Raw genomic sequence first — 71,170 nt, forward strand, 5'->3', positions numbered from 1 at the left:
ACTCCACTGAGTCCAAGCGATTAACAAACAGCTGAATGACTGTCTGTAAAGAAGCAAAAAAAAGTTTGTTTTAGTCTACTTTTTTTTTTTTTATAACTGAACAAATTAGTTTACACAGGCCAAAAGCTGACAGCTTGAGGTAGCCCATCGTTGTCTTGGTCACTCCAAACGTAACGTAAGCAGAGCAGTGGCCAGTCAAGAGAAGTAACGTCATCAGTCAGTCATAATTCATTATTTAAATCAGCGCACATATGACAATAATCTCATGGTGGGGTGGTGACAAACCCGACACCTCGATAGTGTATACAGTCCCGTGGCCACAACATCAATTGCTAAAAAGTATTGATAGATAACGTTATCTTTCTATGTCTTATACTATTTGGCAGGGCTCCGGTGCCAGGTAATAGACCGGGCCTTAAGGGAGGCTTGGCTAGCTAGCAGGATTAAGGAAGACAACAAATTAAAATGAATATGCCAATTCCAACTGCAGAATATAAATAAACGAACGGTACATTACATAACAAATGGTCGGTCTCGTGAATGTAACATACCTGGCAATCTTCACCGCCTTTGTCTTTTTCACAAAAACTCACAGGGGCTAAACCCGGAAGATAAAACGCAGAGCACGAACAGAAATACGAGACTAGCGAATAAACCAGCACAGAACCAGAGTGTATCCGCCTCTTCATTGTATCACAGACAGGGTTCTCCTTCGCTTTGATGTACTTATGTCCAAGGACGGTGCTCCTTCTAAGGAGAGGGGATGTTTGCTAGCTGTACACCGCTAGCTAGCTTAGTCTTTCTACTCGGGACGCAGTAGCTCGTATGCCAGGGGCTCAAGCAGCATCGGTGACGTTCAACTCCATCAAGTTATGTGGAAGTCGCAAGAACAGCACCGGAAGTTGAACGATATTACCTTCAAAATAATATTGGATAATAAATCAACTGCTTAGTATGTAGGATTTCTACATGTTTAACATATGTTTATACAACAATGTCAATTTGTTTATAGGATTCGTTTTGTAGGAATACATTTATAATCAATAACATGTTCATTTTAATTCAGGTACATCCCCAGGGGTTTTATGTTGAAAGGAGAAAGATCCAACTTCCTATTTTGTTCTGACCGACTTGCTTGACACCGTGGAAGTAACACTGACGTTGCGTATTGAATCCTCCGTCAACATCCTCGTCTTCTTCATATGAACAGTAACGTTACGGTGCTTTATACTGAACATAAGTTACAAAAACGAGTATATGCGGGGTGTTTGTGTGTGAAATATATGCAGATGGTATTTAAGATAAGATGAAAGTAAAATAACCACATTCCTTTTTCTGATTAATTATAGAAACATTGGTAAGGCTGCAAGCACCAGTTACTTTACAATGCTGCTTGCATGTCAAGGCATCAATATTGATAATACAAAATATATATAAATAATAACTGAAGAAATTGTACTTTTGGTACCTTAATATATTTAAGTAAAATGTTGAATGCAGGACTTTTACATATATTACCGTGCACCCTTTTTATGTGGTATTACTAGCCTTTAATAAAAAAAATTTAAATTTTTTTTTAGAAAAAATAGGAATACTCCCACCAATGAAAGCCTGTATTGCCACAGCAAGCTTGGATGTTGACCTGTCTTGTGAGAAGGAGGAGGGCGAGAAGTTGCCAATAGAGACATCTGATTCCACAACTTTCTTAAGCTCATTCGATACCATGCAATTCAATAAAACTGAAAGGAAGAAAGTCCCAACTTTTTTCAATTTGATACTAGTAAATAAAGATAACACAACTAATTAAAAGCTGCTGGAGTATGATCCCGCAAGGCCCCTGGGCACATGTCCTTTGATGCCCTTTTAGAACAAAATGAAGTAGCTATGTCTATGAAGAACGTTGTGCTCTTGTATCCAATGATGTGCCTTTGTAAACAATTCAACACATTGGTTGGATAGATATGAATGGTGATGACAATGCAAAAAGGTCACACCCACAATGGTTTTCGTGATGTCGCATGGTTATCGAGACAGGGTCTGTGTTTCAACTGTGAGTCATTTTCCATCATCAACGCAGACCTCTGACACTGACGACACTGATCTCACATTGTAAGCAGTGATGGTTCTTAGTGGTGGGTTCACATTTTAAACACCAAGAAGCTTAGGGTCCTCACATTGTAAGCACTGAGGGACCTGGCGGTCCTAGTGGTTTGCACACGCTAAAAGCACCAAGGGGCCTAGCGGTCAACTTGCGCTGTGCTCACTGAGGGCCCTGGCATTCAACTCCTGCCTGATGATTGGAGGCAGTCCGAGGCCCTGGGATGATCATCATCCAGCCATGGATCTGTCTCTTCAAAATAGTAACCTAGGTTGACTACTTTTGGTCTGCGACAAACCAATGAACATTTGCTCTTCTTTTCTTTAAAAATCACATGGCATGTCAAACAACTTTAAGTTACTTGCCATGATTTTGTGACATCACAAAATAAAGTCAGTTTGGAAACCAATTTTTTATTTTTTTTTAATGTAATTCAGCAGAATACCGTTTGAATGTGTCCATACCAGCCGATAAATAGGACACGCACACACCACAGACAGTAAACATTTTAACCTGACTCGCGGTTTTTCGACTGTAGGCGGCAGCGTCACGTCTTGGGGCGTCTGGTCTACCGGAAAACAGAGAAGAAGAAGTAGAAGAAGAAGGAGGAGGAAGAGCGAGGGACAACCGTTGCTCACACAAAGCCGCGAACAGTACAGTCTGATAAACAGCTGGCTGCGTGCCTGCATACTTGATACGAACCACACAGCAGTGTTGCTTTATATTTGTGTTTTTTTTTTAAACAGCGTGTTGGCGTTGGAAAGCTCGAGTTAGCAACGTTAGCTGGAATACTTGCTAGCTAGCTAGCTAGCCTGGGCAAAGTCACTAAAACAGCCTGGCACGTTTATCGCCATTTTGCGCATTCAACAGCCGAAGACTTTCCATAGGAGCGAGGTAATCACCACATATGTCTGCACACCGAGGGGAAAACACACGACTAGCAGGCCTGTGTTTGCAAATGCTACAAGTTCCAGTATTAAGTACGACGCGTGTGTGTTGTAGGCGGTGTGTTGCTGAGCATGGCAGAGGCGGACCGACCCAGGGAAGCTCTTCATCGGTGGACTGAACACCGAGACCACCGAGAAGGCCCTGGAGCAGTATTTCAGCAAATATGGCAGGATTGTCGAAGGTGCGACCAGAACTACTGTTGAGCATTTTATTTTCAATTCGTACCGTGGTTAACTCTGGATAAAATAGTTAATATTCTATTGACTAACTTGTCAGTTTACGTAATTCTTACAATTCGCTTTCAATGCATATCAAAACGCGTGTATTCTGGCTGTAATTGGAAAGGCATCTGACTTTTCACATTTTAGGAGAATTGCCATAAGACTCACTTTTTGACTTTAGTTATGAATCTGGGAATTTATTGGTATTCATTTTAAATGTATCAATCATACATTAATCCACCCCCCCTTACTCCAATCCCCACACAAAGGACATTGTTATTAAGTGCAGTTTCGTCTTGCAGAAAGAAATAATACAATCATTAAACCATGATGTGAACAAATTAATCTCAGTTTCTAGTTTTGTCAAACTTTTACTCTTGGAAGATGCATCATTGTTGTGCCTTTTGTAAAAACCATAATGTAATCAGCATGTGCTCAGTCACAAAGCACAAGCTCTCCTCACGCTGTATTCCTCATTTCAGTTATTTTGATGAAAGACCGGGAGACAAACAAATCAAGAGGCTTTGCCTTTGTTACTTTTGAAAGTCCGGGTGATGCAAAGGATGCAGCACGTGAGATGAATGGAAAGGTTAGTACACTTTTTAATCAGCCACAATCTTTAAAAAAGATCTGTTTTGTGATTGTAATTGAACTCTTCGACCAGTCTCCTTGATGGGAAGCCAATCAAGGTGGAGCAAGCAACAAAGCCTCAGTTTGAGAGTGCTGGCAGACGAGGACCTCCACCGATGCAATCCCGCAGTCGTGGTTCACCCAGAGGCCCCCGTGGTTCCAGAGGGGGTCCTGGTGGGATGAGGGGCCCCACCATCCAGAGGTACATTTTTAATGTGTTAATTTGAGTTTGTACTATAATTGAATGGGTGTTTATAGTAAAATATTCCCACTGAATGTAGTTTTTTAAAACACATTTTTTTATTAAACATCTATGGAGCCAAGTGTGTTAATATTGGCATCTCTTGTCTGTGAAAAGACTATGATAATTCAGGGAATGTAGAACCCTTCTTTAAAGGGATGTCGTCCAGGGGTCCCCCTCCGATGAAAAGAGGACCTCCAGTTCGCAACGGAGGACCCCCAGCTAAGAGGTCTGCCCCATCTGGTCCCATGAGCAGAAGTAAGTGTGCTGGCTGTGTAGGCTTCAACACTCTTCTGCAGGTACCCAGACATATTTGGTGATTAATGTTTTTTGTGTTACTTCGTATGTTCCAGCCCCCATGTCAAGGGACAGGGATCCCTATGGTCCACCCCCCTCCTCGCAGAGACTCCATGATGTCCAGAAGGGATGATTATCCATCACCAAGAGATGACCATTACAACTCCAAAGATAGGTGGGTTATTTAGTTCCAGTTAGTTACATTATACAGTGGTGTAACACTTTCACCCATGATTTTGCTCAGCTGAACAAAAGTATTTGGAACGTTTGTTTTCTCCCATCTCCAGCGTTTTGTTACCACTAAACTAAGTTAATTTTAGTGAAATAGAACGGTATAGATCTTGGGCACACAAAAAAAAGCATCTATCACTAATTACAGGTCTTTTGTTATTTGTGCTATGTTTTTACAGCTACTCCAGTCGGGATTATAATTCAAGAGATTCAAGGGACTATGGACCTCCTCAGAGAGATTGTTCATACAGAGAATACTCTAATTCCAGTTCCCGAGATGACTATGGCTCAATGTCAAGAGGATACGGGTAGGAGTGTGGGTTGATACAAAAAGTTAAAGACTGCGATTGGATCTCACATGGTCCTTAAATAACGATTGTTCCTATAATGTAGTGACCGTGACAGTTATGGTGGAGGCCGGGAACCCAGAAGCTATGTGGACCGTTCAAGCGGTGGCTCCTACAGAGATTCATATGATGGTTACGGTAAGATATGACTGCATTAGTGTAATGACGACAGATAACCACTGTGGCACAAAGAAAGAAGAGCTGCACGAATAACCAACCAATTCATACCATTGACTACTGCAATCTCCAGTCACAAGAAGCTGCCGTTTGTCTTCCTCCCCAGAGGGAAACAGCATTTCAGGCAGCCTCGTAAAGCTTTTTTCTTTCCCTTTGCTGCACCCTGACCTGCAATCCAAGTTGCATATTGTCACGCTATTAAGAATATATGGCCATTGGCATCTCAACTGAAAAACAAAATTATATTCAAAAGCTGTGTCCACATATCACAGTCCATGTTGGTGCTGCATTTGGCAAAAAAACCAAATCTGTTTGTGGCAATATCATGCAGAATATGTAATGAGCCCAGAGAGTTGCAACCATAAGGAACACAAAAAGTCCTTGGAATCATCCGTTGACCACTGAGTATGTGTTGCGTAGCAAAGCACTCCCTCAAGGAGTAACGTTCAAAAAACCATCAAGACAACTCTGAAAACCTCGTCCTTACCAGCAATTCTGACACTTGGAGCTCTAAAAGGAAAAAATGGCTTCTCAAATCAATGGCATGCTGAAATGGGTAACACTGCCCATTTATTCCCTGTGCTTGGATATATTACTGCCCATATCGACTAAAATCCATGTTAAACGTAAGCTCGATAACATGATGGGACATTTAAACATGTCAATCCATTGAATTTATTTGTCAGCGAATGAATTCTATTGGCAAAAGAAAATGAGCACTTCACAGTGCAAGAAAATGTATAAATTGAACCGTGCCAATTACCTGACCCATTGACCCCTGCAGGTAACTCTCGCAGCGCCCCACCTTCACGGGGCCCCCCACCATCCTATGGTGGGGAGCAGTGGAAGCAGTCGTTACGATGACTTTGGCAGCAGTTCCCGGGATGGCTATGGCAGTCGTGACAATTACACCAGCAGTCGGAGTGAACCAATATCCACCTAGCCGTGGTGAGCGAATGGGCAGGCAGGAGAGGGGCCCAGCTCCCCCTGTCGAGAGAGGCTACCCTCCTCGTGATTCGTTACAGCGGCTCAAGTCGTGGAGGGCCACGTGGTGGGCGCGGTGGCAATCGACCTGATAGAGGGATGGCTCGCAGCAGATACTGAACTGGACTTGGAAATCACATTTAAGCAAACCGTAGTCTCCGTGCACAGTTAACACGTGTTGTGGAAGAAATCTGACAACCAGACAAATTAGCCATGTCTAAATCTGTGGATTTTGAAGCTTAGCTTTGACCTGTTTCCTGACCTTTCCAGTTTTTTATGTGTAAAAGTTTTTTTTTTTAGTATTTCTCTTGGTCGTGTAACCGTACAGTTACCAAGTAAGTGTTAGTTTTTGTACATTCAGTGCTGTTGGAATCTGCAATGCCCTTTCAGTCTGGCTTTCCTACTCTAATAAAGCTTTTAGTTGTACCTTGACCACTGCTCATCGATTTTCAAAACAGGCCCACCGTAACATGAATGTGAAGTTGCAACATGATCTCGTTGACTATGCTCTCTGCAAAGCATAGGTGAGTCTCTGCCCATGCTTTACAGATGAGTGACCGTGAGTTCCTTCCTAACACAAATGTGCCATCAACTGGACGCTACTGTTTTCAAGGGTTAGGCAAATGTTACTGTCAAAATGTTCCAATGTAGTTTCCTTGGAAATGGATCCATCACCCTAGAGCCATTTGATGGCATGCAACGACAAAACCAAAGGCAACAACAACCAAATGCAACTCGACTGGTAGTCAACAGCTGGTAAGCAAAGCAAACCTCTTTGTTTCTCATCTGTAAATGAGTTTCTCTTTGTCCTGTATTGCAATCTCCCCACAAAGGATGGTACTCAAGACAACGTTTTGCCTCAGAAGACAAAAAAAGGAGTTCAACTGAATGCCTTTTTCATTGTAGTCGGTTTTTCACCAGCTAACATTGTCAAAAGTGCAGCAACATCCCGAGAAGTTTCGTCCCTTTTCAGGAATGAAAGTTTAACCGCCATTTTGCCAACTGTGCCCTCACAATGACCCTTTTTATCCAACCGTCAAACTCAGTCACATGATTGGCATCAAAGCATTTTCAAATCATTAGTAAAGATGTCCCAAGTATTCATAAGAACTTTGTCTTAAAAGTCATTTTATTCACTAGGAGTATCAAAACCTTTTCCACGAGCATGCCAATCGAAACAACAGACCTCTGGAAGAACACCTCCGTCCGAACCGCCTCACTGGAAACAATCGCTGAAGCAAATTCACAGTCGGACCACGGACTAAAAAAATAGTTTTCAGATGTTTTATGAATTCATGATAAAAAGATGGGCAATATGTTAATTGTATGTTCTCATTGCAGGATGAAGCCAAGGCAACTAACTGCCCTTGCAACTTGCCTGAATTCTGTCCTCAAGATGTTGGACCAAATAAACCTCAGTGCACCAGTGCGGGTATGTCTATAGTTCAATAAGTTCTTTGCCAAATAAAATTCTGTCTCTTGCATAGAAAAGGTTGATTTATTTATTTCCCTGTATAGTACAATTGTTGATTGTAATCAGTCTGTATGGTTTACTATCTTTCAGATGCTGGCACAGGTTTCTGTTGAGAGTGCTGGTGGAATCATGTCTTCAAGTGGAATTGCGTGTTGAAAGTGGGAAGGACACACACCAACGATCTGCTCTAATTAGAGCGTTATTGTGTTTTCAATAAAGACTATAACAAACCTTTTGTTCACTGTTTTTGTCTTATCATGAAATAAAAATACAATTGGTTACTTTTTAAAATGGGGCGGATGTGTTTGTGGCCCCTGCTTGGGACAAACTCTTTTTTTTAGCTGATTTTGAACCTTAAATGGTGATCAGCTTTAACTTTTATGAATATTTAGATCTAATGAGGCCATCGTTTCCTCTTGGTGTTATCACAATGCAACATAGATCAATTATTTGGCACGATAGACACGCAGCTGCTTAAACTTCAGCATGACCCCAATTTACATCACTATATTAAACTATACCGAAGATACCATAAGTTTCAATCATCAGACTATTTGCATGTCACACATCCAGATATCAGCTCCCTGGTGGTGCTTTCTGATCATTGCTTGTCACCTGTGACATAATATTAGAGAAAGTGCCCTCTGCCAACACGAGCTTCTCTGCAGAGGAAAACTACTCCCGTCTATTGAGGTGCCTATTTGCCAGTAGGGGTGATCATCAGTTTTGCGTGTAGAAACAGCGTCCTCCTTCCCCCACCGCCTCTTTTTTTTTTTTTTTTTTACTTCTAGCAGAAGTGCGGATGTGAGTTTCATATTGATACGGAACAGGCCGCCAGTTTCGTTTTTGTAAAGTTTTTTAAGCAATGTGTGCTTAGGCAATGCTCGTTTTGTGGAGCTATGAATCCAGAGGAGCAGACGGTAACGTGGTTAATATCACTCGGAGTGCTCAGCTCGCCGAAGAAGAATATAGCGGATCCCGAGGAGTTTTTGAAAACATCGTTGAAGGATGGGGTCGTCTTGTGCAAGCTCGCGGAGCGGCTCATACCTGGCTTCACTCCCAAGGTGAGCTGTTGATTCAAGTCAATTTAAGTCAACACATGCAAAATGATCGACGGCTCCCGGTGAAAGGAAGGGAGGAAGGAAGCAAGGGAGGGGTTTGATGAAAACGATACCCGACAAGAACTTCTCCCCGCAGCAGGCCTTTTAATGTGTGTAGCTCACGGCTTTCGAGGCGTTACGTTTTAATAGCCGCCTGTGCGTTTGCCGAGGAGCCTCGTGCACCGATTTAAAAGCTGCATTTGTTGAGTTTTCACTTGGGGAGATTTTAAAGATGTAGTTTCCTGTGAAGCAAGCGAAAAAATGTTCCGCATTCTTGACACGAGTGACTCGATGTGAAACACCCACCAAAACGGGACCGATTCGGTCGGAAGTGTGCGTGAAACATTGGACACGGACCACATCGGAGAGCTCGCGCAGGGGGATTACACGGGCGTTTTTAGACACCCTTTTTGTGTACGTGTTACCCCACGTTAACGACACGCATAGCTTGTTGAGAGGACAAAGTTGATAATGACAAATAACAGTTGCAAAGACAGTTCGTCACTTCCTCCTGAACGGCTCTTACCGATGCGACCTCCCCCTTTGAGTAAAAAAAAAAGAAAGAAGCGGCATCAAGACAGCTGAACTAGAATAAAACCGGAAGTAGTAACTTCTCTCTTTTATGATGAACTACCATGCATAGTGTGTTGCTCTTTCTGTTGTGCTTGTCGCACAGTCTGGACTTCACTCAAAAGCAGTGACAAATTAAATGTATCCTCCAAAAGTTCCCCTTTTGAACGCCGTAGCTCGACCGTTGGGAACACTTTATTTTGAAAGTTTAGAAAATGGGCGGATGTTTAGCTTGATACCGGTTACTTTGACGAGTCTGTGTTGTTAATGGTTACGTATGCGCGAAGGGAGACGTAGAGAGAATCCAGTTATTTAGTTAACTGCCGGTTACCACATCCGGATGTGCTACAGCAGCGTTACTTTTTGACTGAAATGACAGCAGCCTAGGCGTTGGGCACGAGCGTGCGTCAGGTGTCTGTCCGCCGTGGGTGGTGTTTGTTTGTTTATTTTGTGTGTGTGTGCTCAGTATTGCCAGGATCCGAGAACTGAAGCCGACTGCATCACCAATAGCAGGGAGTTTTTGAGAGGATGCTCGTCCTTGAAAGTGGAGGTAAGTAGTTATGAGTCTCTCAGGTTTCGTGCACACACACTCTCTCTCTCTCTCTCTCTCTCTCTCTCTCTCTCTCTCTCTCTCTCTCTCTCTCTCTCTCTCATATGATCTCTTTACTTAACTAACCCTCTGAGCCCCTGAACATGCTCTTGCGCGTGTTGTGATCTGCCTACCCTGCTGTCAGTCACTCCCACTCACCAGACAGGAGGGGGACTGCTCTGACTATTCTGACTTTTCAAAGGGCCACAACTTACTTTAAAACTGTGTTTACTTCCCTTTTTTTCAAATAAAAGTTATCTTTTATACCGCTTTGGCATTTATACTGGTGTGTTCGCTGCATGTTAGAACAATCCCCTATGCATACACAATACCGCAGGGCTGCATTGCTTAAAAAAGATGTTCAAATCATTCACAGATGTTGGGAGTTTTCCCTCGTCCCTGTGCCAGCCTGTTGCTGCCACACTGGACAGAAACCTCCAGCTTTATAAATAATCCTTTCTTGTCTTGAATCACATCAGTTGGTTTCTTTAAACAGCTAATTGAGTCAGCAAGCTTGGCTCACAGTAAGTCAAGTAGTTCAGGAGTCCTGCCCAGCTGGCTTGTTATGTCTGGCAGGTCCCCTTTGCTTTTATCCAGCAACCCTGCCGGTGCCCATAATTAGACCTTCTGCGGCCAGCGAGTAGCTCACGAGCAGAAGTTTTTGCCTCCGTCCAATGTTATAAGTCAGGAGATGTCTGTGGTGCTACAGCAGGCCCTACCCATCCTTTGGTCAGTGATGTGATCGTGGTTAGAGAAGCTTCTCTCTCTTATTTTCAGCATTGCAAATGGTGGCTGCCTTGTCCTGTGACTGCACAAAGAGAGCAGTCACACTGCTTTCACTTCTGCCCTGAGATGCAGAAAGAGGAAGCACCAATTACTGCTGAAGGCCACAGATTTTCTACTGCGTTATAAACTACACAAGATTATTAATTTGTTCTGATTTTACACACTGTTGCAGTCATTCCTAGTAACATTGCATTACATGTCATTTAGCTGACGCTTTTATCCAAAGCGACTTACAATAAGTGCATTAAACCATGAGTCCAAACTCAGAACAACAAGAATCGAGAAAGTACCATTTTTTTCAACAAAGTTAAACTACAAAGTGCAATCAGTAAGAACCATTTAAGTGCTACTAAAGTGCTACTACGACGCTACCTTCTCTATTCAAGGTATAGTCGAAAAAGATGTGTTTTTAGCCTTTAGTGCTTTTGACATATTTTTTAACGTACTGTGACTCATTGAAACTACTGGCGCTAACCATGGTCAAGATGACAATACTTGCAACAGTTATTAACTATCAATATTGTGATGTAAGACCTACATGCTCCATTTAGTTTTTTTTCAATGCAAATGTCTTTTTTTAGTATTTTCAACTTTCGAAACCAGTGGTACAAAATCATTTTGCTTGACGTTATGTTCTAGTATATTTTGTACATTTGATTTAAAGTAAGCTGAGTAAACCTAGGTAGTCATGTTGACCTTAAAGCTGATCCTGTAAAGATTTGATGCTCACACTCGCTTTAACTCGAGATGAGATTCTACATAACCCATCACCAAGGCTCAAACACTATATTTATATATATAAATATATATAATATATAAATTTATATCCTATACTCTTTTAATTTAAATGTGAAACCTTATCTGCGAGAGGACAGAAGATAGCTGTCTGAGACAGATTGAGCAAGCTGTGTGTGTGTGTGTTTGTGTGCACGAGCATCATTGTTTGCGTGCAAAGCAAATAAGTGTGGCACTGTTTTATTACAAACCACTAAGTCGCAAAATATAGGTCATGCTCATCATGTCATTTTTTTTTATCTGTCTTGTTATTGGGTTATTTGTGTGTGTGCTGTCTCTGTGTCCACTTAACACGCCTTACGGCTCAGTTCTGTGCCATCAGTAGCCATTCTAATTGTTACTTCTTCTGCGTCTGATGGAGTCCGGCTTGTATAAACGGATGTGTTTTTTTTTTTTTTTTGGTCTGATCCCAACTCCTCTATTCCTTTTCCATCCAGGGGTTTGAACCAGAGTGGCTATACACTGGCGAGAACTTTGGCAAGGTGCTGACCACTCTGCTGGCAGTCAACTTTGCCACACAAGGTAAGAGCCTTGCAGTCTCTCTCCCTGTGCGCCTCCAGTCCCTCATATTGGGGAATTTTCGATGAAAACGTGTTCTCTCTGAAAGTAAAGCATCAAATATAAGTGAGTCGTAGCATTTGTTCTCACGTTACGGTAGCCTGATGTGTGAAAATAAATCATGACTTCAATGGAAGTCTGTATATTACGCTCCCTTTTACTTTGATGCAAACATTCCACTAAACAAGCTTGGATAGAGAAAAACATATGAGCTATATATATGTATGTGCTATGATGGGTTCACAGAATTCTGCCATGCAGCCATTGTAAATTATGTTTGTGTGTGTGTGTGTGTGTGTGTGTTATCCGTGGGCAGCTGGCATGGCAGTGTGTGTTTGTGTCATGCTGTGTGCCATATTTACTTGCGTGCATCCGTTGAGACGCTCTTAAAAATATTCTCTTTTGAATGAAGCAAAGTGCATTATGTAGTATAACACACGCACACGCACACACACACTCACGCACAGTCCTTTTGGGGGCACTAAAGAGGTCACACCAGCCTCCCTCGTTTCCAGCGGACAGAGAACCAGCGGCCTTTAGAGTTATTTGATCAGTGTTTATGGGTTAATCGGCCACCTCTGCGTGTCTCATGATTAATCATAATGTTCCAGGCTATTTGTTTGGTGGTTTGGAAGTTTGTGACATTACCGGATGTGTACAGTGTAACGTGATTCTGATGCTGTGGCTCATAATTATTTTCATCTCCGTTTAATTGATTGCTCAGTCAATACATGTCAGAACGTTTTGAAAAATGTGTTTTCTTCCAGTTTTATTTTACTAACGGTACAACACCCAGATATTCAATTTACAATGATGGACAACAGATAAAGGCACCAAATCCTCACGTTTTTGCAAATATGTTGCATGTTTGCTCGATAAATTACTGAATTGATTCATCGCCGTGTGGTTTTTGACCCATCAATTAATCGGCTAATTGTTTCAACACTACATGACGCTATCGTCCTTCGGGGATATGTTACACTGGCTATGACTTTGTTAATGCTTGATCAATCTCTTGAGTGCACTTACATGAAGGGGAGGACGTGTGCCACAATCTCAGATGTGGAATAGAAGCCTCTCTCAGTACTCTGGCTCTGCTTGACATGCAAATCTTTTATAGGCTGGCCCAGCAGCTGTTCGCCCATCTTCAAAAGTGAACTTGATTTGAAGTGGATTAGTCACAAGTTAGTTGATATAATCAAACATAAGAGGCCTCTGTGTTGTCATTCGTTATCCTCTGCTGGCTTTGCTCCTGACATTTCTCTAGAATGAACGTTTGTTTGGGGTAAATGCTTTTGAACATAGCCTGCATACACAAATCGACGTGGTAACCGCAGAGCGTAGCTGACAGAAGGGGGTGTGTGTGTGTGTGTGTGTGTGTGTGTGTGTGTGTGTGTGTGTGTGTGTGTGTGTGTGTGTGTGTGTGTGTGTGTGTGTGTGTGTGTGTGGTGTGTGTGTGTGTGTGTGTGTGTGTGTGTGTGTGTGTGTGTGTGTGTGTGTGTGTGTGTGTGTGTGTGTGTGTGTGTGTGTGTGTGTGTGTGTGTGTGTGTGTGTGTGTGTGTGTGTGTGCAACCTGCAGCACATGTAGACAGTCCCTTCCGCCCTCAGTGTCGCCTTCATCACATCAGTTCGCCCTCCCTCATGTTCCAGCATATGGACAGCAGCAGGGAACCTCCATCCCTTTTTCCACACATCCCACATGATCTGCTGATGAAACCAGATTGCACACAGTGTTACCGTAGCACATTTTACTGCCTGAGTGAAAGTGCACAAGAGCATTTGTCAGTTTTATGGCGTCGATCTGAACTCCTCACTGGATCCGAATAAGAGGTTATTAGGCTAATGGGGAACTGTTATTTACTTTCCTTCTCCAGTGAAGGATCAGACGGTGGACTAGGCTTTCATCCAGTTGGCATTAGATGGGAAGTCTGTCCGCTGTGATTGTGTTGCTGCTTGGTAGATGTTGCCATGTGTCACTTTTCAAGTGACTACTAGTGACAACATTGATAGCTGTGTCCGTGCACCTCAAGGACTGCACTGCCGCTGCAGGACCGCTGGCAGCTACTGAACATAAATCACTGTTGTGTGTGTGTGTGTGTGTGTGCCTGGCGCTGCACAGCGCAATAGACCATACTCGCATGAATTATCATCAAGATGTCAGCACCCAAAGTATGTGCCCTGGCCTCAATGATGATGATGGCGGGTGTTGTTCACCTCATGAAAACAAGGCCAGGCGTCAATGTTACTGAAGTAAAATATTTCCATATTTCCTCTGTGTGTCCATAGAATGTGCTGCTGAGAGGTCATGTTCACAGTCCGGCTCTCACTCTCCCAGTCAGTCGACACCTTCACACACACTCTCCTCGGCCAAATCCAAAGGCTCTCTGCGTAGACAATCCAAATCAGTGGTACGGTACCTTCTGTATTATCTGTTCTCTACTCACTTCTCAGGCTTGTTCACCTCATTTCTTTTACCCTGAATGAGTCATTTAGTTGTTGTTGTTTACCCACTACACCTACACTACACCTATCAAGAGAAGCAGTAAACATTTTCCACACCCTGACATTTTAAATCCAAATATGCAGGTTAAAGAAGTTCTCATGCCCCCTCCATATGTTCAAACACAGATGTGTTTGCTGATTGACGCAGTGAGCTGTGTGTCTGGTAACAGGAGATGTCTGAGAACGGTGGAGGAGGGCAGCTGATGGTGAAGGCTCGCTTCAACTTCAAGCCCAACAATGAGGATGAGCTGTCGTTCAATAAAGGCGACTTGATCCACGTGATGCGGCAGGAGGAGGGCGGATGGTGGGAGGGCTCACTCAACAGCAAGACGGGCTGGTTCCCCAGCAACTACGTCCGGGAGATCAAACCCTGCGGTGAGTTGATTTCTTTTTTTCCCGAAATATTCAGTACAATGTTTTGGTTTTTCTTCGATCTTTTTGATGATTATAACGAATTTGCTCTGAGGAGCGCTCTAATCCTTTTGACTTATCTCCTCAGTTATTTGTATTCTATTGTGTGTGTGTGTGTGTGTATATATATTTTATTTTTTATTTTGTATATATCTGTCATCTCTGTTCTTATATTTTATTTTATTTTGTGTGTTTAGTTTAATTTAGTCTATTCCATTCGGTGTCTGTAAAGTGTTGGGCAGTACTATGACAACAAATTTCCCCTTGGGGATTAATAAAGTATATATATATATCTATCTATCTATCTATCTATCTATCTATCTATCTATCTATCTATCTATCTATCTATCTATCTATCTATCTATCTATCTATCTATCTATCTCTACAGAGAAGCCATTGTCTCCTAAAGGCACTCAGCTGACCAAGAACTACTACAGTGTGGTGAGTTATCTAGTCCTAACTTTCACACATTTCACACTTTAAGTGAACTAACAATAACAAGAGGACTGATGAAGTATTGTGGACTAACAAAAACAAAAATAATTCAGATTTTCCTAATTATGAACTAGTTTTACCTGGAACATTAAACCTTTAGAAAATCTAGTGCATTCTTGAACTGCTGATTGTGCTGCTCTTGCAGGTGGTGCAGGACATCTTGGAACATGAGCGGGAGTTCGTCAAAGAATTACAAACAGTGCTCAGCTGTTATCTACGCGCCCTGCAAGCCGGCGACAAGTAAGAGCAACCAAAAGGAAATGTCATCTAATCCTGAGGGCGATGTGTGATTCTAGATGTGTATTCTAGAAATTAAATGAACATTTCATGAATAAGTAAATATTCTTGAATTTACTGACATTGTAACTGAGGATAAAGCTTGGCTGCGCTTTCAAGTTTAACTTTCTTTCATCGTGCCTGTTGGAGAGCAGTTGCTATTGTCTCCGCTTACACCGTGTGTGTGTGTGTGTGTGTGTGTGTGTGTGTGTGTTCAGGCTGAGCAGTGTGGAAAGCGCCACCCTCTGTGGAAACCTGGAGGAGATACTCACCTTCCAGCAGGGACTGTGTGTGGCTTTGGAGGACTGTACCAAGTAAGTCATGCTGGACACAGACCTCCATGGAAACGTGTTGCAGTTTATTTTCAATAAACTTGTCTTCGTGGAGAGTAAAGTTTGGACCACAGTGTATTCTCTGCTGTGCTTGTCTTGTACATGATCAAATGCCTTTAGAAGACCATTCTAGTACTCATTTATGTTTCATAGTGGGTCATTTGCTACACTGCACACATACCATACACGTTCCCCAAAGCAGAGCATACTTCACTTTCTTCCTCTCAGACATTTCCTCCTATTTATTTTGTAATTGCAAAGATTGAATAAAATAAAATGTAAATAGGTAATCCGTCATAGTTAACATGCTGCCCAATGTATTGACTGTTTGGAAACATTGATTTGGTGCGTTCATGCACCGGTTGGGGAAACTCGTGACATCAAAGGCTTCTGGAAACAAACGGCTGCCTTCAAGATAAATAATAATGCATTCATACATTTAGAAGGTATGTTATCTGTATGTATCTACAGTTCTTGAAATGCTGTAAAACTATATAATTTCCGCTCAAGGCCTGGGAATCGCTACCAAATTCAGTTTAAGAACTCTTTCGTGGTGCTCTGTTAATCCAATGTGAAAGCAGGTGAGTGCCAAAGACCTGTATTTTTGTCAGAAAAGCCTTGTCGTCAGTAAAACATCTGTTGACAAACAACTCTCACGACTCTTTAGTTTATCGTCCCTGCAAACGTTTCTACTCTCTCCACATCGCTCTCCTTTCTCTCATATCTCTCCTCCTTCTTTCTCCAACCATTGTCTTCTGTCCTTGCAGAGTCCCAGAGGGCCAGCAGCGAGTGGCGGGCTGCTATTTAAACCAGATGTGTCAGATCAAGAATCTGTACCAGGCTTACTGTTCCAGCCATCCTTCAGCTGTTTGCATCCTCACTGACCACAGGTCAGCCACACCACAGCCGTACACCACAACAAGGAAAAGTCTGATTCTTAATCATGAAGACATTTTGAGAATTAAGATGAATAGTGCAAATGTAATAGCCCTGCTGTCACATGCCAACGGTGTTAAGTTATTTGGCCTAATTTTCAGGCATTTGATTGACTTAAATGAGCCTCATGAGACTCAACTAATGAAGGTTAGGTTTGAGTAGTAAACAGAAAAGACATCCTTCACTATGGTGTAAACCAGCAGGATTCAGAAGATTGAAGAGGTCATGAGAGGATTTCTTGGGTAGGAAATAAGAGAAAAATAATATTCTGCTCGACAAATTTGGAGTCTCGTTTGACCCCTTCCTGCCCCTAAAATGTATTCAATGAAACAATCCGCGACGGAATAATCACTATTTGATTGTGTCAAAACTCTCAGACATTCAGCATGTAATGTGTAATCGGGTCATGGGCAAACAGATTGGAAACCATTGATATAAACAACCTAAATGCCCTCAGACTTTGCTTACCTCCCTCTTTCACAGTAACTTGTTTCATATATTTGAGAAGAGTTGATGCAGTTCATTGGTAGTTCAACTTCCAACCACAAGATGTCAGGCGTCCCCTCCATAAGTGACCAGGGGGCTTCGCTCAGTCTGAGCAGTGACACCGAGACACCGAGTGCTGAAGGTTTCCTTCAACCCAGTTACTAATAAAGAGCGTCATTCTCATTGAGTGAGACCGGCGGCTTTTAATCAGAGTCGCTGTGAAATAGCAAAACAAAGTTTCCTTGATATTGAGGAATGTCGAAGTGGCTTGTCAGATTCTACTTAGCGGGCTGCAGATGAAGTAGAATTACACACAGGAAGCAGACTGTTGACAGGATACATTATCATTGTGGTTGTGTTGACAGACAAGCGAGGCGCCTTTTCACTTTAAGCACTCTTTTTTGCATTTTCTATTGCAGGGGCCTTTTTTTGTTATTCAATGTTACCAGTTAGTGTTGCTACAGGATACCGTATGACTGAAGTTTTGAATCATGGAAACCCGTGAATGGTGTTACTTTCAAATCACATTTTCAAGTTTGCAGTGAAGTGAGAGTATAGTGAGAGGAAAAGATGATTTGTGCTGTCTTTCTTTTACTGTTATTAACACCATTACAGTTATCTGTGGTCCATCCTCGCATGCGCAACTGGTGACATGACGCGTGTGTTTGTCATCGTGTTTGTGGTTCTGACAGCAACGACAAATAAATGGAAACCTTTAGGAAGTGGTTAGATATCTTTTATTTCATTGGACTGCTGTCACGGAATCTGAATTTCTGCTTCCATGCTTTTCAAAATGCAACAAATCCATGCAGGACGTAGTTTTACCTCTTTTTTTTTCTAAGGATGGTTTTTCAGTGTTAGGGTACAAATTATATTTATTTGTTTATTGTGTGTATGTAAATGTATTTTACTGTGGATTCTTTTTTCTTTTTTTCATTTAAGCTACACAGATCACATAATGTTAATAAAGTACTCTCTTGCAGTATATAACATACATATCAGACATTTGACTAGATGATGAAACCATTTATGTGTGCAACATATATAAATTCCAGTACTTAATGTTGAAATAAATATTCAATGCAATGTTTTGTGGTAGCATTAATGGTTCTATGGTACCATCAAGTTCTCGTCATCATAAATCTGCATCTTTGATTGGTCCTTGAGCCTTGAGCTGTGCAGTCGGGGGTGGCGCGCTGTCCACTGTAGTTTATCCCAATAAAAGAATCTAAAAACCATCACTGACTTTGTGTTTCACAGTGAGGAACTCGACAAGTTCATGGAGAGCCAAGGAGCCAGTTCTCCAGGGATCCTGACCCTGACCACCAGTCTCAGTAAGCCCTTCATGAGGCTCGACAAATACCCCACGCTGTTGCAGGAGCTGGAGAGACATGTGGAGGTACAGGAAATAGAAATGCACTTATGATGTCTAAATATATACTGAAATGATATTTAATTAACATATATTTATTTCATAGAGGAATTGAAAATACTATCAGAAATGTTGTATTTATATCTGTACCGTATATTTGTAACCAGAGCTTTGGACGGCTTTTACATTTTTGTACATTTTAACTTTGCTCAACAACTAAATGGCCACTAATGTCTGATAATGTATGTCCATGGAAAGTGAAAAGCCTTTGAGTCTTTATCTCTTTCAACCTCGGACTTCCTGTGTGTATTACAGCATGCATAGTATGTGCTTTAACATTTAGAGTTAGGCTGTTTGTTGATGTGGTGTTTTATTTCCGCCACAGGAAGCCCACCCAGACTACGCTGACATTGTAAAGGCAACAGCAGTATTCAGGAGCCTCGTGGTAAGTCTAGATACGTCCAGGGGAGTAACTATATTATCTTTGTTCATCTTCACCAGCGATTCGGCTTATACAGAACAGAATGTGAGTTAAATGCGCTGGAAGCCTCTCATGTCGATTCTCAATTATTAGGTCCATTCATTGTTTTATTCATTGATTTATTTTTCCAACACAATTCACACCAATGTATTGTGTCAAAGCGCGGCCCTTCAGATGGCCTCGGAGGTAGTCGCGATGCGTCCTGTCTAAACCGCTCAAATGGTTAACATGTTGAATATTGTATCTGTTATTTAACCCATAGTTAGGCATGCATAAACCTCATGACTTAAATTAAAACAGTCTCATGTTTGGGTTAATTGTGACTATTTGTATATAGTTTGTATGATGTCACCTTTGTTGTCAGAAGGGCAACACACAAATGACAGTGTAACGCAGCGCCGGCGAGGGAGGTGAAAACTAATAATGGACGCATGTGCTGCGTGTTGATGAGCATGTTGTTCCTGCAGTGGGTGTGAACTGAAATGCCACCACACAAGAGTTGGATTAGAAGCGATGTAACCGCACTGCACCTGAGTGAACATCACTCTGAGACACCGTTTCCTAGTAAGAATACATGAGGTGACTCACATGTCTCTTCAGCAGAGCTGCACAGGATTGGCAAGTCTCCTTTTTCTTTGTGTTTTAACGTGGTTGGGTGGGCAGGGGTTTATGAAATGTGAGTTACACCTCTGCAGCTCTCCGTATTCAGAACTTCATTTTTGCACAATGTGCACTGGAAAATGACATGTCATTTTTCCTGTTTGAAGAGGGAGAGCACCTACCCAGAAATCCCTGCTGCTCATTTTCTCAGTATTTTTTCTGAGTGTGTGTGTGTGCGTGTGTGTGTGTGTGTGTGTGTCACATATTTGACATTGTGTAAATTGGACTGGAACTCGTCAAATCCAGTAATCTAGAAAAAGATGTCATCAAAACTATTAACAGATCAGCTCCAAGTTATTTGCAATTCTATCCAAAGTAGCCCTATACATCTTATTGTTCTAATGATTCTGTGTGTGTGTGTGTGTGTGTGTAGACGCAGTGCCAGGAGCTGCGGAAGCGCAAGAACCTGGAACTCCAGATCTTGTCGGAACCAGTGCGTGGCTGGGAGGGAGATAGCATGAAGAGCCTGGGTCACGTGGCCTACATGTCCCAGGCCCACATCAAAAATGGGTCCAGTGAGGTGAGAGGAGCAATGAAGGAATATCAGCATATCCATATCTCAATGAAGCCTACTGGGTACCTCTCCTGCTCCCCTATAACATATAGTATACTAGCAGTTAGACATGCAGTTGTCATAATTTAACAGTAAAAAATGTCTTAACATTTAGTCAACAATCCAGATGTCTTCAATGACCCTAAATAGTTCAAGAATTGTGCAATAAATCTTATGTTCCTTCCTTTCATGAGTCCAAATTCAGATAAGGCCAATTCTTATTGGCGAATATTTTCACAGCCTGGATGCTTTATTCTGTATCTCTATACATCCTATATTGTCATAGATTGAGAGTGCATGTGGTGTTGCATATAAGCAGACAGGGAATGGCACCTTGAGGTGCAGTGCTCTAGATTTTCTTTGACTAATGCCAAATCTCACAATTTACGAGTTAACTTAGCAACAAGCCTAATTGTATTATAGGATTCCCAATGAACAGTGTGTGCAAAACGACGGCCTCCTTCTTTGGTAATTCAACATTCCACTTGTGTGTCAAAACAGAAACCTATGTAGGCCATACACTGAGAACCATCTCCTCTTTCTTGTGTGGTTTCTGTGCAGGGGTCGATTTGTAAGTCAGTGGTTGGAAATACAAAAGCCCACGATAGACATCTGGATTCGCCCTCTTTTATGTCTATATCACTGCTAACCACTTTCCAACCACCATACTCGGCACCATGCCAACCGGCTTGGCAGCCCATCTGTATAACAATCGGCAGCCTTGCCAAACCAGTTCCTAGTTGCTACCTTGAGTGTCGGCTCCGATGATGGTTTCGCGTCAGAAGGTGTGACCTTAACTAGGACACCATTTGGTTTCTGACGAGCAATAATAATAATAAACAGGTTCAACTGCAGCCACCTTCCTTTCACTGATCCTTTTTGCAAACGAGTCACTTTTGTCTCTTTCGTGCAGGAAAAAGAGGAGCGCTATCTCATGCTGTTCCCTACTGTGTTAGTGATGCTCTCTGCCAGTCCCCGGATGAGTGGCTTTATTTATCAGGTGAGCCACACAGTATACAGTATGTCTCCTACATCAGTTCTTCATGAGTATTTTCTTCCCAATTGTAAGAGGTTAGAATTTTTCTTTGCATATAATGTCATTAATTTCAGGCTACAACAAGATATGGGAAAACATGATGGTGCCATCTTAGTTTCTCTCCTTTTGCTTGTCCCATTCAGGGAAGACTGCCACTGACAGGCACCACGGTAACAAGACATGCCGAGGACGCAGACAATGGCCACTATGCCTTGGACATTACAGGTTTGCATCTGAAGTTCTGGAGAAAATGATGTCTCATCTTCTTCAGTTTAGTCGAGGATACAGCAGTAATACGGTGTATTAGATCGTCACCCGAATAAAGAATCGTAGATGAAGCATTCGCCCAATAAACAGTCGCGGGACTGTGTCTTAAAAATTGAAACGTTCTTACAGTTTCCGATCCCAGGGAACTAAGTCATACGACAATACTTAACATTGTAAATGTAAACTAGCTGTCGAGGCACTCCTTCTCCCTGTCGAATATGTATTACTGGTGGCTGTACAGTCAAGAAAAGAAGATCCGACTTGCCCTACTTTTTCAAAGAAAACCAGTTGCTGCACACATGGATAGAGATAAAGCATTTGATATCATATCAGCCTTTTACTTCACAATTAATTCGCACTTTTTGGAACTGTCGTTATTACTGTCAATATTACGCAACTAAAAACCTACATACAGTACTTTAACATTTTTTGATTTATATTGATATGAACTCAAAAGGCATCTTTGTGTACAGTTTGTCCATTTTGCGTTTATTCGTGTGTGCTACATTTTGGAGGTGCATGTGAAGTAGACTTCAAACCTCTTACAGAAACCTGCATTTCAACAATTGGCTGTTCTAGTTGTGGTCGTGGCATATCTTTGTCAGTTATACGTGACTTTCACTGAAAGAAGTGTGTGTGTGTGTGTGTATGTGTTTGTGTGCTTGTGTGCTGCAGGAAGCATGATCGATCGTATTACAGTGTTCTGCAGCACTGCCCAGGAGTTACAAGAATGGCTAGAGCACCTTCAGCCCTTTACCAAAGGAGGAAGCCCTGCAGGAACCATCTCAAAGGTGAGGACACACACACACACACACACACACACACACACACACACACGCACACAGAGAGTAAACCGTCAAAACAATACCAAAAGTGAACCTTGCAACATGCTGAGGTGTGAAAAACATTCTACCCATCTTTTATTGCGTGCATAATTCCCACACACTTGCTTGTCTCCTTTCCGTTGATCCTCTCTTGTAGACTGTAGAAGGCAAGCCGCTGAGCATGGTCGGCACCCCCACTCACCTGTCCCACCTGGGCAGCCTCAGCGTCGTCAGTCGTGGCCCCCTTGAGCCGCCAAAGACCAGCAAGCCCTGGTCTCTCAGCTGCCTGCGCCCGGCTCCGCCCCTCAAACCTTCTGCCGCACTGGGATACAAAGAGGTAGGCGGTTGTAGCGTCGCACAAACAAGCCTACACAAGCTCAGTATGCATCTTTTCATAAGCAGTGATGCAGTACATTGTTATTCAGAGACCGCAAGAAGTCCTCCTCCACTACAAGTCCCTCTCTGTGTCCCCTTTTCTTTTTTCTACTTTATTCAGACCTACACAATACGTTCCACTAAACACACAAAGGACACAAGTGAAGTTACACCTTTTAACCATAAATTTGACTATCATTGATACATATTCATCAGTATTTATACAGATTATTTATGGACTACTACAGGTGTATTCTGTCGGCATGTTAGCTGCCTGTAATGTACTTTTGTACCAAAGAAGCTTTTAGTATTTACAGATAAATGTTGGAATTGTAACTTTTCGACTGTTTTGCTGAACATTTCTATTCACCTTTTATCAGCTGCTCCTTTTGTGACGTTAACATAACTTAAACCACATGTGGTGCCAGACTCTGAACTCGGTGTACTGGGCCGTGCTGACAACAGGAAAACCCTTCACATATGTAGATTAGTACTTTGCTTGTGGGCAAAGTATTTATTTATGTACTAAATAAAGTACATGTCTGAAAAGCTGCAACAAGTTATTGATAATGCAGTAAATATAATTGATTAAACACTTCAAGTGTGTCTGACACATGACATGATTATGTTCTGGGGAAGGTAATTCCAGTAACATAGTCTGACTGGCATTGATGGTGCCAGTGGTTAAAAGCTACTTGTCTTTGTCATCCACGTGGCAGGGAGAAGCTTTCAGTTATCAGTCAGCTCTTTAATTCTTTCAGTTAGCATGGACAGTCTATGGATTACAGTAAACAGTGTGGAATAAAGTAAACATGAGACGTGGCACAATGATCTAAAAAATATTTAATCTCCTGTACTTTTGAACACCAAGTACACACATATACTACACAAGCTGGTTCTTCTGATCCACTGTGAGAATGGATCCAAGCAGGTTTGAAGCTATTTGGCTTTTTTTTCTGGATAGTCCTCTGAATGCATAACCTTCTTTCTGCTAGATTCTCCATGTATCTCTTTTTTACTTGAAGTAATCAACCTATTCTGCATACAGACACAGAATAGGTGAATGGCAGAGTGGGGGTATAACAATGTTCACCTTTGACTCTCTAGCACACCCTTTTCTCATCGTATTTTTTTCATGCACATTTCCCCTTTTTCTCTCTTTCTCCATCCTGCCTTCTGTAGAGGATGTCTTATATCATGAAGGTAAGGTTAGATAACACTATGTTTCTATCTCTGTGTGGGTAGGGGGTGGGGGTGGGATGCGTTTGGGATGGGGTTTGCCTTTTGTGTGTGTGTGTGTTTGCCCCAGTGTTGAGCTGGCATGCCATTGCTCTGTTTGCCTCTCTCTGTTGGTTTCCTGTTTTCTGTGGTCCTGCGTGTCTGCTCTTCTTTTTTTCTCATTCCCTCTTAGGGAGTCGAGTTAAAAACAACCGTTTTCAGTAGTCGCCTACTAATTTCTACTTTGGGGGAGGGGGGGGGCAATCATGACACAGATGATGTCTCCTATCATTCAGCCCTGAGTGTGTTACTTTGCACATGTGTCACATTTGAATAATCAGCGGCCAAAATAAGCTGTCATTGGTAAGATAATGTCTCTTTTTGAAGGGAACACCAACTAAATTAAGGATTCCAATTATTATTTAGTTATTTCTATGGCCTTGGAAAGTTCAATCAATATTTGTGAACATGAGCTAATGTCTCGCTGATGTCCGTCATCTATAACATCTTTCTAAATAGACCATTTCACATTAAATTACAGGAGATCTAATGGACACAAGCTGTTGCCGTGCAATGCCTTTCCTTTCAAATGGTCCATTCATTGTCTATGGAGCAGTACCAGTCCTAATACTTGATGACATCACAAATTAGAATTTTTGTTTCTGAAATTGTGAGAGACAAATCTTTTTGGACTGTAGACCTTAGGAATAACGTGTATGAATTTTGAAAATGGGCAGAGTTCCCCTTTAAGTTGATTGCATGTTCCTGGAGAACCAAAACTGAAGTTATGTTTTCCATGCATTAAAATAATGTGCAATTCATTATCCGCCCGGTGGCTTTAACACAACTCCAATGAATGCTAAAGCTCCTCTGTGTCTGCTCGATGGGAAGGCGGTTGTTTATCACGTTGGACAAGACTACTCCATAAGGCGATCATATGTCTTAAAGCATCGTGTTCTTCTGCTCTTTAAAGTGACTAAAATGTCCTAGAACATGTGTGCAATGTGCATATTGCACTATTGATGTACTCCAAGCAGGTGCATGGAGCTACATCTTGACTGAATTGCACATCAATCGACACCAGAACTCAATCACTTGTAGTCGGAGGAGTTTTACTTTCTCCATTCCCCTTACCAGTAGGGGAAATTGTGCCAGAAACTCCCGATTTTATATTTTAAGTCATATGATGCTGTCAATTATTCTTCCTTAATTTCTTGGTGGTAGAGTTTGTGGAAGTGGATTCTCCTTAAATGACTAAAACAGACAATTGCTTACTATCTATTTTTGTCCTGTTGCGTGTTCGACTAAGCCTCCCATTTCCAGCGAAGTTACTTCATACGAGGTATCATAAGAAAAACCGCATCATTGTGGTTGGAAAGCTCGTAGAAATTGATGTGATACCATCTCGGCTTCTTTTCCCATAGCGTTGTCAACACTGTATCCCACAGGTAAAGCTTCTCCTTCCCTGACTGTAGTCAGTGGTGGGGCAAATATTCTGGATCTGATACGTGCTGTGAAAAGATGTGTTTGAATTTACTTATCTGGATGCGACGTTAGGCTGGATGGCACAGATACATCCCAGGGCCGGGTTGGTCAGTCATCGCCACATGCTTGCTGCCTTGTTTGCTGATGGAGTTTTGTCCTTTTGATGTTGTTTGTTTACACGGGATGCGCATCCCCGTGAGCTTGCATTCTGTTTGCTTTGGTACCTCAGCTTCACAGGTGTAATGTGTGTATGTGTTTTAGAGAGAGAGGTACTGAATTTGATGTTCTTCCAGGACTCCAGCAAGAGCCCGCGGCCCATAAAGAAGTTCCTGCCCGGCAATAGGAAGAAAGAGCGGAAGCACTCCGATGACGAAGTTCAAACGAGGAAAAGTACGAGTTTTATCTTTCTATAAAATGAGAGACAGCTTAATACAGGGCGTGTCCACATGTACGGTCATTGTATGTTCATTGCACTAATGCAGTGTGTGGATTTATTTCTATCTGCGAACCAGGAATGCTTGTGACACCATCTGCTGAATTTATCACTTAAGTTAGTATTTATGATATTGACCATGTCTGGTTTTTGACAGGCACGGCGGCGCTGGAGGAGGACGCTCAGATACTGAGGGTAATTGAGGCGTACTGCACGGGGGCCAGCCTGCATCAGACCACCTCGGGTGTGCGTTTATGTAAGATCAATGTTTCTGTAATGCCTTCTTACATTGCACATCTTCAACAGCTGATGAAGCCATAAATCCTCCTCATTAATGTGTGTGTGTGTGTGTGTGTGTGTGTGTGTGTGTGTGTGTGTGTGTGTGTGTGTGTGTGTGTGTGTGTGTGTGTGTGTGTGTGTGTGTGTGTGTGTGTGTGTGTGTGTGTGTGTGTGTGTGTGTGTGTGTGTGTGTGTGTGTGTGTGTGTGTGTGTGTGTGTGTGTGTGTGTGTGTGTGTGTGTGTAGCGGTTCGGAAAGAGTGCGTCCCTCAGGTGCTTCTGCCAGAGGAAGAGAAGATCATTGTGGAGGAGATGAAGAGCAACGGGCAGACGGTTATTGAGGAAAAGTAAAGCATGTTATAACTTTGTTTCTGTTTTGTAATTATTTTCACTGTAATTAGATTCAGAAATGTGATATTGATATTTTAATTCAGGTGGTGGAGAAGTGCATGTTCACACAGTATATGACCTTCGGTTGAACGGCAGTATAAAAAACGTAAAATAATTGATATTGTTGAGCAATACTTGTTTTGTATTTCTTTCAGGAGCCTGGTTGATGCTGTGTATGCTCTAAAGGACGAGGTTCACGACCTGAAAAAGGTAAGCGGGAATTTATATTGACTAATGTACTAAATGTGTTCTGGCCAAAACATCGTTTTCCAATCTTTGCCTCCATAACATGTCTTTTGTTTTCAGGCTAGTGGAAATACAACATCCAAAGTACACATTTAGGTGTTTCACTGCACTTTGGCTAATTGTGTCCGTAGATTTCTTTTAAATATATCGGCAGCATAGTTGTGCGTCCTACTTCTTAAGGGTGCAACGGTGTTTCTTGACATTTTTCGGGGGTTACGACTGGTTAAATGTTTAGAGCCCCACCAATATTGGATTTCAATGAAACAAATCTGACATATCAGATTATATTTACGTCTTTGTATCTTTTATAATCTTTTGTTTTCACTTTTACCAACAAATATAATTTTCAACAGCATATCAAAATATATCTGGCTTGTTACAGTAAATTCATTAACTTCTTTTACAGCAAACAGAAACCTGGTTTATTAAAACAGCAAATTATATTAACATCAATTGAGATGCAGATTTAGTATATCTGTCATGAACTTGTAATGACGGCTTGCTGATGCATCGGTCACTCTCTCGACTGGATGTACCAGTGTTTTGCAAGTGCAAACCTTTTCCACAAAAAGTAGCATGTTCATGCATGTTCATAACAATTGAAAAACCAGATGAAAATGGACTTCTTTTTCATTACCAGTCGACGTGTATTCCTTTTCCTTTTTTGTGTCGCGTCTGACGTCACAATCACGCCGGTAACGGTTCGTAAACAGGGAAAACGATATTACTTCTTTTCATTTTACTCTCGTTTAAACTCTCAAACTTGAGCTCGCGTCATATGTCTCTGTCAAGTTTGATTGAAGTTTTGTTTCCATGATCCGCAAGGTAAATGTTTACGTTGTCTGACTGTCATCTGGTGGCTTTAAGAAGAGAATATACATTTTCGTTTTGTATGTTTAATAAATCGTAATAATTTATTATATATTTACTGATGTTAGTGGGTGTTGGTGGGTTTTTGTTGTCCAGTGGGAACGGGGCTTAAGACAACCTGTCAAATACTGTCATTGTCTGTATGTTTTACAGGAGAATAAGTGGATGAAGCAGTTTCTGGAAGAGGAGCAGAAGTCTCGCAAAGAGCTGGAGCGAGTGGTTCGGAAACTGGCTAAGCAGAAGAATGATTGTGCGAGGGACGACTGCGGCCACTGAACACAACCACACAATCATCCTCATCCGTGTGTGTGTGTGTGTGTGTGCATTTATGTAAGCGTGCTTGTGGGTGGTCAGGTGTGTGTGTGTGTGTTTGTTTGTTTGTTTATCTGTCTATGTAGAGTCTCCATATTTCAATCGCACACAGCAGAGTGGAACTCCCTCGCTGACGGTGATGCTCTGAGTTTCTACGTTTCAAGTGTTGGAGCTTGATTTGACATTTTTGATGACTTGCAATCTGTCTTCCTGATCCGGCCTCACGAGATGAGACCAGAAATGTGTTTGTCCACATAGCAGCTCAGCGAAATCAAGACTGGTAAAGTGGGATGTTTCCAACATACTGCCTCGAGGCGACTGGCACTGTGAACACTCCCCCAACAAATGGGACAATTTGGGACAAAGAAAAACACGCAATCTCTGCCGCTTCTCTTGCTTGGAAATGGAAAAGGAGTACGAAGCCATCGCGTCCGATAGGTGTTCTCTTGCATGCACTTCCGTCACCGAGGGGACTGCTTTTCTTTTCTTCGCGTCATGAATGTTTTATTTGTCACAACGACACCCAGTGGGGCAAATGGATTCACTGAGCTTTCATAAGCTTGTGCGATTTTCATTTTTGTACCATCCTCGACATTCACATCCCAAGTTTCCACAGCGTTTGGTTTAAGCAACTCAAACAGGGTTCGCTCATCATGCGGCATTCAGTTGTGCAAAGCAGCCGTGACTGCATGAATGTACAGCGTTTCTACAGTATGAAATCTGCATCAGAAATGTGATAATCAATATATATATATAATTAGTCCAAATCTATCAGGGATAACGATTTATCATTTATATACAAGAGAACGCAAATAATAAAACAGATGTGACCCATACTCTTCTTACTAAAATATATTCAAGTATAATTTTAACATATTAATTACATAGCCTTGCTTTATTTTGAATTTTAAAAGAATATTCATTATTTATTGTTCACCCAAGCATTTAATTGTGGTGTTAGCCTTATTGATATAGTTTTGCTGCCTTTACATCTGTCTGGAATTTATTAAACTACATTGCTGAGTAAAGGAGGAACGAGCCTCGTTGTGGCCAAGGGAGAATAGTCATTCTTTCATCTCAAAAGGGAGAAGAAATGACTTTAATACAGAGTCTGACTTGAGATGTCAGAGGTTTTTGTTTGCAGCCTCTGTGGCCTCCTCACAGGGTCCTGCAGAGCTGAAGGAGACCGGAAATAAACCGAGAGATTTATTTGTGGGTTTACAGTCGAGCTCAAATGTTCAAGTGCCTCCCGAAGGGGTCTATAAACTTAAGAGAGTTTAAGACCGGACTGGGACTAAATGCATGATTTATATTGGAAGTGTCACAGGTGGTTTGTTGTAATATGTCAATAAGAATGGCTCAAGCTTAATGAGTATATATATATATATTGGGTCTGAAAAACATCCAGGGCGTTGCGTGCTATTTAGGAAGCAGCATCTTTACAGAGACCCGCTGCGGTACATTTCCTTGTGAGGTTGAGAGTGTGCGCTGTCAACACTGTTCACTACTCTTGCAGAGCAGTTGTGGGTGTTATTGAAATGCAATAAGTGACTGCTTTACTAACTGATCTCTGGGTTAGTCTCGGCATGGAAGGCCAGATTTGGAGAAATTGCAATAAAAAGAAAAGAATTAACCCAATTTATTAACCAAAAAGGGGCCGGACCATGTGGTTAAGCTACCACACTGTTAGGCTTGTCATAATTTCTCCATTTGCCTTTTATTTAATCGCGTCTCTTGGTATTGTACAGGTCCCAATTTTCATCACGCATTGTCCAAAATATTATATTATTGTAGTGGTGGGCAATCACTGTTGGGAAGTGCTGTTTGTGCGTGCACCCCTTTCCAGGGATGTCGTAGCGCTGTTCAGGGTACAAGGCAGCACTGGTACTTCTGCAGCAGAGATGGTGTCTTGCTCAAGGGCACATCAGCTTGAACAAATGATAATCTTTAATTGTTATTCCTCATGGGATGCACAGCTGGCAGCCAGAATCTCTTCAGCATTACAGAAGCTCTGCTTCCAGTTTAAATGTGTGTCTCTTGTCTCATAACGTGTTCCCTGTTGAGATTAACACAGATATTTTTTCATTACGGACTACATACTTTAGTTTTCAACTCCAAATATCCTCAGCGAGCACTTACTTACTGTTGGGAGGTTGAGCTCCGGTTTCATCTTGTTTATCTCCAGACCACTGTGTGTATTGTTTTGGCAGGTTGTTCTATGCAATTATCGTTGCTGCAAGTATTGTAATGCTTTTTTTCTTTTCTAGACACTCTGTACTTTGTGTTTGGTATGGTCATTCTTTTATTAAAAGTTTAATATAATATTTTTTGACATTCATTTCACTGAGTGAGAAATGTAAAACCTCTGAAGGTTTCAAACACAGACACACAGACACACACACTGGAAAATCCACCCCAGCCAGCCTTTTCCATGCGGCATTCGGCACATGTGCGGTTCAGGAATTTGTGGGTTGTTCAGATTTCGGTAGCAAGACACCCTTCACAGGATGGAAGAAGCAGTGACTAGAATAGATGACATCCTGTCGAAGTGTGCCACCTCTGCATCTGAGCTCATCTACATAGAGATTCACACTTTCCATCCCGCTCAGCTCCACGACAGTTGTGTGATGTCTGAGCTGCTAACTTTAAACTTGCTGGTAGAACCTTTACATTACCCACTGAGTACTTTACAAACTTAGTCTGCACACAGTGAGGCTTTGGTGTGTCCAGTGATTACATCAAACAAAGTAGGTCATGGTCCAAACTGTACATGTCCATTTTAACAACAGATACAGTTCATGCTTTAGTCCATTACTATTATCCTCAATACTTTATAATACTACTATATTTCAAACCATGCGGTAGACACTTGATGTGTGAGGTAGTGCCTGTATATGAGATCAATCTGCATTTAAACAGGATAATGAACGGATATGAAACTTGTGGGGTTACTCTGAATCATTGCACAACTCAAACCAGTTTCAAGAGTTTGATAAATGATTCATATAACCACATGGACATGAATGGGAACCAATGGCTGCCTGGAAAGAAGCAACAACACATCACACAAGTGGAAAGTCTGCAGGTTGCTTGGAAAAATGATCAGCAGTAAAAATAGTGTGTATGTCCATTTGTAATCAAGGAGTTAATTAAGATGTGAATTTGCTTCCCATCTTTCTTTTACCACCGATAACATCATTCAGTTTGATGCATACCACAAAAGGACATCCGGTATCGAGTCTAGTTGCCCCCTCTGGAGAGGTAACCTACATCTTGAGTGGTCTTGTTTCTTGTGGCTCAGATGAAATGTGTCTCTGATTTGTTTCTCGATTCCTAGAAATTGAAAACCAGTGGTACAGAATGAAAATGTGTAATGTTTTGCGCTTTATGTGGTAAAAGTTTAACTTCTGAGTAGCCCATGCAGCATCATTTTGGATATGTCCGAAGAATATTGTTTGTCCTATTTGTGGTAATACTGGTGATGATTTGGGGTATTTTACCTGATCACCTTGAGTATTTCTGATTCATCAAACAATGCTAATTTCTTTTCAGCACTAAAACGTTGTTAGTTTACAGAAAATATCTGCACATATTTCCTTTGCACCATTTACAATATTACGCATGACCTCAAACTGTGTCATGCTCATAACATCAAATCTGTGGTGCTTTAGTCTGGATGTCAATGTTCAATGTATGTGTCTCTTCTTTACTTTACATCTGACTAACTCCTGATTGCAAGACACAGAAAAGAGAAGACATCTTTTAGATTAAATATCAAAGTTTCATTTCACAGCCATACAAACTCATTTACATTAATAAATACAGAACAACCATTCGTAGCTGCCTCAAAAATAGCACAAAATCACACAACGATATCTGATTTAATAAATTATGTTTTAGGAATGTGGTCTTTGTCTCCACGAAAAAAAAGATCAGAATCCATTAGTTGATCCAGTCTATTAAACAGTTCTCAGACGATTTAAGTCCACGTACATCCACTTAATGAGTTCCCACTGTTCAGATTATGTCCATGCATGTGCTCACATAGAAGTCCTACATCTTGTACATCCAAAAGGTTGTAGCTTCGTTCTCGTAATTCACCAGTGAAAGGTTTTGCACCCAGACACTGAGCTGGTTTCCTTTCTTCAGTGTGAGCACCACGCTCTGCGTGGCCGTGCACAGGCGGGGGATCAACGCAGATCCGTTGTTGCTGTCCAGGTTGCAGTAGGCCTGCATCACAACTTCCTCTCCTTTATCATCCGTCCTCAGCTTCCCCATGCTGACCAGGGGGCGCTCCGAGTCGCCCTTGGAGAAGGTCACCCTGGAGTTGACGTAGTAATCACCAGGCTGCTGGATCGTCAGCCAACTGTTGCGGTAGTAGCCGATGCCCCTAAGATCCGAGTGCTTGAAGTCCCACTGGAGATAACCCGCTGGAGAGACAGAGGCGGAGGTTTTAGGTAACATTATTGAGATTATCTTTTCTTTTAACTTCTACATTTCTGATTACTTTTTCTTTTTTTACATAAAAAAAATTCCCAAATATGTAATTTTCATCATTTCTTACATGCAGATTTCTTATCTGATTTGCGGAATCGCTGATCAACTACCATGCGTGCCAAGGCTCGGTTGGAGGTGTCCTGCTTTTCAGATGAGCGAAGAGCCGCTGGAGAAAAGAACAAACATCTGGTCAGAGACAGTGTGAGATTGCATTCTTTTGCACGCATCTTAATGTATAAAATGACTTTCAGGAAGAAATAATAAAATGAGCATATACCTTCGCCCTGCAGTCCTGAGGGAAGCTGGATTGAAAGCTGAGAAAATGAAATATAGTAAAATGTCAGGAACAGCTCAACAATATGCTGAATGTACATTTTGGTATGATATTTATTATAATATTCATAGTTTAATATCATAATGTCCATATTATGTCCACAAAATGCTCATCTTCACACCCCGAGCTGTGAATTTCACACCTCATTTGTTAGTTCAAGAGCATTTCCTGTGATTCAAACACAGTTTCACTGGCCTGACTGGTATATTTCTACTTTACAAACCCAAGTGCGGTGTGGTATGCAGGTGCTTCACTGAATTAGTTTTGCACAAATAAATTAAAAGATCTGTTTAAGAAGTTTTTTTTAAATCTTAAATTTGAAGTTAAACAATAGTTCTTTTTTTCTTTTTTTAAGCCATTACCTTTATATAGATAGATAGATCTACACTGGACTTAGTTAAAATAAGAAAACACGTTTTTACCATTCTGTCATAGTGGTACAGATAGATGAATCCTCCGATGGACAGGAATAAATGCAGCATCACTACACCAACCAAAAACCAGATGAGGGACTTGCTGTGGCTTCGTGATGGAAGTGGAGCCGGGATGAGGACTGTGTGGGAGCCGCTGAGGCGCGGAGGCACCGGCGGCGGAGCCATGCTGGTCATGTAGGTGTTGATCATCGTGGAGAGGAGTGGTGACACTGGGGTCCTTGACAACCCATGCACTTCTGAGCCACTGCGCTCTCAGGCAACTGAGTTGTTCTCTTGCTACTTCCTGGAAGCTCTGAGATGCAGGTCTGTGACCTCTGTGGGGTTCGTGTACAAATGTGTAGTGTTGCCTGACATATCCCTTTGCATTTTTTTCTGCCACTTAGTCAGATATGTGACCATAAATGACACGCAATGTCATGCAACCTTGTATTACTCAGTATGTCTATGCCGTTTGTTTGTTCATCATATTTTATTGTACATTTTCTATTTTTAAATGATGTGTGTCACCAAGCCAAATGTCTTGTATGTGTAACAATAAACTGTTTCTGATTCTGATTCAATGTGGCAATATTTCTATTTTTGGCCGATAAAAGTAGGCAACATTACACAGAGCATAACTAAAGGTCTATATGTATTGAGTGATTACATGGTTACTTCACACAGCCTTTAATGCTGTGGGTATTTTCTGAGACTGCAGTTGCACCGAATAGATATTATTTACAGATTATTACTAAAAGTAGGAAATAACACAATCTTAATAAAACATCAAGGTATCTGCTCAGTGAGCACAAAAGAAAAGCTGGCTGTAGGGCCATGTGCACAAATGTCTTCAATGTTGGTTTGATTATTGCACTTATTTACTTCACAAGTAACTCAAGTGGTGCACCTTTTAAATAGTGTGCAATGACCAAAATCCAGATTAGTAAAGCCTGCTCCAATTTATTCAGGTACACACTCTTTGATGACAACAGTATCTGAACTTATGGTGGAACAATTGTCTGAAATAAGACACACTAATGTTTTTCCATTGTAATAACAGAGCTTGATAAAGTTAATGTGAAATGTTTTTAATGTGGTGTATTCACACGGTATACAGAGCGCTGCAATAATGCATAATGCAAATTAACAGATGCCTGAATGAAGTTACATAATAAGTTGTTGTTACTCAGTTATAGGGTAACATTTGAGCTTTTCATATCTAACATTAAGACTTGGTCAAAACTTCCCTTCAATACTGGATGAAAACTATCCATATTGCATCAGTGCTATTGTGACCCAAAGTAGGTAATATGTTTAGTGTGATCCTTTACTGCATTGTTCTGTGATTTAAGACTCATAAATAATTAAATCAATGCTCAAAAGCAACTCACACACATGCAGTCCAGCAAAGCAACACACATTCTCATCATTGTCTTCTTATTTATGCAGCATGTGGATAGTTATGGCGAAGCAGTTAGTGGTTGCTTTTTTTTTGTGGAGACAAAAAAATACAAAACAGATAGTTTTGTGGGAAGTGGGGTGGATGATATTTTATATAACTATATAACATTTAATCATTCTTATATGCATCTGGATGTCTCTCGGGGGAACTGGGTTCTGCTTTAACTTAAACTGTAAACGCATACAAGTATTTTTAAACCATTCATTAAAAAACATGTACATTGATACATTGGCACTTAATATATGGATGGTCATCACATTTAAGCAGAGGTTGAACTATATGGCACTGAGTTTACATTAAAATGTTACTGTTTTGTGCAGCTGCAGGTAACTGGACCCAAACGCCGTCAACGAGGGAAAGGCAACTTTATTGCACAACAGGCTTCAACGCAGACAAAACAAGCTCACACACAAGATCTTCAGCGATCAACACAAGACGAACCAACAAAAGGGAAAGACACAAACAGGACTTAAATACAGAGGGCTGGTGCAGGTAATTGGACAGAGGAGGAAACAATCAGGGACAGTGCAGACAATCACAGGGACAGGAAGTGCAGAGAAACAGAGGACACGAGAAACAAGGACTTCAAAATAAAACAGGAAACACGACACTACAAAGCCACTACAGATCCTGACAGTTACAGAGTTGAGAGTGACATTCGTCTTCACATGTAAAATCAATATCACAGTGTCGAGAAATGCGTGTCCTTTGGTTGCACTTTGGACAATAATTCAGAAATACTAAAACATTTGTTTTAACGTTCACAGTCTGTCAGATGAAAAAGATGAAACGCTTTTAAGGAGAGTAGTGGATAACGAGAGTGTGCCGGTCATTGTGCCGGGTGCAGAGGGCAGCGCTTCTGGAGCCGCCGAGGATCTGACGCTGCGAAGAGCTGAGGGAGGCCTGTCTGCGGACGAGGAAGAAGCCAGAGAACTGTGTCCTTGGAGTTGGCTGCTCCTCTCCTTGAACAGACCGGGGTTCAGAGCTGCACTTTATGAAGGCCACAAAGCATCTGTAAAACTGTGTAAAAGTACAAATAGCTATAGTTATAGTAATTATATTATATAAAATATATTAAGTTAAGCCTGGGATTCATTTGGTTTTCAAAAGATTTTTAGACAAAACAACACATTTAATCATTGTTAAATGGCACCGAAAAACAGATCAGCAGAACTTAACCACCCGAAAGAATTTCCAACAATTTCCAAATGTCATCTGACCTACAAATCACCTAATCAAAGCGTACAGTGTTAACTTCAGACAAATCAGTAAGGGCATGGCTGGCCCAAGAAGCTAAACAGACAGAAGTATGCCATCTAGTGTGCGGCTTGTAGCGCCTGAGACGTGGCACTGAGAGTGATACTAATAACTGGGACTGAGCTGCATCCTCAATGTCCCAGAGGCATGGCTGTCTTTGAGTTCTCTTCTGTGGATGAAACCACTCTATTTTCCTCCCCGCTTCATATTTAGATAAAGCCGAGCAATATGCACTTCAACCATCAGATCTTACACACCAGACTTCAATCTGGTAGCAAATGTCACGGAGACAGTAAATCATAATTTTTCCCCACCTTGCCCTCACCTGGTTGTTGAAGAACATGTAGATGACGGGGTTGACGACAGTGCTGAACTTGGCCAGGACAGAGGGAACCACACTCGGCGTGGGAGTGACCAGTCCAGACCTACCGAAGGTGACCATCAGCGCCATGATGCCGTAGGGCATCCAGCACAGCATGTAGCATGACACCATGGACAACACCATGGCCAAAATGCGCTGCTCTCTGCGCTGAGCGACCAACAGATTGATCTTACCCACCTGGAAAGCAGAGGAGAGCAAAAGGTTAAACCTGTCTTGACAATAATGTTAGCCAGAGTTAAATACTCTAAGAAAAGGCTTGGACCATGTTGTGTTATTTGCAGCACAGACTCGGCTATGAGGAGCCAGGAGGCCAATATGAGAGGTAGATGAGATCGTTTTTTAATTTCTGTGTTTATATTTTGATCAATCTTTTCTTTATATGACGCCTTCCAGTGGTAGCACTAAAAAAGACACACAGCAGTGCTCATGGAATCAAAACCTGGGAAGAAAACTGAGAAGAATGAACAACCATCTTATTATTTTTTTTACAAATAACAACTTAACCCATCAGAACAAATATGACAGAACCTATAATGACACAGAAAAAGCAGTGCACATTCAACAATATTTTACACATGGCTCCCTTGAGCAACTTCCATTTGCTGGTGAAGGCTGTGCAATGTGCAGGTTAAAAGCTCTGAAAAAGCTGAAATAAACCTGGAGTTGGAAATATTGTGTAACTCAACATATAATGGATTTAAAAAGGGGTGCGTCCTGCAATTTAGTGTCACTCTTCTTTCACAGGTCTTTAAAAAGAATGGTCAAAATCATATTGGTTCAAGTTCCCAAAAGATTAGATCCTACATTTCCCATAATGCAATTCCATGGATTCTTTCATTAGAACTCCCATTTATGGAGTTGTGAATGAAATGTGTGCATCACCTTTCAGACCAAACACACCTAGTTTTTAACACTGGCTTTCTGTTATAATTGTGAGTCTGACGGTCGAGAAGAAGTAGCCCTGATGATGTCAACAGGGTTCACAGTTTGGAAAACTCCCTCCAGAGCCACTGAAGACTCACCATGACCAAAGTAAACTGAACGTATGATGAGCACCCCTTTCATATCTAGGAGAGCTCCATCTCAGACACACTTTTCATTCTGGGCTTTTTATCAGTTGTTTCCCAACTTATTTCAGAGACAAAATAATTGTCTGCAACTTGGTAGACTTGCAACATAACTGGATAATGTTTGCTGGATCTAGTAAATAAGTTGAACAGAGCCAACGTGTATGACTCAGTTATGGTCATGCTGTAGCAGGCAAACCATAGAAACATTCATGAAAAGAAATACTGCATAATTGAAGTTTGTTCGACAGCAGCATGGCCATAAGACGCCGTGTTCAGTTATATGTGTCCTGCTGGTTTCACTTGATGTACTAAGGCGCTGTAGCTGTGGACTAAATATAGCTCATGTATACTATCCAAGTGGATATATCATCTGCAGCATCACCTCTGTGGTGATTGTCACCTCCGCAGTATTGATTTCATACCGCTGTGGTCACAGTCTCGTTTAATTCGCACCGCGATACTCATCTCGGTGCTTCGTGATGAGCATCGCGGTGCGATGATATATCCACTTGGATAGAATACATGAGCTGATGAAGGAAATGTCAAATTACTGCACACACTCAATCACAACCTGTGTTGCTCTCTCCTCAGTCTCCTTTCATGTGATACGTATTCTGACAACGTTCAATTAGCAGGGATTTCTGCATCACTTAATACATGGCCTGTTTATGTTTCATCTCACCCCCAAAGACTACAACATGGCCAATAAACTCAAGTAGTGCTCCCACAAATTATTTGGAAATAAATGTGTTGTTCTTTTGTTTTGGAATGAAATGGTATATATTTATTAGGAAATGTGTGCGCTTTATAAACAGCATAATTAATTGAATCTAAATGTGATGCTGTCAATGATCCAAGCTGGAGCCACACTGTTGATATAAATGTCATCTCTCCTTCTGATGTGTCTCTTTAAGCCACCTTTGAGAAGCCGGGTGAGGCTCGATAAAAACTGATTACTCGGCATCAAAGAAAAGCCTCCAGTTGAAGGGAGACTGGTACTTGTTTGAGCCAGCAAATGCCCCTGAAGGCATAATGTAAGCGATGACACAATGTTTCCGGGCACATCAAATACCGAGATAGGATATTTACGCTGCAGAAGAAGAGTGCCTAAAAGAATAAAAAAATATAAACTGTAATGGGCTGTGAAAATGTAGTCGAAGCATGACAGATATAATTGAAAACACATTTCCTCCCTGTAGATAAAGATGCATCACTTATGAATGGCAGGTATCTAAATGTAGATATGAGTCATACGAGACGCTTGTGGCGGAACTGAGGTGGCACTGGATGGAGCACGAGGTACCGGGGCCCTCCGGTCCGTAGCTGCTCCAACCCAGGAAGGGCGGCATGGTCCAGAGCAGAGAGTAGAGCCAGGAGCCGGCCACACAGAGCCAGGTCTTCCTGAAGTCTGAGATGTCGACCTGCGAGGAAAGGACGAGGAGAAAACGGGGAAAGTGATTTACTTAAATCTATGGATCACGACACAATATCCTCATGCCAATATCTACAGTGTATGTGATACATAATGCAAACAGATAATGCTGACTAGGACTTTACTGAAGACCAGCTCTGGGCTGGGCTGCACTTCTCAATAAATGTGTGTGTGTGTGTCTTTCTTCTTTTATTGAGACAGTAACGTTTAAAGGCCAAGAAACTGCACACAAACAAATGATGTCAATAAACGGAGTCTTCTTCTCATTTTCAGCCAGCGTCGCTCAATAGATGACAATGTCGGTCAGTCGATCAGTTGCGGATGGACACCACTCTGGTCCAGACGGGAATATCTCAGCAACCATTTAATGGATTGCCATGACATTTTGGACTTTCATGGTTCCCACACACTGCCTTCTGGTGACGCTGATGACTTTTCCTGTTGCTCCATCAAGAGGTTTAAATCTGTTTTTGAGATATAAGTCTCAACACTTTCTGGATTGTTTGCCATGACATTAATTAGAATCAGAATCACCTTTATTGGCCAAGTATACGTGCACAATGAATTTTACTCTTTTTGTTTAATGTACTTACACAGAAATAGAGCGAGGAACAACGACAGCAACGCTGGACAAATAAAAATGAAGAATAGACTGGACTGCTTTGTAGTAGCGAACAAATAGGTGTCTATACATTTTTTTTTTAATATATCTAAAAAGCACCAAGTGTCCTGCAAGTAAACTGCAACTAGTGCATACATAAGTATACACACATCCATGTTCCTGCCAGGAGGATGTTTTTTAACTTTCAAATAGCGCCATCATCAAGTTAAATACCAGTTTGTCCAATATTTTAAACCTTTAACTTTCTGATCCCCTCATCATAAAACGTCCCACATTAAACACAAGTTGGAGTAAATTAGCAACAAGAGCAAACGGACTTGTACACTTGTACAGGTCCTCATCGCACTCACCAAAGAGGGAATTGGCGAACCCGTACCACTTGCAGCCGCGCTCTCCAATGAGCCACCTGTCCCGTGCAGACTCGCAGCGAAGCTGAACGGGGTGCCGAACACGCACACGAGGATGTCGCTCACACTGATGTTCAACAGGACGACATTGATGGGCGTCCAGAGGGAGCGACACTTTGCGAAGATCAGGAGAGCGAGGAAGTTGTTGAGGATCCCCGCCACTAAAATGAAGCCGAGGCATACTGCCACCACCGTGTGGCCGGTCCGGCTCAGCCCGCCGGGGCTGTGGGACGCCGGGGAGTCCCGCAGCGTGGCCACGGTGCCGAGGCTCGAGCTGGCGAGAGCGCTGTCTGCGGTGCTGAAATTGAAAGCGCGTATGTGAACGACCATGACGGGGAGAGGTGGGCAGAGGGGCTGAAGAGAAGAACGCACAGCCCCACTGCAGACGCTTTGCACGCGGCGAGGGCCGATATGTCACGGCTATGAGGGTTGAGTGTGCCCTGTGCACTCTTTATACCTGCACCCCTATAATGCATATGGGAATGCCCCCATCCCCACCCCCACCACCCTTGTCTCTGCACGCTCAAACACTCACTGTGTGTCTGTCTTTTCAGAGTTCAGTCATTAGAATGACTCCTTCTGATCACAATGGCATGTGTAAATACAGTCAATCACCCAGATGGGTTGCTTGGGTTTGCTATGCTGTGCATTGTATATGCATTGCTGCTTTCTTTGCCAGACTGTTCCTGCTGTGCAGCTAGTTCAATTGAGCACAAAGGAAATCACCAACAAAGTCAGTTTCACGCCTGTTCAGCATTTTCTTTTTTTGCACAGCATCTTTTAAAATACTTCCACAATAGCTTTTAAGGGCCATCCCTGTGTTTGTGTGTGTTTTATGTAGACATGCAGAGCAAATCAGGAAAGATATATTGGCTGCTACCGAAGAAAAGGTTAGACGTGGATGGACGGTAAGAACAAAATTATTTCAGGCAAATACCAATAGCATACTGTCGTATATTTCAAGCGACAGTGATGTTGAAGAATGATGATGAAGGAATCTCCGCTGACACTGTTCTTTCTGGTATAATAAAGTTTATTACAGACAGGAATCACAGGTCAGGACGAGCGTCTAGATCGCTCGGAGAAACTTCCCGGTCAATATGAAGTTCTGCTGGACGGTTTTATAGGCCAGTCGTCTTGCCCAGAACTTGAGATAACATAACGTCGCACATGGGCCCCTAACCATAGACATACGTTTCAGAAACAGGCATAAAGACCCTTCCTCCAACAGGTCAAAGGGCATTCCTTCGAGGGGGACACTGACGAGTAACACATGCGCAACGATGTTTTGGAAGCCGAGCCTCTAAGCAAGCGCAGAATACACGACAATACCTAAAAAGACAGCGCTATGGTTTAGCTATACTGAGATTACATCACTGGGTTGATGTGTCAAGCATACATTGTCTTGGCTCTGAAATGCCTCAGAATGATGTTGGTGTAATGGGATTCTGCAGGAAAACAATTAGAGTGTCTTAATGATCACAGTGTGTTAAATATCATCTTTAATACGTTTCCATTGCTGCCAAATTATCATAAGAACATTACTGTGCTGAAACTCCAGGGTAATTCATAATATCATGTACATGCAGCTTATTGTTTCACAGTCATGGGAATGTTGACTGGTATTGGGCAATAAACCAACATATTTTAATTGATGATAGTGCTGGATGAAAAGTGGAGGGATCCCGATTTAAATTCATCTTAAAGTGGACATGAGTGTGAGTATTTGTTGACGAATCTACCGAAGATGTTGAGGTGATCAAGGAACTTATGGAGTGGGCCAGTTGGTGGCTTTCTGGGTCCATCTAAATGTTAACTCCAGAGACAATGAAGCCCAGGAAGAAAACAGCAGAGATGTTGAGACATTTTTAGCCTCAACCTAAATTGGTTGTCCAAAACCCTCTGCAGATGGCTGTCATATTGCCGTGGATGTTCTTGACTTGAGTCTGGACGCCTGTAAGGCTAAAAGTCATAAGCAGATACCTGAAGTGATCATTCGGTGTGTTAAAAACAATCTTTGTCGCATCATCTGTGCTTCTGTGGACCAGGTGGCAGATATGTTAATGAGTAATGTTGTACAGATTCAGTTTGTCAGAAGATGTCAATATGTAGTCAAAATAAAGACTGCGTAGTCATCCAATGCACATTTACTTTGTGCATAATTTTTTAACAACAAATGTGTTCTATGTATGTTTCTCAGTGATGACATTTAAGATTTGTCATTGCTCTGCATTGTTTCATTTTAAACACAGACGTTGGTTCATGACTGAGCTGGATTATGAGATGTTTGGCCCCTGAACAACGCATGAAAGGCCCCATATTCCACCAATGCCTGAACCTGGCTTAAGGTCCACGACCCTTTGGGAACAGTGAGTGCCCAGTCGGCCCATTTGGTAACCCCTCAAAGGTTAATGCAGTCGCAGACGGGAGGAAACTAACATTAGCACGACATCATCAATAATCCATCCTCATTACGTGGAGATGGCAACACCTCCAACTGCAGCCATGAATGTTGTCTGCAGTAAAATATAAATACAAACATCATGTAACTCTGAGTCACTACTAAAGAACATTTCAGACTCAATGACTTAACATGTGAGAATTAATCTCAGTGTCACTTTAGTTAGAAATGAACATACGGCAGCAGAAACAATTCTATTCTTAGTGTCCAAATGATCCCATGTGAAAAGAAAGCTTAGTATTATATTGACTCCTTGTTCTCAATATTTCAATAAATGCTACACATGATACATCAACGTTTTAAATTCCAAAAAAAAGTATGATCAATTGTAATAACTTTGGCGATCCCTTTACCGTACGCGGGTGGACATACGGTAAAGGGAAACACTTTCCCCTTATCGGTATTATAGTTCTGATGAATTACTCCAACTAACAGTTTCAGTTGATTGTATTGTAAATGTAAGAGATGATATTGTTGTTGATTGTTTTGCTGTGATATTTGTGTGTCATATGTGATTGTCATGTCTCTTGATTTCTGTAAAGAAATGACGTGTTCTACTCGATAAGACTTTAGATGATGATCTTTGAATCTAAACTTTTGTCTAAAATTTAAAAAAATGTAACTACCTTGTTAACTTCCAAAGTTTTCACCTTTCAAAAAAGTCTCATCAAAGTGTAGAACTTTAATTAACTTCCTCACAAAGAGAACTTTGTGTTCACAGGGCCGAACTCAAGGTGTGAACATGCTCCAATAATGACAACAGGCCCACTGTCTCCACAAATGTCTTTACATTTATAATGAGGATACTTTTGCACCATCACCGTCTTGAGTCACTAAATGGAAAAGGTCCTGTGGAACTGTGAAAAGGTAGTAAACAAACAGGTGAAAAGTGCTGAGGAAATTAGGCATGATGGTGGTGATGATGAAAAAACCCTCTCGTAGACTCTATTGAATCACACTTCCTGTTGGCAAAATTGTCCTTTCCTTAATCCACTATTTGCTCCATAAACGTCACACAGAAGCAGATTTCCATTCAGCGGCGAAGTGGGGAAAATGTCAGTAATTGTGCTCAATATTGTGCACAAGTCGTCTAGTTTGTTTTATAGTTCTTTTTATTCCACATGCCATTTTTCCCAAAGATCATTTTATTTCATATTGACATTCTTAATCTGTCGGTCAATCAAGACGAACAGTAGATCTAGTTTTTTACATGATTATTTCTTTATAATGTGTCATTTATTTATTCAATATTGAACACCTCTGGTTTCCACAATATCAATAACTACAGGAAAATATACATTATATCCAGTGGTGAAAAAAAACAACATTATAATTTACAAAGTAAAAGTAGCAATACCACACTATAAACATATTCCATTACAAGTAAAGGTCCTGGGTATAAAATCAACTTTCGTAGAAGTGCAGATGTATTGGCAACAACATGTACAACCTGTCGGCATTTTACCAATATATATTTGGATCATTATTAATACATTATAATGTAAGTGGTAGTCTACCTTAATGTTAGAGTAACTAATTGTAACTAGTTGGCCTAATAACAGCTGTCAGATAAATGTGGTGAAGTAAAAAGTACAGTATTTTCCTCTAAAATGTAGATAAAGTAAATTGAAATACTCAAGTAGAGTTGTATTTAAGTTCAGTAGGCCTACTTGAGTAAATGTACTTAATTATACTTTCCACCACTAATCATATGTCTTTTATGTACTTGTATACATAAATATTGTACAAAACATCATTAAGTGTCATTATTGTTCATTTTGTGTGTCTGATGCTAATTCCTTTACAAAGTAGGGTTTTTGATACTTTTCTTTTTACTTCAGCACTATTTCACATTAATTAATGAATATGTTAAGTATCTATCTGTGTTCAACACAGATGTGTTTGAGATGTTTTTGTTCGTCTGCTCTGATATTTATTTAAGTTTGTATATGATTCCATTTTTGTTCATTGCATAGTTTAAGCTGACAGAAAACAAGTCATTAACATCTCTATCCTTCATTTGTTTTGTTGAATATATGAAATATTGTCATAGCAATGTAAACTTATATTAAGTGAACTGTAGATATTAACATAGATATTTACACACTCACAAATCTTCATACGTTCACTTTACTTCACTTTTACATCGTAATACTGGTCTGTTTACTAGTGTAGGCCCACTAAGAGAAGAGCCCGATAAAGGCAGAAGAAAATGCCCTTCGTCCTACTGAAGCAACACCACATTCAGGGGTTTGAGATCTACAAGAGGAGTGACAGAGTCGAAGAACAGGTCTGTCGAAGAGTGTTCCCTTTCAGAAAGGCCGCTCCACTTGCTGCATGCCGATGCACTGAGGTCATTTCATTCAGAAATGGAGGCATGGGAATGGAAGCGCTGCAGTGTTTCTTTTCCGTGTATTCTCAGACAACACTCAGTGAGGCCTGATTGAGGAGAAATCATCTGACAGCTGAACAGAAAGCCAGGTGGCTTAGCAGATCCACAAGAACAGGACTGTATGTGATGCAGCTGGAGCCGCCCCCCCCCCTCGCTTCAATACCAGTACAAGTCCTTCTTGTCCAGACGTCGTCCTGACAGAGAGAAGACAATGTCAGCGATTACTCAGCAGTGGAAATGGATGTACATGAACAAGTTTGTATTAAAACATGCTGAGTAGTAATAAACTGTAATACATATATTTGATCCTTTTTCACACAGTAGCATTTGTCAGAATAAGATGCACACATTCACAAGTGGTTACCAACAAAAGAGGAAGTCAAGAACAGGCCATTAAATAGTTCCTAAATAACTCAAAACAGGACTGAGTAATTATTGGTAGTCTATTGTCTAATTAGCTGCTTAATTGTTAACCTGCACTTAATCATTGACTATTTTCGTGTCACTTAAAGTTAAATGGTAATGCATACAAACTCACTTGTTTCTGTGCTCTGCATATGATAATACCATTTTCTGATTTTTCTGAAATACTAATGCTTCATTGTTTGGTCATTGTTGGGTTAGTGATGCCTCTACTTTACTTAAGGGACCTCACAAAAACATGTACACTGTGGGTCAGTGGTTCGCAGGTCTGTCTTTCAATCAGAGGATCGGCGGTTCGATCCCACGGCCCTGGTGAATTCCTCATCGTAGCTGTGTCTATGGTGTATGATTGTAAGTCGCTTTGGATAAAAGCATCAGCTAAAAGAAATGTGATAATATAACAGGGAACTAATGGCAGAGATGGTTCCCAACTGAGACATCCCAGTCAGTTTCCTGTTTCTGTTTCTCGTGGCTCATCCAATAATCTGCCCGTATTTATATGAAAGTCCCTTTTTCACATAGTTTCCAATGGTTTTGTGTAACAAATCATCTGGCGGGTCACGTTATCAGTTTGGTGCTCTTTGTTAATAATGTGATCTCAGACTTTGGAAAGCTCCTTCAGGGCCACAAGAGTTTTAACTTGTGTAGTGCTCCCCTTGACCACTAAACTGGACTAATCATTGAGTAGGTAATCAGTATGCACATTAACAAATATCAATATCATTAGATTGTTGGAAGACAGTTTTAAAGATGTTAATGGCAGCAGAAGGCCTACCTGGTTCAAAGCCTGCAGTGGGGTCCACAGAGTCTCTAAATCCTTGAGGCACAGTCCAGCTGGGATGCAGTTCTGGCTTAGAGCTGGAGGCCATGCTGGGTCCCATCTCACCCCGGTCATTATGCAGCAGGTTGAGCAGAGATGTGGCGTATTGCTGTCCGGTGAGACTCAACCCATTAGGGGACATGGGGTAGGCGATAGACGGCGACCCGGGGCCCTCTGCTGCCCGGCCAGTATACGAGTGCCACGAGCCGTGAGCGTCTTCTGCAGGGCTGAAATTCAGGAGACGCTCAGGAGGACGAAGCTGTGACTCTGAGTAACAGTCAACAGCGCTGCCCTGACAGGGGCTGGACTCCTCTAAGGGGTACAAAGAAAGAAGCCACTTAGTGAGGATGAGTGTGTCCTGTTTGTATAGTCAGGTGCGTCACACACTGTTTATTCCGCTTTCTTACCCAGTTTAATATTTTTACGGAATTTCTTTGTCTTTACTGCGGGTGCTTTGGCCTTGCAGACTTTGCCGAGAGCCCGGGTGAAGTGAGCATCCACCATGCTGTTGATGTCCCCCTGGAAGTAAGTCAGGATGACACCGCGAGAGTGCTCCTCCACCTTCACAGCCATGGGACTGTCATTTCTGTTTTCCATGGGTCAGCTGTGACTGAGACAAAACACGTTGTTAATGTATACGTGCAACAACAGATTTGATATTTCTGCTGTATTTATTTACAGTGATACAAAAGACAACTAGATCCATTTAAGGATTATGTACCAGTCCACATTTTTTACTTTCTTTGCATGTAGTGATAACAAAGCTTTGTTTACTGCATCCCTGAAAATAATTTCATAAATGCTAATTATTTGAAGCATTTTAATCTCGATTTGCCCTGGATGACTCACAGCTGACCTAACCTTGAAGTGATTATATTTTACCATAAAATGTTCAATTGTTTTCCACAAACAGTAAGTGTGTAAAGTACAACTTTCATTTTGATATATTTTATGTCTCAGTATTAACATATATGTTCACGGCAGTACCAGATGATCAATTCTGAGAAACATCTCAAGATCTGGAAGCGTTCACTTTGTAATTTGCCAAAGAAATGGGCATTGTGGTTTACCATAAAAAAATACATTGCTTGAGTTGAAATACATTTTTTCACCCACTGTAACTGACAACAATATGTTTTTTTTGTAAAAGTGTAAATAATCAGATTACATACACAATATAAAAAACAACTTCACTGAACTGCTGTTTGTGAATTAAGAACCAAAGCATTGTGTGAGTTAGATTCAATGTACCTTGCTTCTCTTACCTGAACTGATGATCGACCAAAGATGCCCTTTGCGTCCTTGCATTGACTGCTTGAATCAAAGCTTAAGTTTGCACCTAAATGAGCAGCGGATCAAATTGTTGGAAAAAAAGCCTCACCTGGCTCGAGTCTGAACATCAGAGTAATATCTTAAATTCGAAGAACCAACATTAACGTTCCTCCGGGACCAAATATTTTTCTCACTGAGCCTCTGATGTTCCAAGTTGTGCTGCGAGGGCGTGTGATGCTTCCTGAACCCACACAGCTATGAACAGAATGTCATCCTGCGAGTTCCTCCAGAACCAGACTGACACCTTATTAAAACATTCCTCGGGCGCACTGTCAAAAAGCTGCACACAGTTTAACACCAGTGAAGTTAAAATGCAAGTCAGAGAGGCTAAATTTCATATTCTATTTTTTTTTAAATCTGATTATGACAACATGAAGTTAAACCTGATTAACATATTACCTGTTAGTTCTCTGTATTGCCGATGCAATAATTCAGTGTTGGACCCTATTTGTTTCAATATTTCTTTTTTGTACTTACTTGGAAAATAACAAACTGTGTTGCACAGAAACGGTGTGAAGTGACTTTAGCTGCATTTCATATAATATGTATAACAAAACAATCAGTGTGGTCTGTGATACAAAAGCTAGTTGTTTGCTAAATGTGTAGATTCTATGTTCGCAAACGGTGATATTGTTTAAATTTCTGCAATATTTCATACATTATTTTAATAGGATACATTAACTATTTAATTCCACAAATGAATATGTGCTTAATGTCTTACTTTAGTTCACAGTCAAGAATAATCAGTGGTGCTCTTGATGGGTTGACATCTGCACAGAGAAAAAGCAATCTTCAGACCCCCACACAACTTACATTCATATTTTACTATTATTGATAAAAGTATACCTTTAAAACATGTCTTCAAAGGAAACATTAAAACAGTAAAACTTCCAAAGGTCCAAAGAAGAAGCAGACTGGTCTTAAAAATGACAATATGAGTATCATTTAATACGTAATACACTTATTGGTTACGGATACTGTCTTTTTCATTACATTCATGTTACATTTACATGTAAAACTCTATGCAACATTTACTACACGCATTACTTCACTATTAAACGTTTTAGAAACACTGAATATTTGTTTGTGTTGTTTTGTGATTCAACTGTACAGTGAAAGTAGTAATGTAAACCTTGAAGGTAAACTCTAGATTAAACATGGGCTGCTTACAGCTTTTCAGAGCCTTTACTGGACTGAACTGACATCATTTCATTTTATTATGATTTCCATGGCTAATTATGGCACAGGAGTGTCCCCTGAATGTACGGTTCATTTGATCCGTTCCCTGTCCATAACAGACGTGAAGCTGTTCTATGTTCTGCTATATATATTATGTATATTGAAGGGTTGGGATGAGCAGCCTGGCACATACAGAGGCCCGCTCACGCCCCCTGGTGGTGGTTTGGTGTTGATCCTGTAGAGGAGTCAGAGACCTTTCTGATGGTGGACGTGTTTTCAGAAGCGACTGAGTCAGAGTTAATAAGATGATTATTTTTGCAGCGACCGCCCAGTGTCATAGAGCGGCTCCAGTCTGCACACACAGGGGACGAGAAGGAGAAAGTTTTGCATCCACCATCTTGAAAATAGATCCCCATCTGTCCAATATACTGCAATAAGTCCTACGTCCACAAACAATACCTACCTGAGCCATTACTGAGCCTGAAACGTCCGCAGCACAAGTGGATTCTCCACTGTTTCCTCACATTTTCCTTCATCAAACAGTGGAACAAAAAGACAAAGAACCCTGGGACAAAAAAAAAAAAGCAGACATATGAGAGAATTGTGAAATAATACAACAGGATATAGACATAAAAGTGTTTTTGTTTTTATATTTATCTTTTTATTTCATGTAGTTTCATTTTATCTTTAACTGCACTTTTAAAAGTGGCCTTTTCTTCACATTTATGTAATGTATCAAACCAAAATTACTAAATAATTTTAAAACTAAGAAGGTTAACTGCAAAGCGCAAAATAACACAAATGCTTAGTTGAAACACAACACATCTGAAGTACAGATGTGTTGAAAAATGACTTGCTCCTCTGTAGCTAACCTTACTTAACACCAGCTACAGCTCATATTTACCCTGCAAGGTGTTGAAGATGGAAAACAGGTACATCAAGACCACTTTGCCTGGCCCAAATGAAAAAAAGCCCATTGACCACGTCAGGCCTAACAGGACCGTGAGACTGGCCACCGCCCTCAAGTCATGCAAAGAGTTGAGTCTGTTTGTCGAATGCTTATTGGTCCTCATCTGTCTGATCTGGATCAGAACCACGATGAACACAGAGGTGTTGCCCAACACGATCAGAAGGACAAATGCCACCACCGTCACGTAGAAGAAGACGTCATTCTGCAGCCAGCAGCTGGAAGGAGGGAGGGGGGGGTGGTCATCATGTCATTTACTCTGGGATTTTGGGATAAATGTCATCAACTACGTTGTGTGATCGACACGGCAGAGTTTGGGATTTATTGCTTGTTTGTTGTTGTTGTTGTTTCGTTTGTTATCATCCTCAATAATGAATTAATAATCTTAGCAATTTCATCGGGCTCGAGTTTGATCCAATCTCACAGTTTTCATCACACAATTCAGACATGATGCTCCCATGACTCATCGTGGTCAACGTCAGACTAGCGGTGTGCTTACAATTGGTCGGTGGCCTGAAGCATCACTGCAGACGCTTCAGGCAGAGAGCTGCCGTAGGCGTCTTTATCGATAGCCAGCACCAAGCTGACTATGACCAGAGGGACACCTGTAACAACACAACACATCCTCATTCAGATGGGAGTTAATTCAATTTATAAGAAACAATTCCCAAATATAATTCAAGTTGAAAGTTTTTGTTGATTTGTGTTTTTTTTACGTTTTATTTCCAAACTGACATTTGTTTTATCATGCCACTAATAATCAAAATGAAAATGTAAAAAATGTTGAGGATTATTTTCTGTGTGTTGCTGTTTGTTCTTTTTGTTTTATTATACTAAATGATTGACATGTTATATATTATATATTTTCAACTTAATATAATTAGAGATAAAAACCAATTGTTATATAATTGTACATCCACAATGAGATTTATAGGTAAGGAATTGAGTCTTGATCTCAAGGCAAATGGAAATAATTCATTCAAGGGCATTCCTATTATATTTCTTTTCAGGACACATTAAAAATAGAGTGTTACCAACTAAACCCCCAGCTGCTTGACAAATCAAAATCCACCTCCGAACCCTATCAGCCAATCAAAGCCAACTGGACGTTTCCAACTACAGTGAGAAACACTTTGAGGTCTTACCCCATCCTACAGCACAGAACTTGAGAATGTAGGAGGGAACGTAGATGTTGAACACCTTGACCAGTGCGAGGTACATGTGCACGGCCTCCAGGCCCATCCAGGTGAAAGAAGCCAGCAAGAAGTAGTGCAGTGTTGCAGCTGTGGCAATGCACAGACTGTAGTTGGAGAAGGATGAGAGCCATGAGTCCAGAAGAAAGAGCATGCTCAAACCCAGCAGGGCAGCTGACAGGTTGATGAGTATCTTAGATGGGTAGTCTCGACGCAGCTTCCTAAAGTGTACGAGAGGGATAGACACGGGGAACAATTCAGATTTCACCCTGATGTTAGGCATGTGCCAATAGCTAACATTAGATTTGATCACAATCTGCTATGACGCAACATTGCAGCTAATGCAGCTTATGGAACTTCTCCCTTTGGGCCTCCTCTCGCTGGTCATTGCAGCAAAGATGGTCTTTATGATATAAACCTTGATGCAATGTGATTAGTGTGTAGTTGTCACTCAGAGTGACTCACTCAAAAGAAAGGTAGGTGAGAAGAGTGATTCCCAGAAAGATGGAGGATATACCACAACCAAGATATGAGATCACCGTCAGAATCTGGCTGTCAGCTTCACTGATGGGTGTCCTGGATACATCCTGAAACATAATACACAAACTGAACGTTTACATCTTGGTTACATATTTTTAAAGCCCCCTATTGGTAGCACCAAAACAGACACAATGTGAAGCAGAAGTGCCAGCTGTTAAAACTCATCCCTTCATACTTATTTGAAAGAAATAATTATATAATTATTAGCATCATTAGCTGAAAGATATGTAAGCAGTCAGCGAGCTACTGGCCAGATTGCACACAGTATGTTGGTGCTTGAGGGAGTTGTTTGTTCCCTGGTCTGATTTATAAAAAGCAGACGAGTGACTCACCAGGAGCACCGCGAAGTGTGTGAGGTGATCACACAGACAGCTGGTCCGCTTAGCAGAAACACTTTGGGTTTCACAGCCTCTGCTGTTCCAACCGCCCCGCCCACCTGACACACACACACACACACACACACACACACAAGCACACACACACACACACACACACACACACAAACACACATGTTTGATAACAGTAGCTTATCAGCAGACACGCAGCTTCCTGCGTTAACAGGTCTTTATTGATGTCACTGGTTCCTCAAAAATTCCACGTGGCTGAATTACTGTAAATCATCTAAATCCATCTGTAAACATATAAAGTACGATAAATAATGACAAACTCACTGTTTTCCTGGAAATCCCAAAACATACACAGAACCTTGTCTTCTGGCTGTAAAATAAAGACAACATGGAAGTGATGATGGTTTTAAAACAAACTCTTCTTCTTACCGATGAACTGAATTCATTCTCACTTGTTTGGGTGTTTGGTGGCTGAAGGTCACCACCACTCGATCCTTCAGGTTGCTGATGCGGCCGTTATTGATGCTGGCAGACACCACAAAGGAATGCAATGTCCAGCTGCTCTGTGTTGCATTGGTTGTGCGTGGGTCCTTTTAATACAATGGTTGTCACATCAAGAGGCAGGACAACGATGAGGCCAGCGGTCAATAACATGTGTGACAGTGAGAGAGAGAGTAGATTTGTCATATTTAAACTATATTGATTGTTTTAATAGTTTAATTGTTCCCAAAATGTCCCAAATGTCAAACAGTATGTGGTCTGCAAGAAATATTTTACATCTAACAATAGAAGAAGAAGAAGAAGAAGAAGAAGAAGAAGAAGAAGAAGAAGAAGAAATAGAATGAACCACAACAACAACAAAAAGAAAACAACAAGATTGCAAATAGTAAAAAGAGAAGATTTAATACCTGAAAAAGGTCATCTGTTCCAAAGAACTGAAACTGGACACGAGTTCTGTTTCTTTCTCCAGGAGGGAACAAGTTGTGGAGTTCAGAGGGCAAAGAGATCGTTGCATCTGTGTCAGGGAGCAGTTCACTCACAAAGCTGTGGTTGACAAAAACCTGTGGAAGAACAAAGTATTTCTAATCACCTGTCAACCTTAAAACGGTGTGTCAGACTTCCAACTCTTGCTTTCTTGTTAAAGGTTAATCTGACACAACTGCCTGAGGCCACGATGCCTTTTTATTAACACTGTTTCCAGAACATTGGTTTCACAAAAAGTGTCTTTAAAAAGTCGGAACCATTTCCAACGTATTACCTCCGGATTCATGTTCGAAGAAGCCAAGGAGACACCAAAGGTAAGGCCACTGAATTCATTTTGATCTACGTTGATCATGGACAGGGCCATCGATGGGGCGGTTATACTGATAGACCCGTCCTGGAAATCCATATTGTTCCCCATTCTGTCTGTCAGATTAAGGATACTTTCCAAAAGACAAAAAAAAACATATTGATTAACAAGAAAGTAAGGATTTAGAAGGAATATGCATTGAATAAGCCAGTGTTGAAAAGTGATGCTCAGTTTTGCATTCACTGAATAAGATACACACTTCCCTCTCCACTTACATGCTAGCCACCGGAGTGATGTACGTTTTGGAAAGCAGGATATCTGCAACAATATTGACGATATTGGCACCAACCGCAGGTTTGATGCTGCTGATGTCAACCACTTCACAGAGCTTCTCCACGACTGTGTTCAGCTCGGAGGAAGAGAGCTCTGCGCTGTTCCCTAACTGGACATCTACAAGGTCCTGAATCATGTCCACAACCTCAGCCCCGTTACCTAGAAATCAATCATGTCATGAAGGTTCTTTTGTTGTGTTTTTGGCAGATTATTCTGTTGTAGTTGTGTTTAGATGGAAGGATGAAGATTAAACAAGAAAGGGAATAAAGTATCTTTTAAAATAGTATCATAAGCAAAGGAAGTTGAGCAGCCGGTGTGTGTGTGTGTGTGTGTCTAATCCTCTTACCAGTGGACACAGTGATATTGTCGAGGTCTGATATGGTCACAATCGACTTGCAATATTTCCAATCAGGTTCAACCCAGCTGGTGGTGTCAGTTTCAATGTCTAACTTACTGAAGAGAATCAGAGGAGACAGAAACAACAGAGGCAGAAGATATCAGATATTATTTCTGGTCTCGTTCTGATTGGTTTAATTAAACTCGCCTGTCAGTCAAAGGGTCATAAAGAAATTATTCCAACTACATGTTGATGATTGTGTTTTAGTCTTAAAAGCTTCAACGGAGACCATAAAACTGATTACCCATATTTTCCCTTGAGTAATATTTATATCAAATGTGTCAGAGATAATGTAAGAAGATTCATTACACTAATAATTCCCTGATAGGAAATTGTATTTTGTGTTGCCTGAGCTGCAGTCTGGCAGGGATCCATCAGTAATACATGTGGAGGGGTCAGAGCATGTGTGCAGAGTGGGAGGACTGGTTTAAGCAGGACATTGTAATTGAGGGAATTTTCTTGTCTCGTCACTATGGAAACAGTCGGTCGCGACAAAGATAAACAGGATCTGTAAAGTAAATAGAGAACTATGCAAAACAAACAAACATGCAAGATCAATGTTGGCTCAGAAAACTCAGACTGGTGTGAATAAACCCCTGAATATTATTACACGTTGTCTCTATTGTAATTTACTTTATGCTTTATTGTTGTGTCAAAGACATATATAATTCTCCGCTGTATAAGGTCAGTCAATAATACATTAAATCATTTTGTACAGCATGATGATTGTTTAAGATTAGTGTTTTGGCTGATTTATGTCCTGTGTTTGGATCGAGATCTTAGATCAAATACTAAATCCATGAATGGAAGTTTATGTCTTACCAAAGCCGGGAGGCTGTCTCTGATTTTGGCTTTTTGCATCTTATGCCTTGGTTGTCTTGTGGAAATGCTTCAGGCCAAATGTATACTCCATAGATTGTTGAAGTAGTTTCTTCTAAACAATTTGCTGGCACTGAAAAATAAAATATACATAATGTAAAATCTTATTCCATAACTGAACACATCTTTACTTGTTAGGAAATCCAGCTTGTATAATAATAATACAACTTTATTTATAAAGCACAAAGGGCTTTACACAGTTGATACCAGATCGAAACATTTCAAGACTTTAGGCAAATGAATAACACTGTGCTTAAACGAATGAAAAAGGCTTTTTTGAAAAGATAAGTTTACAGAGGTGATATAAAAGATTTCACTGATTCTTTAAGCCTCAGGCCTTTGGGCAAACTTACCTATATGTTTAATTGACACATCCACCGTTTGAATGGAGTCGTTTGCATACCCTGATTTCAAGGCAGCATTAATAAAAGTGACGATTTCTGCCACTGTGTTTTTGCTGTATTCTTGAACATGGAAGGTGCAGTTATATCTGCAGATGAAACATACAATTAGTGGCATACAAAACAGGCAGCTTTCTGCACCATTATGGTTCTGTCTTTGGTCACCTACTGTTTCTGTTGTCCGCGGAAGATCTAGAGAAAGGAAACCAGAGAGATGATGCAATATCTGCGATATTATTTAGAGGATTAACCTATACAATTATGCCATTTATAACTTTTTCGTACTGTCTATTCCTCCATGTCATTAAAATGAACTGCACACTCACCATCAGTCCGTTGTGCTGCCCCATGTTCCTATGAATATTACAGATGAATAATGGGTCAACTGTCACTTTTACATCACACATATTAAGCACTCACACACAGACAATACAAGAATATTCAACGGTTCCCACCTGCCAACGTTCTTCTCGATTATGAGATTCAGCACAACCATGGTGCCATTCACCTGCAGCTGCTCCTTCACCTTTTGCCAAAAGAGAATAATTCAATGGGCACAACTTTTCTTTTCGACAGCTCTCAAGTTTAGTTATGTGAGTCTCTTACCCATTTCTCAATAATCTCCTCTGGTTTTGTCTGGCTGCAGTACATACTTAAAGTCAAATTAACTCTGAAGAACGTGTCTGGTCCCACTGCAGGAGAAAAAAGACAGCAGATATCACAGCAGTGCATCTCGACAGTGAATGCATTTTTGTCTAGCATTATAAAAAAGAACAAACACATGTTCTTTAAGCAGCATTTGTCTTTTGTCCCGCCCCTACTACCGTTTATTCTCTACACCGATGACTGTACTGTACATGTTGTGAGTAACTAAAGTATGAATGACTGACGTACCAATGTACCTGACAAGAAGCTGTGATGTGCCCCCCCCCCCCAGAGATCTGATGGTGTTATTTTACAGATCCATCACAGAATCAGATCTAATCGATTTGTTGGAATGAGAATTGAAATGAGTGAAAATGCATTTAATCGATACATCAAGATCCATCAAAGCAAATCTTTTAGATAGAAATATTTTAAAGTATTCTCTCTGGACAGGAGTTCAGGTTTGTTTTGTGAACTGACCGGCAGTCTCGTTGAGATCTAAAGGGTCTCCTGTCGTTGACATGTTCGCGGGCCGAGCTGGCAGACTTTGAGTTGGACCGGTACCTGTGAATTAAACGACATGAAAAAGAAATTATTACAGCACAAAGAGATTGTTTTGCACCTGTTTAAAAAAATACACAACATGATTCCATGTTGCTGCAGAGCACCAGTAATACTCGTGAGCATTGTTTTATTATTGCACGCTGACCTGGTGTCGATGCACCAGAGCTGACAGTTGGCAGTGGTTCTGTCACTTCAGGCAGTAACTCTGAAAGAAACCAAATAAATCATTAATTATATGCGCTTAAAGAGGGAACCTTCAAAGAAGAACTCAAATGTTAAAAAGCTTAAAGTCTGACGTAATTGAAGTTATGAAAATGTAAACGTCTTACTATGAGTAGTTGTGTTTTTAGAAACACAGACATTATGTCTCTGGCTTTAATGCATCTCTGCAGGTGTGCAATAATATTTTTCATAATAATAATAATATTAATGATGCATTTAATTTATATAGCGCTTTTCAAGGACACTTTACATAACATATTTAAAACATCCTAAAAGCTATACAATAAAATTAACTATAATTACAATAAAAACAAAAAGAGCATAGAGCACACAATCACACATTAAAATCAGTTCTGAACAGGTGGGTTTTGGTTTGTGATTTGAATATGGAAAGGTCAGTGCTGTCTCGGATGAGTTTGGGGAGAGAGTTAGTGTATATTCATGCAGCATCCTTTTAATTTAGCCACTTAACAATCACTGTGAACGTGCATGGTAGATTTAATCACGTTAATTTAACATTTCCAGTTTGACTAAAAGTCTGCTTTGTGTCTATAAAAAGAAAGAAAAACTGAGCAAATATCATACAATGATGTACATAAAAGTTCAACTTCCTCTGACATGAACATACATCCTTTTTCAAGACAGTGGTGATGTAATCTGTGTTTGGCTAAGGTTTGACTGATGCAGCACACACGAGAGGCCTATCGTGTACTGTACGTACCCACAGGGAGTACGCTGATGCTGTGAGGGACGGCTGTCATGGTGAGGAAGTCGTATGAGAAGGTCGAACTCAGCAACGAGGCGATGTTTGCCTGAACCACTTCTACATCAGCGGCAGGATCCACGTTCACGTAGACTTTACAGCTGAAACTTGGGATTGGTCACACGAGTTACACATGAGTTAAATCTGCAGTTTGGAGAATGTTTTCTTCCCCTTGTGCCAAACAGCCCATATATACTGTAATTAATATAAACATGTTCATGTCTTGAATTCATCTCACCACTCGTCACAGGTGGAGTTTGACAATGCTCTTGATCCCTGAAAACAAAGTGTTCACCTGTTTATTAAAAGGTCTTGTGATTTTACTTAATTACACGCAACTGATTGTCTTTAATACAATTACAGCCGCCTTGACTCTGAACTCACCTCAACGCTCACATACGTCATTCATTTCCTCGGAAAATGTAATTGTCTCAATAAAGAAAAAAGCCTGTTCTCTGATCAGCTGGTCGTTGAGGATATTGCTATTTCCTTCTGTGGAAAATCAAATTGAGGACTTAATAGTGGTGTACCTGAGATAGTTGTGCAGGTAGAGCAGCAGGATTATTAACCACATGGCAGGTACGGCTGTACGGGAAATCAGATAACAGAAATTACAGACAGGAATGTTGTCCTGGATTGCAGCACAATTAATTAGTAAGTCTCACAATTAATTGTGAGACTTATTAATACACACACACACACACACACACACACAGATACTCTGTCTTGATGATGAACCAGCCGACAGCGGTGAAAAGTAATTGAACGCATGCAATATTGCAATATTTGCATTTTTCTGAAGTAAACGATCTGAATACTTCCTCAACCACTGCCAGCTGAGAGGAGTGTTTTGCTTATAAAAGTTGCATTACCTTGAGGATGACAAGAGGATCTTATGGACTGAGATGTTGTGAGGGAATATGCTCTCCAACTGATAAGAGATGAGAGCAAAGATTAATTAATTCAAATCTGACTTGTTTTTTCAAAGTCGTTAGTCAAATGTTCTTCATACCCAGTTTCTCGTGAGGTCCTCTCGTGACACTGAACAATTTCCAGGCTGCGTAGAGTGAACCATGGACGTCCACATGTTGATTTTGTAAAGTGACCACGCTAGAAAATAAAAATAAAATGTCCACTTTAAAATATGAAATATTTAAAAAGGAAAGTCGTGGACCTGTCAATGGGTTAATGCACCAGTTACTGTTGAACTGCTGTGTGGTTTACCTTGTCTTTGACCTCAAACTGGAGTTACTGAACAGCAAAGTTTATTATTTGCCCACTCTTTCAACTCCCACGCTTGGAATTTACTACCTAATCATCTATCTCATACAGGTAATAATTTGTCATTTAAAAAATTAAAGGGGCACCTTGGGGCATCAACCAGTTTCCACCACTTTTGTAGTCATCTGATCTTTCTTTGTATATATTACTGATGTACTGCACAATATACATCCTAGTCCTCGACTGCACTTTATTTTTTTATTTTTTTTATTATTCTGTTTGTACTATTTTTTAACTGTTTGTTTCATGTCATGTTTTGCATGTTTGTATGTATCATTTTGTCCTTTCTGTGGAATCCAGGAATATTAGCGGCCGCTAAGGCGTCAGCTAAAGGGGATCCAGTTAATAAATTAAACTAAACCTGCAGTAGATTACCTTGCAGTGTGAATAGGTGAGGAAGCCCTGGGAGTAATTCACTTTTTAAAATCTAGACAGCTCAAACTGCATGACCATGATGTGCAAACGACAAAGGTCAGAGGTCATACTGTATTTACCACATTGTAGGTTGTTGTCCGGCTCCAGGTGACAGTTGTGTTTCCACTGACGCAGGTCCCACCTCAACACGTCTCCATCCGCACAGCTCTGCCCCCTCAGCTCCTCAGCGCTCCATTCTCTGGCCCACATCCTGAACAGACCGATCTCCCCGAGCAGGTCCTTCCCGGTCTGCGGCTGCACCTCCCCATTGATGTTTGTATAATGAGACACCCCCAGAGTGAGGGTGCCGTTTGGGGACAGTTGCTGGGGGAGGATGGGGTTCACAGAGGCCTCATACTTACTGGTTCCATTGATGTAGATCCGCAGCCTGCGAGCTCGGCCAGACCAAGTGACACACACAGTGTACCATTCAAGCAATTTCAAATCTCTTTCCACGGTGTGCATTTCTCCCAACAGCCAAACGAACAATTGTGTACCTGTGCCCCCAAGTCCCAGCTCTATGTGTCCTTTCCCTGGTGCTTTGTAGTCAAAACCTGTCCACTCCAACATATGGGTGTGATGTAAAAGCATGCATGCACTCAGCTCCTGGAGGGCTTGAACCACAGCTTCTGGTTGTAGCTGCCAGATACACGGGCGACCCCAGAACACCAGCTTCTTACCCCATAGGCTGGTGCTGGTGGAGGAAGCTGCAACGCCACGAAGGTGGAAAAGACTCAGGTAGGTAAAGAGAACCACGAAGATGTATGAGATCCCCCCCCCCCCCCCCCCCAAAAAAAAGAGCCTGACAAGCATTGTGTACAGAATCAAAGCAATCCATTATTCTCAATTGATCCCCAATTTACAAAAACAAACAATAAAACCCCAATAAGACAATTGAAGAACAATGGTATTAACAGCTATTATTCTTAGTGATTTTGTACTACTTTAAACACTGCCAAGTGCTTTAAAATCATGTAAGTGGTCTGAATCTTACTTGAGCCCAGAAGCTGCATACACAGGCAGATTAGAGTGACACAAGACAGGCTTCTGACGGAGTTCATGACAGCAAACAATAACCTTTCGATGCCGGTCAAATAGTGAGGCGCTAAAAGGTGACAACAAGATAAGAAATAGTTGTTTTAGTTTGCCTTGAAGTAATTCAACAATCATCAACTTATCGACCTGTGGCTGAATACATAACTTAGACTCACCATGGTCATCTCCTTCAAATCGGAAGTTCGAGCTGTTTCGTGAGAAATTAAACAACCAATGTCAGTTCACGAGAAGCTGGCTGAGCCACGAGTCTGCTGGCAAGCGTCACTCCATTTCTCTATAAGAAGACCTCCACGCCCGCTCCCTGTAGTTCCCTGAGTTACTCATTAATCGCCACCAATAAACATAACTAACAAGCACGATAACGTTACAATCACGACTTCATGAAACCTTTGCAAATGGGAATTTGAAAATCCTCCCATTAACACATTCAAGTCATTTTTGTTTGGTGTGAATGTACATAGTTTTTCGTGTCAGAGGGTCCAGTGGCTCAGTCAGGGTTTTATTGGTAATTATGTTAACAAGGCTTAAAAGTATAAAGAAATACTGCTGAAGGATGTTGAGAAATACATGACACACACCCTTGTTTGTGTAGATGTTGATGACACAGATGTGCCATAACTGTAACATTATCAATATGGCTTGTCTCATTACATAACAACCTTTACATTTGGGTTTGTAAACATCATCTGCAAAGGTTGGATATGAAAAGATAATATTTTTAGGTTAAATTTGTTAAATAGGTTAAATTTGTTCATGGTTATGACTGAGGCAACATGTGTGTGTGTGTGTGTGTGTGTGTGTGTGTGTGTGTGTTTGTGTGTGTTTTCTATATGTCAGATCAGCAAACAGTCAAAGTAATAGTCTTCCTCTAATCTTGTGCTTTAGAATTATCTTCAATTGATAACTGCTCACAAAAATCTAATTGGCTTTTCTGCGTGACATATGATGGCCATCATGACTGCCTTGTTCTCAGCTGGACAGACCTGAACGTAAAGAAAGTCCATAGTTCAGCTTTCCTTGAAGTCCTCACAATTCAAACAACCGGTGTATGTCAATATCCCCCATCATATCCAGGGGGGTGAAATGTAGGGATATGTTTTTTGTCACTTTGATGGCTCCTTGCTACCACAATGTGGTCAAACAGTATATTGCGTCTGAGTGATTTTGTCTTTTTTTTACGATTCTTTACGGTCTCACCGTCAGCATGCTCCTCATCAGTGAAGTCTAAGAGAACAAGAGATCATTTATCTTTGATCACAATACATTTTTAGACTTACTAATGCACACACACACACACACACACACACACACACGCGCACACAAAGTCTCTTTATTGGACACATTTGTGAACAAGGGTCTCATTCATGCAAAACAAGCGGGTTCCCCAGAGGAAACACGAGAAGACCAGGTGTGACGTGAGGCGCCCAGGTGGAGGACCTGAAAGTCTTGCATTCATTGGTTGATGGTCTGGTTGGGAACCTCTCCTGCGTCATTAGTGATGTAGAATGAGGGGCATTCCCAAAGATTTTTCCCACCACCTCTGCTGAATGTGGAGCAGCCGCCACCGATGGAAGCTGCAAAGTGAATAGTCTATGAGATGCACTGCTTAGTGAACTACATTGAGCAGTAGGTTTTGATTGCTTTTTTTCTGGTAGCCTCTGAGAATGTTCAGTTGCTTTGCTCTTAGCTATCTTTAAATGTAGGAAGGCAGATACCATCCTCCGTGGAGAAGGAGTCAATTTTTAAATGAACAGTTTTCCAATGGAGGCTTGTCTCTCTGCTTCTCTGCTCATGGTAGGTCTAACCTTCAAGCAATTTCCTTTCACAGATTGTTTCAACTTTGACTCTCTTGTTCTGTATTATTCCCAAATCATCATTATATTCAGCATAATACTGAGATACTGAGAAATAATCTGCCAGTGCTGGAATAATGTATGAATTAGTTTTTTAATGCATATTAACTAGCTTCAAGTGTAATTCTAGTTCAACAACCTGCCTTATTCTTTTAAGCTACAGAAACCTTTTTGAAACTACAATGACAATGAGGTTCATTAGAACACATATATATATATATATATATATATATATATATATATATATATATATATATATATATATATATATATATGTATATACATAACCAAAGAAGCTAGTTTTCATTAAAACAAGTACTGTTAATTTAAAATGCTGCTGGTAATGTTTCTCTCTTTTTACTTCAGTAAATGAAGTACTTTTATTATGTGTATTACCACTTCTACTTTGGTAAAAGCTCTGAATATTTCTACCACGGCTGATACATGTTTCCTCAGGTCTGGTGCGTGCTGGTGCAATCCAAGCCCAGCTGCGATCAGACAGAGTTCTTACACACTAATGGCACCTGTGCTTCATGCCCTGTGTGTGGGCCAGGAGAGCAGCTCTCAGAGGTAACACACATTACACATTACAATGGCCACCCCTTGTTCTCCTTCTTTCACCAGTCGTGCCCCTTGACTCATTCTCAGGACTGTGGTTTCGGAGATGGCGGCGAAGGTGTCTGCATTGTGTGTGGAGAAGGGAGGTTCAGTGCAGATACAGGGGTCGGTCCCTGCATGCGATGCACCCAGTGTAATCTGCTGAATCGCCTGAAGAGGACAGCGTGCTCACCCACCGGAGATGCCCAGTGTGGCCAGTGCCTCCCAGGGTGAGTTACACCTACAGTACCAGCCTAAACACCAGTCACCTGATAAGTGCTAGCATTTGATCGTGTGTGTGCATGTGGTTGTGTGTGCAGGTATTATGAACTCAGGAGCATGACTGGAGAAGTGGAGCTGCCCTGCGTGCCTTGTTACAATCGTGACACAGTCCATAAAGAGTGCTTGCTCAGGACAGCTCATGGCTCTAAAGGAGGTAAAAACTAGAGACATACTATATATACTGAATGATAATGTTAATGTGCTTGTATAAATAGTTTTATTGACTGCTGATTCTCCACAGACCTTCCAGAGAAACTTATAATTGTTGTTCTCTGACAGGCAGCGGGATCACTGCGCCCAGGGGAACTTTCAAAGAGAAGAGTGAGTAACCCTTTGGATTTTCACAAACAACTCCTTCCTTTTGTACTCTTTTGACTTGTGGGATGTTTCTGTTTAATCAAGGAGTAAAAGAAGAAACGTTTTCAATGGTCCTGATTGGTTCGGCAACAGCTTCCTCCATTTTCCTCATTGCCCTGCTGCTTTGGGCCGTCCTTCTGACTGCTGAGAGATTCAGTGAGTCATTGATGATTGACATCTCCGCTATTTTCCCCTCCTCCTTTGTTTGCTCGACTACATTTTGTTCATACACACTTGTTGCAATATTCAGAGCAGGTTCCTGAGGACTGTCCTGGGCCTGATGGACTATTGTCTGTAGATGACCTTCAGTACGCACCTTTGTCCGGCCCCACGTGGAGAGCAGCCGAACAACCAGAGGCCTCTTCACAGACACTTATTCCAGCTCAATATCCGTTAAGGTGCTTTACAAATACATAATGTTTGATCACTCATTCAATGGACCTCTTTCAGTCTCTATGTGATTATTCATATTAATTTCATCCCTGCAGAGCCCTGAACTCACTGAGCCATGACAATGAGATGCATCCTACTTCTATTGTGATTAATGTCACCACCAACATTCAGCCCTCCGGTCAGAAAGATGAGAACGTCCCATGGGAGGAAAAGCAAAGACGCTGCTGTTCCTTAGAAGAGGTAAAGTGGTTTAACTTATCAAGAGTCAAGTTGCCAACGAATATCTAAGCCACAATAATGTGAGAGGGTTTTGATATCAAAAACAAAAACAAGTATCAATTTAATTTATTGTCATTGTTTCATTTTGTATTTAATTTGAACAGTTTCTGTACTAATACCCATTATGTTGAATGTTTTTGCTTCTATAAAAATGGCAATGTCCTCTTTTCTATGTCAATATCAGATGGAGCAAAAACTTCAGACAATATGGGAAGTAGCTCAAGGTATGTTTATTTTTTTCTTTCATTAAAGTAAGTAATACATAATAATAATAATAATAATAATAATAATAATAATAATAATAATAATAATAATAATAATAATAATAATAATAACAATAATATATGTTTTGCCCTGTGGCATCCTCTGAAGTCCATGTTGGTGATTTTGTCCTGACTGTCCAGGTCAGAGTATCGGGACGCTCGACTATGACTCAGTCCAGGACTTGTCCCTGCTGCTGGACTCTGCTGACAGCAGGAACACGTTGAGGAGACTGGGACGGTCTTTAGGCGTCCCACCTCAGGTCAACGCTCATCTCCAAGGCTTCCAGGACCTCTTTCAGTACCTGCGCACCTCCACCTACACACTGCTGCCCCAACTGGCCCAGGCTGCTGCGCTCCTGCCTGATCCTCAAGTTGTTGCTAGGATACACAAAGCTGTGGTGAACAAGTGACCACTCTGACCCCAAGGATCTGTTGCTATGACTTCAGCTGTTTGCAGTATGTCTGAATTAGTTTAAAATACTGCGAAAGAAAGGAATACCTAAAGAACTGACATGTTCTTCACATAATATTATATTGTTGTTCTTAATTTACATCGATAATTACTTCCATCTGAATAAAATCGTTATTTCTAATGTATGTTATGAGGTTGAATGGGGAGAATATGTCATTATTCAGAGTCTTCAGAGTTAGGCTATACATAACACAATATCTAGGCCATTGCAACTGAACCCTACACACGGTGTTACTTCCTGTTGATCATGTAAAATAGATGAGAGGCCCTCTGGCTATAGCATGTGAGACAGACCAGGACAGAGGATACAGTGTTCATAGCAAGAGAAAGAGCATAGAGCCCTGAGAAAATATGTTATTCTCTCATTGGGATAATCATTTGCCAACTGCATTTTTCCTTGATCTCGAGCTCTGCAGATTCTTCAGCACACTCAAACTGGTAAGGTAATACATTTTCACATCACGACTTTTCTCAAAAGCAAATTATGAATTCATTTTCAGTCAAGTTTACTCTCTTGTCTGAGGCCTATTTCCTTCTAAAACAATATGTTGTATTATATTTTGTAAAAAATATGTTGTAATATGAAAATACTTTATTTCTTTGACTAAAAGATGTAGTATCATGCCTGTTTTATGAATTGAGTCTGAAACTTAATTGCTGGTGTAGTCATTATTTATAGATAAATGTTCAAATAAATACATTGCGACAGCCACATAAACGCTAGGGGCCACTATATGGCAAAAGAGGCCATTCATTTACTCTCAATACTTTAGATCGTCTATTAGAAAGATAATCCTGCAGCTGCCTCTCATGTGCAACGCTATTCTCTGTGTACTACGGTTTTTACGGTAAACGTAGTAGCTCATGAACATGTTTTATTTGACCTTAACTTTAATCTTTAATCTTACTTGAGCTCATGAAAATGTTTTATTTTATTTGTAGTGTTCCAGTTGTTCTCCACAAACGAACACAAAGTGATTAAAACATATTAGGTTCAATTTTGTTTCTTCTTAAGAGTAAGAACTGACTGATTTAACATTTAAATATTCTTATTCTGTATTTAAATGATAACGATTTAAAAAAAGTTGTTCAACACAAGATATCTGCAAGCGGCCCGTGTCTGAAAACTTTCCATTCACACAGTAGCAATTCAAAGGCGTTGACGGTTCGTCCGCGTTTACTTGGTTTCCGGGTAATGGTCAGAGTGAGGCCTCTTTATCTGTCACCCTTCTCTTTGATGTCCACGTCCCCGTGGTGTCCGAGTCCTACCGGCTGCGATGTGTTACGCGCTTTAGAAAAAAACAGAGAAGGAAAAACTTCATAGAAATGGCGGAGGGTGCTACGACTCTCAAAGGCTTGCGAGCCCAAATGGGTAAGAAACTTCCTGTCGGTCGTAGTCATGTGTGTACCCAGTTGTCTCTTACAATGCAGTTATCACTTTTTAATGTTTGCTGGCGACTGCCTCCGCCAACCGGGTTAACGTTATCTGAACGTGTTCAAGCTCGTCCCGGCTAGTAACGTTAGCTCGCTGTCCGGTGAAACGCTGACAATGGATGCGGACAAAAAAGGGCAACTTCTACCCGCATTAAACGTTAAAAGTTAGATTGAATTGACTCGTCCCGGCAGGTAGCTCGCGTTATATTCGCTGCTGACCTAAAGTGCTCGTGGTCGACGTTAGCGCAAGTTGTATCGTGGTGTTTGGCTGCCTCGGAGCCGGTTGACATGTCACAAGTTGACGTTAACGTCAGTCGTGTGGCGCCAAGCTCATCGTGCTTCTCTTTACGGAATATAGCTAGTTACATCACGTCGCCTATCAAAGTGCTGTTGTGTGATTATATTTAGACTAACGTTACGACGGACACACTCTAGTTAACCGCCTGGGTAACTAAGCTAGCTGCGTTGTAACCGACACTCGTCAGTCGCTTAGATAACGTTGCTCATCACTTGGGGATTATTGTCCAAAGTGATCATCTGCTATCCCGATCAGGAAGAGTTCAGGAAGCGCTTTTCGGTGCACGAGTTCATGCCTCCAGCAGAAACCAGCAGCCACCCTGTGTCCAGCCACACACCAGCAGCTTCACAGTATCAGCAGTTTTGTAGTTTCCTGCCCCCTAAACTCCTCTTATCTTGTATTAAAAGTGGTCTTTTCTCCTCCGCGTCCATTGGACAGTTACGCTTATTTGTTGACATATGGCACAGCCCCCTCCACTCTCCAGGGAGGGTAACTATAACAATGTCTGACCTGAATTTGAGATAAAGCTGGAGTGTCAGACACACAGCTCTGATAAGACAATATAGGTGCATAGTTGCCCCTTTTTCGTAGGTCCCTACAAACGGCTCTATTAAGCAATAATCACGTTGTATTTTTGTAAATGGCTCTTTATGTGCCAACTGCAGCAGCAATGTCTCTATCAATGCTTCTCATCCAAGCCTCAGCTGGCCCCTTCCAGACCTAGACATGGATGTTTGCTGTGTCTGCATCTGCGGGCATGAATGCACAGTTTGTTATGACTCGAGCTGCAGTTGGGCACAGTTTTTTAGTGTTTCAGGGTAAGAGAGAGTTTTCTGCATACCCCTTATGGGTGTAGGCATGTTTTACTCCCGGCAATAACTGGATCGTATTTAGTCCGTATTCTTCCTGTTTCCCTTAACTTTTCCAGTCAGTCTTTTAAAGCTGGAATTTACATCCACCCAATTCTGCGGTTTTATGAAAATATCCACAACATCTAGAGTGATGTGACATGTAGGAATCCTGGCATTGTGAGGAATAAAATGATGTCTGTTTGCTCGGCCTTCAGTCAAAGCAGAGGCTGACACTAATAAAATAATGTAAGGAATCTGGTTCATGTGAATGACCATTTCCACAAGAATGTGAGCAAGGATAACATGTACCCTGCTATTATGAAGGGAGATCACACTACTGCAAGTCACACTGCAAGGTTACCCTGATCCTGGCTCACCAAATGCTGCTGCAGAATTAAAATCATTAGAAGTATTTCTGAACTGATCGTTTTCAGCCAAAGGAGGGAATGGACCAGTTTCAGTGGGTACTGTAGTTCCTTGGATCCACTTTGCTTTGCTCTTCTTGCACAAATATCCCCTCGTCTGTCTAATTTCAACCTTTCAAATTGACTAACAGGATGTGTTAAAGTATAAGTAAACAAATACACGAAAAGATTTGAATAGCAAAACAGGTTCATTTGTATAGGCTATAACTAAGTTCAGGCCAGTGTCAGAATACTTTGTTCAAGGCATCAGTTGGTATGTGTATTACATAATTATTTCTAAATTTTTTTTTTTTTTTTCTTCTTTCATTTCACATTAGAAAAGACAATGCAACACAATGCCATGGCCATACACAAGTTCCCTGCCAACTTTGCCTGTAGATGTGCGGTTTGAGGATATATTCTCACTTACAAACAGTTACAGTTTGTGTAATTATTGAAAGTCAATTGCTCTTGTTGATGCTGGCAGACTATAAACAACTACATAACACACACTTTGACTTTTAGACAGCAAAACAATAAGTTGTGTTAAAGTCTAATTACATTTAGCTTTTTGTCATTTAACTAGTAATTCCAAAGTATTTGTAATTTATTGATACCTTTTCTAGTATCTACATGTTTCGATAGTGTCTGCCCTTTTCATTAAGAGAGTTGACCATATACTTTTTCTCAACAGAGAACTAACTTAATACTATAAAAACTGTACTGTAAATACTCTGTTTTATGCCCCAAGGCCTTATCGTAAAGACATGGGTTAAAGAGCCCAGCAAGAACTGGACTGATGTAATATTAATAACTGATGAATGCATTTGGATATGATCAGATCCCTTTAATGCCTATCTCCACAAGAGAATATGGTCTACCTGGAAGAAGAGACTCCCTAGGAAACTGGGATGTGTCATCATTATCCTACCAGTTCTGCAAATAGCCAGGGCTTAACTTTGCATGAACAGGTCCCGAGTAATCCCATAGAAGATCTGGTGTATTTTTGTGCGCATGTGTGTGTGCACATGTGTGAGCGTGCATCAGCAGTGTTATATGAGGTCCAGAAATCTTGAGCCAGCAATGGGAAGCTTTGTGTGACATAAAAGACGGTTGATGTTTTAATTGTTTAAAACACAAGGCAGTATCACCGCATTTGGACAATATTAACAAAATAAAAGGAAGTGATGTTTTGGTCAGTGAATTAACCTGTTGTGTTTAGATGGAGATACAACTGGCATTAGGCAACGCAAACACTTCCTGTGCTACAAGCTACTTAAGTGTACCAAGCAGCTGGGCTCGTTAAAGGCTGCAGTTGGAAGGAGGGACAAAAAGAGTCCTAACCCACTTCCCCGCTATACTAGCATTGTCTCTGCGACAGAGCCTGCAAAATGTATGTCTAAAGATGCTTGTCATTTAGAGAACTAGCATTTGATCAGTGTTAGCGTTCAACTAGAAGTGTTATGATGTAATGCAGGTCTGTTTCCTGTGATGTGTTTACTGCAACCATAATAATCAGCATCCTGAAGATTGGACCGCATACATATTTGTGCTGCACTCAGAATGTTTTTCCTTTGTTCTTTTTAGTTTTTTCTACTCCCTGAAACTACTGGATGATCACAATAGCGAGAGACAAGTAAGATCAACAAAAGATAATTGTTATAGACAATTATTATACATATATATATATATATATTATAATAGACAGATAAAGTGTGATGATAAATTATTTGGCGCTTAGTGGGATTCGTAGTTGAGGGGCGCCTGACCTGAGCAGCATTAAGATGCATCCACCCATGGAGTCCAGACACTGGTCGTGGTGCCTGATGAAGCTGATTAATCTGAGACTGGGCGGTGATGGGGAGGTGGAGGCGTGCTTGTACAAGCCACATGAATGTCCTAAAGGCATAGGGACAACCATATTTGATAAGAGACTACAGCAAGATGATAGGCTAACAATATAGGCGTGTCACTGTGCTATTGGAAAGGAGAGACCAGCTGATGAGAACGGCTGATATCATGATTGACAGCCCCAAATAATGACGGCAAGCAGTTATATAATTCATCGCCTTGAGCATTCAAAGGAATAGTCTTCCTGACTGAGATGCATCACATTAAACAACTTAACTTTTTTGATGGCACCATGATGGTTGAGTGGAAATAGCGCGGTACGCCAACTGCAGACGGCATCTTTAACCGTCTCCAAGTACTTGAACACGTTATTATCCAGCTCTGATAATGCCATTGATCAGTCCATTGTATGATTAGAGGCCAGGTTAATAACTAGTGGTTTTGTCCCTCTAACCTATATTGAAACGTTTAGCAGAGTCTATCAATGCTGCAGCAATGATTTATGTTAATGTCTGCAAATCTCCATAGTGATGCATTGATGAAAGACTACTCTTCTCCTCTGATTGGCTCCTTTCATTTCTATGAGCACACCTGGCTCTCTTGAGATCCTTTGGGGAAACAGACTCTTCCCCCCTCCTTCTCATTTAAGCACCTTAATCAAAATGTGAATGTGTGCGTCATTGTATTCCTCGGTGCTGTTTCTGACTTAGTCTTGTTTTGAAGTTCAGTTCAGTAGGAACATCAACTGTGGTTATGACACATTTAGAAATTCAATAATATCTTCCGAGCATCAATGCAACAGAAAGGCTTATGTAACTGGATGTTACGGCCAGAGATGTAATGCATAAGTAATCTTGCTCCTACACAAAGAGTCTGCATGGTTTTAGCTTGGGACAGTTTTTACTTACTCAGCCCCTTTGCTTTCCTGTCTGCTTTTACTTCCCTTTTAAACAGCAGAGAATGCAGAATAAAGTCTTAATTATGTCATGTACTAAGAGGTCGTACTATTAAAACTTTGTATCTTGTCTCACAACTACATTGTGTACATTATTTTATCTTGTGCAAGTCGATACGTTCTGAGCTGCCCCTTCATAGATTTGATCATAAATCTACTGTTTATGGGTTGCGTTGCATTATCGGCATCATTGTGTCATTTATGATGTGTTACTGTTGATATACTGTATATTGTACAGCCCCGACTAAGTAATTGTTGCTTGTAAATTGACAGATTAAGCTTTTTAAAGATTTACGATGTGTTTCTCTCTATTTAGCTATATGAATCATTTCCATGCCCACCTTGATACCAGACCTAAGCATGATTGAGAAGCTCGTCATCCATCTTGAGCTGCTGTGTAACAACAGTTACCCTGTGTCCCCTTTGTATGAAGGTTGAGTAAAACGGGAACGGTTGGGGGAAAGAGTTGTGATGCTGGGATTTAAACCAAGACATTTCAATTACATAATCTGCACTAATGATCCACAAGCCATCAAGATTCAATAGCTCTGCATCTTTTAACATTCTTTTTTTAGGAGAGATAAATGTGATTTTACTTTTCATTTTTTCATGCCTTAGATTCAGATGGCTTTTCCCTCCTTGAGGATAATCCGTCTCTTTTAGCCCACAGTGACCCGTCTGTTTTCCTATTTATTCTCTCGAGTGTTGTTTTGTCAGACGGTAATAGCAGTTTCATCAGTGTCCCACAGATTAATATGCTAACCTATACTCTAAAGTATGATAGACTGTTTACATTCACCATAGCACACTAAATACAGTGT

At 41.0% G+C, this 71,170-nt stretch overlaps 7 protein-coding genes across 15 annotated transcripts in view; 3 read left to right on the plus strand and 4 right to left on the minus strand.

Moving 5' to 3' along the window:
• Nucleotides 1-883, minus strand: part of LOC117737415 (transmembrane 9 superfamily member 2) — an 8,283-nt gene extending 7,400 nt beyond the window's left edge. Inside the window, 2 exon segments of the mRNA XM_034543370.1 lie at nt 1-43; nt 552-883. The exon segment at nt 1-43 is cut by the window's left edge and continues 25 nt beyond it. Of these exon segments, the coding sequence (XP_034399261.1) occupies nt 1-43; nt 552-689 (181 nt within the window). The 5' untranslated portion in view covers nt 690-883.
• Nucleotides 884-3,117: 2,234 nt separating this feature from the next.
• Nucleotides 3,118-6,606, plus strand: rbmx (RNA binding motif protein X-linked). Its single transcript, XM_034543572.1, is given in 14 exon segments — nt 3,118-3,135; nt 3,137-3,227; nt 3,750-3,856; nt 3,933-4,085; nt 4,087-4,099; nt 4,256-4,396; nt 4,492-4,526; nt 4,528-4,610; nt 4,846-4,974; nt 5,060-5,151; nt 5,975-6,024; nt 6,026-6,121; nt 6,123-6,209; nt 6,211-6,606. Coding segments are annotated over 14 exon segments (1,179 nt in total). The 3' UTR covers nt 6,295-6,606.
• Nucleotides 6,607-8,424: 1,818 nt separating this feature from the next.
• Nucleotides 8,425-30,608, plus strand: arhgef6 (Rac/Cdc42 guanine nucleotide exchange factor (GEF) 6). Of its 3 annotated transcripts, none has more exons than XM_034542736.1 (22): nt 8,425-8,712; nt 9,785-9,868; nt 11,926-12,010; nt 14,333-14,454; nt 14,719-14,923; nt 15,349-15,401; nt 15,601-15,695; nt 15,950-16,045; nt 16,831-16,953; nt 18,746-18,884; nt 19,243-19,302; nt 20,372-20,518; nt 21,465-21,551; nt 21,731-21,812; nt 22,530-22,645; nt 22,836-23,015; nt 24,236-24,256; nt 26,050-26,146; nt 26,347-26,445; nt 26,714-26,813; nt 27,012-27,066; nt 28,126-30,608. In XM_034542736.1, the coding sequence occupies exons 1-22, from the start codon at nt 8,548-8,550 to the stop codon at nt 28,246-28,248; spliced, it is 2,334 nt and encodes a 777-aa protein (XP_034398627.1). In that variant the 5' UTR covers nt 8,425-8,547; the 3' UTR covers nt 28,249-30,608. The 3 variants fall into 3 exon arrangements, with proteins under 3 accessions (XP_034398627.1, XP_034398628.1, XP_034398630.1); XM_034542737.1 differs by having other exon boundaries at nt 14,722-14,923; XM_034542739.1 differs by lacking the exon at nt 24,236-24,256.
• Nucleotides 30,609-30,687: 79 nt separating this feature from the next.
• cd40lg (CD40 ligand) lies at nt 30,688-33,851 on the minus strand. Its single transcript, XM_034542740.1, has 4 exons — nt 33,538-33,851; nt 33,059-33,095; nt 32,849-32,947; nt 30,688-32,714 (listed from the first exon to the last, which is right to left on the minus strand). The coding sequence occupies exons 1-4, from the start codon at nt 33,736-33,738 to the stop codon at nt 32,338-32,340; spliced, it is 714 nt and encodes a 237-aa protein (XP_034398631.1). The 5' UTR covers nt 33,739-33,851; the 3' UTR covers nt 30,688-32,337.
• A 1,934-nt stretch (nt 33,852-35,785) lies between these two features.
• On the minus strand, nt 35,786-40,490 carry tmtops3a (teleost multiple tissue opsin 3a). The gene is given in 8 exon segments (XM_034543731.1): nt 35,786-36,010; nt 36,573-36,806; nt 37,991-38,028; nt 38,789-38,830; nt 38,943-39,161; nt 39,233-39,255; nt 40,100-40,161; nt 40,164-40,490. Coding segments are annotated over 8 exon segments (1,170 nt in total).
• Nucleotides 40,491-43,764: 3,274 nt separating this feature from the next.
• On the minus strand, nt 43,765-47,772 carry vgll1 (vestigial like family member 1). Its single transcript, XM_034543461.1, has 5 exons — nt 47,688-47,772; nt 47,522-47,595; nt 46,664-46,866; nt 46,212-46,568; nt 43,765-45,207 (listed from the first exon to the last, which is right to left on the minus strand). The coding sequence occupies exons 3-5, from the start codon at nt 46,851-46,853 to the stop codon at nt 45,170-45,172; spliced, it is 585 nt and encodes a 194-aa protein (XP_034399352.1). The 5' UTR covers nt 46,854-46,866; nt 47,522-47,595; nt 47,688-47,772; the 3' UTR covers nt 43,765-45,169.
• A 17,948-nt stretch (nt 47,773-65,720) lies between these two features.
• The window catches only part of map7d3 (MAP7 domain containing 3), a 24,149-nt gene continuing 18,699 nt past the window's right edge, over nt 65,721-71,170 (plus strand). For 2 of the 7 annotated variants that reach the window (XM_034542967.1, XM_034542968.1), the window contains exon 1: nt 65,722-65,928. In XM_034542967.1, the coding sequence (XP_034398858.1) occupies nt 65,883-65,928 (46 nt within the window). In that variant the 5' untranslated portion in view covers nt 65,722-65,882. Of the gene's footprint in view, nt 65,929-71,170 lie in introns of all 7 variants that reach the window. The other 5 variants (XM_034542973.1, XM_034542972.1, XM_034542971.1 and 2 more) reach the window with 4 other exon arrangements.

Source organism: Cyclopterus lumpus, chromosome 10, assembly GCF_009769545.1.
Source record: "Cyclopterus lumpus isolate fCycLum1 chromosome 10, fCycLum1.pri, whole genome shotgun sequence".
NCBI classification, from domain to species: Eukaryota; Metazoa; Chordata; class Actinopteri; order Perciformes; family Cyclopteridae; genus Cyclopterus; species Cyclopterus lumpus.

Coding starts and splice junctions, on each gene's coding strand:
- arhgef6 (XM_034542736.1), top strand. CDS start 8,548: ATGAATCCAGAGGAGCAGACGGTAACGTGGTTAATATCACTCGGAGTG. Junction 9,869..11,925: donor GCTCGTCCTTGAAAGTGGAG/GTAAGTAGTTAT, acceptor TTTTCCATCCAG/GGGTTTGAACCAGAGTGGCT. Junction 24,257..26,049: donor GGATGTCTTATATCATGAAG/GTAAGGTTAGAT, acceptor ATGTTCTTCCAG/GACTCCAGCAAGAGCCCGCG.
- cd40lg (XM_034542740.1), bottom strand. CDS start 33,738: ATGATCAACACCTACATGACCAGCATGGCTCCGCCGCCGGTGCCTCCG. Junction 33,096..33,537: donor TGTACCACTATGACAGAATG/GTAAAAACGTGT, acceptor TCATTTTCTCAG/CTTTCAATCCAGCTTCCCTC. Junction 32,715..32,848: donor ATCAGATAAGAAATCTGCAT/GTAAGAAATGAT, acceptor CTGTCTCTCCAG/CGGGTTATCTCCAGTGGGAC.
- vgll1 (XM_034543461.1), bottom strand. CDS start 46,853: ATGGAAAACAGAAATGACAGTCCCATGGCTGTGAAGGTGGAGGAGCAC. Junction 46,569..46,663: donor CCGTAAAAATATTAAACTGG/GTAAGAAAGCGG, acceptor TGTACCCCTTAG/AGGAGTCCAGCCCCTGTCAG. Junction 45,208..46,211: donor CACTGCAGGCTTTGAACCAG/GTAGGCCTTCTG, acceptor TCTCTCTGTCAG/GACGACGTCTGGACAAGAAG.